Raw genomic sequence first — 72,089 nt, 5'->3', positions numbered from 1 at the left:
AAAATGCCAACCTTTTTACCCTTTTGTCTACACACTTTTACCCCAAAATCATCATCACTCCTATAATTTACCCCTATTTACCATATTATTATTATTTTAATCAATTTACTTAATTTAAATTGATTATTTTAATAATGTCATTTTGGCTATAAATAAGGGTTTTGAAGACCATTTTTTGGTGCTTAATTTTTTGTTACCATCTTTTTTCTCCCATTTTCTCTCTACCATTCTCTCTTCCATTTGGGTTTTTCAAGAGCATTTTGCAAGTATGTATGTCATTTATTTTGTAATTTCTATTCTAGTTATGTGCTTCTAATCTTTTTCATAAGATTATTAAGATAATGATGAAGCAACTTGTAACTAGGTGATATTTATGTTGTATGTTGATTTCCCTTGTAATACAACAAAGTTTATGGATTTTTCTTCTACATATATTTCTTTCATCTTAAATATCTTGTATTTTAGATTGTCAGAACATATTTACACTTTGTTCTTCATTAGTGCATAAACATAATATTCTTTGTGTAAGATGTGTCATTAAATTGTACACATCCATGCTTAGAAAAAAAATATTATGTTTTGCCTTATAAATAATGTTCATTGATTTATTTGTTATTTCATTAGATTGATTTACACTAAATGCTTTGAAATTATAATTTTGAAAAGTGAAGAAAAATCATATCTTTTTATAAGAAATTTGTGCTTAAAATTATAAATCTTTTTAGAAAATGATAGTTTAAATTATTTTAACTATCACTAAAACTTGGGAATCAATATACTAATAAATATTATTAAACTTATATTTTGTGGATTCTAGTGTCTTAATAATCTTTTCTTTTAACACTTATTTTCAACTCATTATTGCTTTATTTTTATTCTCTTAAATAGCTTTATTTTTCAATCTTTTATTTTATGTTCATAATATTAAAACTCATCAATCTTTGGAGCTAGGTTAGAATTTATTATTTTTTATTTAAAATAGTTTCATTTTCGATTATAGACAACTCCTTTGGGTTCGACATCCTTGCTTACACGATCACTATTCTATATGGACGATTCGTGCGCTTGCGATATATAAATTTTTAAACATACCCGTTTTGGGTCAATCAGATTGCATGCAATATTAAAAACTATGGTAAATGTGAAACATGTGTTAAGGCAAAAATGATTAAGAAACTATTTCCTAGTGTAGAAAGATCATCTAATTTACTAGATTTAATACATTGTGATCTTTGTGAATTAAATGATGTTTTAACTAGAGGTGGTAAAAGGTATTTTCTTACTTTTATAGATGATTTTAGTAGATATACTTATGTGTTTCTTTTAAAGCATAAAGATGAAACTTTTGATGCTTTTAAATTATATAAATTAGAAGTTGAAAATCAACTAAATAAAAATATTAAGGTGCTAAGAAGTGATAGAGGAGGAGAGTACTTCTCTAATGAATTCAATACATTTTGTGAAGAAAATGGTATAATTTATTAGTGCATTGCACCTTATACACCACAACACAATGGTGTTGCCGAAAGAAAAAATAGGACTTATCTAGAGATGAGAAATTCTATGTTGGTGTTTTCTAAGTTGAACTTCAACTTATGGGGTGAAGCGCTTTTAACTGCTTGTCACATTCTTAATCGAATACTGATGAAGAAAAATGAGATATCTCCATATGAGTTATGGAAAGGAAGAAAACCCAATATAGGGTACTTCAAAGTGTGGGGGTGTCTTGCATATTGCAAGAAAAACGAACCTAATAGAACAAAGTTAGGTTCAAGAGCCATAAAGTGTGTTTTTGTTGGTTATGCCAACAATAGTAAAGCTTATAGGCTATTAGACTTAGAGTCTAATATTGTGATTGAATCTAGAGAAGTTGAATTTTTTGAGAATATGTTATGTGACAACAATTCTCAAGCTTCAACATCTCTAAAGGAGAATTTGTTATAAGAGAAAAATTCTAAAGCTTCTACATCCAAAGTTGATTCTCAAGAGGAGAATTCTCAAAAGGATGTAAAGCAACCCTTTGAACTTAGAAGAAGTCAAAGGTTTAAAAATCATAAAAGTCTAGTAGTGGATGAGATAGATTCTCAACGAATTTCATTCTACAGGGTAGAAGGAAATAAAGAGGAAGTTATTAGGAAAATTCATATTGTACTTCTCGTTGAGGATGATTCTAAGACTTATAGAGAAGTTATGCAATCGAGAGACAGTGCATTTTGGAAAGAAACCATCAATGATGAGATGGATTCCATTCTTTCCAATAACACTTGGGAATTGGTAGACCTCCCACCGGGTCTAAGCCAATTGGGTGTAAGTGGGTATTTAGGAGAAATACCACACTGACGGCACTATCCAAACATTTAAAGCTAGATTAGTAGCTAAAGGGTTTAGGCAAAAAGAGGGTATCGATTATTTCGATACCTATGCGCCTATTGCAAGAACAACTTCTATAAAAAAAATTCTCGCTTTAGCTTCTATTCACAACTTGTATGTTCATCAAATGGATGTTAAAACGGCATTCCTTAAGGATGACCTCAATGAGGAGGTCTATATGGAACAACCCGAAGGGTTTGTCCTACCAAAATATGAACATAAAGTATGTAGACTTGTAAAATCCTTATATGGATTGAAACAAGCTCCTAAGCAATGGCATGAGAAATTTGATCAAGCCATCATGTCTAATGGGTTTAGACATAACAGTGGAGACAAGTGTTTGTATTCCAAAACTTGTAAGGGACATGTGATCATTGTTTGCTTATATGTGGATGACATGCCTATTCTAAGTAATAGCATGAAAGGGGTAGAAGAAACGAAGAGGTTTCTATCATCAACCTTCAAGATGAAAGATCTTGGAGAAGTTGACACCATACTTGGTATCAAAGTAAAGAAACATAGTGGGGGTTTTGCGTTAGGGCAAGCCCACTATGTTGAGAAAGTATTGAACAAATTAACCATCTCAAGGTTAAAGATGCCAATACTCCATTCAATCATAGTGTAAAACTAGAGAAAAATGAAGAAAGAGCGGTGGCTCAATTGGAGTACGCTAGTGCTATAGGGAGTCTGATGTACCCTGCCTAATGTACTAGACCTAATATAGCATTTGCGGTAAGTAAAGTTAGTAGGTTTACAAGTAATCCAAGTGTGGATCACTGGAAGGCAATTGGAAAAGTCCTAGGTTATCTCAAGAAAACCAAAGGATTAAACCTTCACTACTCCAAATTTCCTTCGATTTTAGAAGGATATACAGATGCAAGTTGGATATCCAATCTTGGGGACAACTTGCCCACAACTGGTTGGGTATTTACACTTGGTAGAGGTGCAATTTCTTGGGGTTCCAAGAAACAAACTTGTATATCTCATTCCACTATGGAACTAGAGTTATAGCTCTAGCTACTACCGGCAAAGAGGCCGAATGGTTAAGGGATCTGTTGATAGAGATTCCCCTAATCAAAGAGAATGTGTCTACTATATCGATACATTGTGATAGCCAAGCGACATTGGCTAGAGCATACAGCGGAGTGTATAGTGGGAAGTCTAGACATATTAGTCTAAGACATGGATATGTAAGAGAATTGATTCAAAGAGGAGTCATCTCAATATCCTATGTGAGAACAAGTGAAAATCAGGCGGATCCTTTCACTAAGCCACTAACGAGGGATTTAATGGCTGCATCATCTCGAGGGATGGGACTTAAACTCCCTAAAGAGATTCACGATTGATGGTAACCTATCTTAACCCCAACTAGTGTTAGGTTCAATAGGTAACAACAAGTCAATCAAGTGAATATTAGTTGTACTCAAAACAAGTCCCATCTGAGATATTGAGTACTTGTGTGTTACCAAGTTGAGGGTTAAAACCGAAAGGTTTTTAATAGAATTCAGTCTTGTGAAGACAAGTATTTTTGGTAACAAAATACTGTAAGAATTCTACCTATATGGACCTAGGGGTGGTGCTGCCTCTCATGAGAATTGGGAGTATTCTCAAGAACGTCCATGAATGGAAAGTGCACATGGCCATTAACGGTGCAAAGCGAGACATAGAGGTCTCAAATGAACATCGCAAAGGTGTTTGTGTTATCACCGATTTGTTATCATGAAAAGATGGTTCAATGCCTAGTGCAACCAAATTTTCGACAAATTTTGTGATAATTATACTATAGTAAAGTTCAAGTTGAAAAACACTTTGCTTTATGCACTAATGCAATGACTCCTATAGGAGAGTTCTTATTTAATCAAGTGGGAGATATGTTATATTTTAAAATATAATGATTGATTAAATAAGTATTACAATAAATGACTATTTAATCTAGTGGGGGGATGTTATATTATTTTATAATATAATGTAATATTATATTATATTATAATATAATGTTTTAGATTAAATAAATGTGACAAAGAGTGTCACATATTGTAACATATAATAGAGAGTTACAATATTTAGATATATGAGATATATCCAAATAATGTAACATATTTGGTGTTACAAATTTGTAACTTCCAAATATTACCCTTTATTGTGTAAATTTGGTGTTACACAATATTGAGATGAATTTCATAAAGCCATATGTGAAATGGCTGTTAGAGATATGATTTTAACCCCAATAATGTGTTTTGGGAGTTACAAAATCATTTGAGAGGGTTTGGAACCGTTTGGAAAAACAACACATTTTTAAGTGCTGAAAATGGCGGCCACTGAATGTTGGTGGTCGCGGCCAGTGGGACAGAGAGTAGTGGCCGCGGCCACTAATGTCTCTGGCCAAAACTGACCATTTTTTTTTTCCAGTTTTTTCAATCTTTGTTGAACAGCTCAAAAAACTCAAATAACTCTCAAATCTCATTTTTAATTCCATATTAATCCAATTAAACATTGGTAACAGCCATGGGGGTTGGTGGAATTTGAAATTCAAATGGTGTCTCTAAACTCTGTAAATAGGAGCCTATAGCTCACTTGAAAGACACAACATTTCTATCCATTTGAGCACTTGGCTAGAAACATCTTGAGGCTTGATAATTCCATAAAGCATTTCCAAAATCTGAGAGAGATCCCTTAGTGCTTGAGTTAGGGGTTTCAAATCTTGTTCAAGTTGGTGATCCTCAACACTCTTCACTTTGGTTGTGTGAGTGAGAGTATCTTATTATTTTATTCTTGTTCTTATTTTCTTCTATTGTTTTTCTTCTTATCATTCTTGTTATATTTACTTGTATCTTTGCTTAAGAGTTTTAATCTCATCTATATCCTTCTTTCTACTACCTCAAGATTATTTGTATCTTTTTGTCAAAAGTTGTATTTTCTATTTAAATCCTCTTCTTATTCTTTCTCTATATTTATTTGTATTTTCAGTCATTGAGTTGTAACCTCATTTAATCAATCTATATTTATTTGTAATATATTGCCTAGAGTTGTAATATTCTTACCTATTTCCATTAAGGCAATCTATTTTTTCCTAACACTAAGGACATGTGCTATGTGGTCATGTTTTCTCTTTGCTATATATTGTCCTGTACTGAACCTTTTTTAATTAAGGAATACAACAATCTTTTTATTCCTTCAAGATATTCTTTTATGGTATCACAGCCACTAACAGCTCAATGGCATCTGAAATTAGCTCAACCCAATTTGTCTCCTAAACACCGACCACCCCTGTACCACCAGACCCCACTATCTCCTCCACTCCCATGCCTACCCCATTAAACCCAGTTCACATACTTCCTTCTTCTTCTCCTTTGCCTACCCTTCCATCCATAAATCAACTCATTTCATTAAAGCTTGATGAAGATAACTTTGTGGTTTAGCCAACCCAGATGCTAAATATCATTATTGCTAATGGTTTGGAGGACTTCATCAATGGATTTCGGCCATGTCCGGTCATCAACACCTCAGATCCAGCTGCTCCAACCAACCAGGACTTTCAAGCTTGGCAGAGGTATAACCGTTTAGTTATGAGTTGGATTTATGCCTCCATTAATGAGTCTTTGTTGGGTCAAATCGTGGGGTATACTACTACTTTCGAGATATGGACTGCTTTAGGAGCAGACTACGATGATGCTTCCTTTTCTCGCCTCACGGAGCTTCGCACAACTCTACAAACTTTGAAGAAAGATGGACTCACAGCAATCGCCTATATCCAGAATTTTAAGGGTCTCTGCAACACACTTGCTTCGGCTGGGGACCCTATTTCCTACAATGATCAGATGATTGACTTCTTGAATGGTCTAGGTTGTGACTATAACGCATATGTCACCCATATTCAGGCACGAGCAGATAAACCCACTATGGAGGAAACCTACAGCTTGCTTCTCAACTATGATGCTCGCCAAAACTCAGTTGACACTCTCAGCTCCCTTCAAGCCAATTTTGCCAACCTTACCCATCATAAATCTAAACACAAAAACCCACCATATTTTCCTCCAAACTACAGTTCTCAACCTAAATCTCCCTCTCATCCACCCCGTTCTTCTCACCCTTGCACTTCTTCATCTTCACCTTCAAACACTTCCCGGACTCCCCACCAAACTCGCCCCCGATTCCAGATCTGCTTGAAAGTAGGTCATACGGCCAATATATGATATCATCGTCAGAACCTCCAATATCAGTCCTCCTCATCTCCACCGAAACCATTCAATGCACTCTTTTCTCAGCACACTCCTGGACCATTACCCTCTCCATCTTCTCATGGGGTTGTTTCTTATTCGAATCCATCTTGGTATATGCACTCAGGGGTATCTCATCACTTCACGCCTGACTTGAACTTATTGGAGGGCGCCCAATAGTTCACTGGTACTGATCGCATTGTTGTTGGTACGGGTAAGCATGCTTCGATTTCTCATTTTGGTTCAGCTCATTTGCCAGCATAAAACTCTGTTCTTACTCTGTCTAAAGTATATCATTCTCCTTCCTTATCCAAAAATCTGCTTAGTGTCTCTCAATTGTGTGTGGATAGCAATGCCTTTGTTGAATTTTATCCCACTTGCTTTTATGTCAAACACCAGGTCAGCAAAACAAACACTCCTCACGGGTCTTCTTAATAATGGCATTTACAAAGTCTTGCCTCCATTCTCTTCCACCTCTGTCACTCCATTTCAATTGTTTCATGCTTCCACTTCGGATTCCAATCTGTGGCATTCTCGTTTAGGTCATCCAGCTCACGATATTACTACTCATGTTTTATCTACTTGTAATTTTTCAGTTTCAAAGAACTCTAAGTTCTCTTTTTGTATTGCTTGTCAACAAGCTAAATCACATAGACTTCCTTTTCCAATTTCTGTATCTCGGGCTACCAAGCCTTTTGAATTAATACATAGTGACTTGTAGGGTCCTTCCCCAGTTTCCTCCATTACTGGTGTTCAATATTTCATATTGTTTATTGATGATTTTTTACGTTTCACTTGGTTGTATTTATTGTCTTCAAAAGATGAGGCATTGCAAGCATTTCTTACTTTTAAATCAATGGTTTTCAGTCAATTTAATTCCTCTATCCAGCGTGTTCGCACAGATTGGGGAGGTGAATTTCGTTCCCTTACCTCTATTTTTGCCTCTCATGTTATCCTACACAAATTGTCTTGTCCTTACACTCCTCAACAAAGTGGGAGAGTGGAACGCAAGAATCGACACATTGTCGAAATGGGGCTTGCCTTGCTTGCCTATGCCTCGGTCCCTTTGTCCTACTGGCCATATGCATTCACAGTTGTTGCCTATTTAATTAATAGGCTCCCTACCCGAGTCCTTCATCTAACCAGCCCATACTTTTTTTTGTACCAAAAACAACCTCAATACTCTCATTTCCGTGTGTTTGGTTATGAGTGTTTTCCCTTTCTTCAACCATATAATGCTCATAAACTTGAATTTCGCTCTCAATCTTGTACTTTTCTTGGTTACAGTAGTCACCATAAAGGGTATCTATGTTTAAATCTTGCCACAGGCCGCCTCTATGTAACTCGACATGTTGTGTTCAATGAACACAGCTTTCCCTTCTCCTCTCTCCCTACTTACACTCCATCTCAGTCCTCTCACTCAGTTATTACCTCCCTTTCCTTCATTCCACCACCTCCCCGTCCCACTGCTTCCCCTTCAGGTCCTCCTCTCTTAGTGTCACCTCTTTGTTCCTCTTCTTCCCCATCTTTGCCTACTACACCTTCATCTTTATCTTCTTCATTCTTCCCTTCCCCTGTTTCCCCAAAATCTATTTCCCTTTCTCCTTCTTCTGCTGGCAATGAACTAAATCCATCTGAGCAATCTCGCCTACCATAAAATGCACACCCCATGATCACATGGGCCAAGTCAGGTATATTTAGACCCAAGTTGCTATCAAGTATCCTTGACGGTGTGCCTATTGAACCATCTTGCTTTAATGAGGCAAACAAACACCAAGTCTGGCAAGATGCTATGCAGCAAGAAATCACTGCTTTACACTCACAGGGCACCTGGACTTTAGTTTCCCCACCTCAAGATGCCAAAATCATTGGTTGTAAATGGGTGTACAAAGTTAAATTACATGCTGATGGAACGGTTGAACAGTACAAGGCCCGCTTAGTGGCTAAGGGTTACCATCAAACCCATGGTCTTGACTTTCATGAGACCTTTAGCCCATTCAATAAACCCACAACTATTCGTCTTGTCCTCAGTATTGCAGTATCTCGGCATTGGGTTATTAAACAGTTGGATATTCAGACTGCATTCCTTCACGGCGATCTTGCTGAAACAATTTATATGAGCCAGCCCCAAGGGTTCGTTGATCCTACTTACCCACATCATGTTTGCAAGTTATTAAAGTCCTTGTATGGCCTCCGTCAATTACCTAGAGCATGGTTTATGAAACTAAGTAATGCTCTTCTTACTTGGGGTTTTCAAGCTTCACAGGCTGATACCTCCATGTTTTATTACTTCGCTGGTTCTATTTTTCTGATTATTCTGGTGTATGTTGATGATATCATAGTCACAGATTCATACTCCAACAAAATAGCAGCATTGATGGCCTACCTCCACGTCACTTTTCTGTCAAAGATCTTGGTGATTTGCATTTTTTTCTTAGCTTAGAAGTCCACTATTCCTTAGCTGGATTACACTTAAGTCAAGCTAAATATTTCAGAGATTTACTCACTAAATTTGGTTTATTAGATTCCAAGCCATTGTCCACACCACTTGCTTTAGGATCTCTTTCCTTACATGATGGTACTCCTTTACCATCCTCTACTGAGTACAGGAGTCTTGTTGGTGCGCTTCAATACCGCACTCTTACGACCCGACCTTGCTTTCTCAGTTAACAAACTGTGTCAGTTCATGCACTCTCCTACTGATGTACATATGCAGGCAGTCAAGCGAGTTCTTCGCTATATCAAGGGTACACGTCCTCTTGGTTTGATGCTTCAACCAAATTTAGATCATGTGCTCCATGCTTTCACAGATGCAGATTGGGCATCATGTCCTGACGATTGCCACAGTACTAGTGCTTATTGCATCTTTCTCGGCCAAAATCTCATTCCTTGGTCTTCATCTAATCAAAAAGTCGTCTCCCGCTCGAGTACCGAGTCAGAGTATCGCGCCATGGGCAATGGAGCTGCTGAAGTATCCTGGATTCAATCGCTTCTTTCTGAACTTGGACTGCCTTTGTCTCACCCTCCAATCATTCATTGTGACAACATAAGCACACTACATTTGGCCTCTAATCCCGTCCTTCATGCTCGGACTAAACACGTTGAATTGGACCGTCATTTCATCCGTGAACACGTGCTTCGCAAAGACATCTACCTATCCTACACTCCCTCTGAGGATCAGATCGCTGACTGCCTTACAAAACCGTTGGTTTCTCACTGCTTTTAAGCTCTTCGTACCAAACTCATTGTGCTCCCTCACCCAATGAGCTTGAGGGGGGATGTTAAACCATGTATTTAGAGTATTATTTTCCAGTGGTTTTTGGCATTTGTGTGTATTACCTTTCTCCCTTTTTCTGTACTAAGGACACGTGCTATGTGGTCCTATTTTCTCTTTGCTATATATTGTCCTGTACTGAACCTTTTTTAATTAAGGAATACAACAATCTTTTCATTCCTTCAAGATATTCTTTTATAACCTAATCAGAACCTAACAACCACCACCACCATCATCAATAATATAATGATTCCAAGTCGACCATCTTCAACATCTCTTTCTCATTCTTCTTCTTCTTTATCTATTTCTAGATCTAGGGCGCTAAACCTCCATGGCCAACTTTTTCTTCTTCTTCTTATCTATTTCTAGATCTGGGCTAAACCTCTATGGCCGACCTTGTCTCAGCAAGCAACCAGTGTGCGCAAAGGGTGAAGACAACTTCATGGGTTTTAGGCTTGGTGGAGGAGGTAGTGTGAGCGGGGGAAAGAAATCGACCTCGGTCTTTAGGCCAGCGAAGGAGGTGACGCTCGCAAGCAAAAGATGAACAACATGGAGCCCTAATTTCCTGTTCACCCAAATCTGACTTTGTTATTGTCTAGTTTTGATTAAAACCTATTGAGTATTACGAATCTGATTTTTTTTGTCTAGTTTTCATTGTTGTCTAATATGTGTGGGCGTTGTCTAATAGCAGTATTACGAATTTGGGTTGCTCCCTCAAGCTCTGTCTCATCCGGTGCGTTGGTAGCTCTCCGAGAAGCACAAAAGGTTCGAGTTGTCATTGCTGGAGAACTCCGGGCTTCTTCCACGATCTAGACTTTTTTTTTCTTTTCCTTTTTTCTGGTGAATGCCCATGGAACTCATAGAAATGATAATGACTACATTTGAGTAGTCAAATTGAAAAAGAACCCAATTGCATTTTTGTAAGTTTTGGGTTCTAGGATGAAGATGAATAATAGGGATATGAAGGATGAAAGATGAATATTTCTGGGTTCTATATCATTTTTTATATTTTATATTCATTTTTAATTTAATAACATTTTATTTATATAATTCAATTCATTAATTCAAAAATTTGAGGGAATTTTGGTCATATTGAAAAATTGTTTAACTAAAATCGAGTTCAGGGTATCACTTTGTTCCATTTGTAAAATGCAAGGTCTGTTTTGTCATTTAACAAAATATAGGTGTCGATCGAGTATTCAGACAAAAGACAAAGCCAAATTGGTATTTTCCTTTTTTTATTGGACAATAAATTAAAGTTTATAAGATTTATTTAAAAATGTAAAAAAAATGATAAATGTAAGAATATTTTGATATTCTCATTCTCATCTTAATAATGATCCAAACTAAATAAATGGCCTCAATATATTATTGTTAAAAAAAACTAATTAGTGCAGGAAGTCGTTTCAAAATATTCTTCCATATAGAATAGTTGATTAAGAGAAAAGTTGGCGTTCAAACCTATCCTTAACATATTGTTACTTTTCCAATAAACTTCACAACTTGATAATGTATATGATTAAAGTATCTAATTCTTAAAAGTATTTTAAGATTCAAATGAATTATGCTTAAAAGTAATAAATTTATATTAACGCCATATTAAAATACATTAAAAAAATTTCAAGAAGTGAACATTCATGTAAAATAAATAAATACCACTAGTTTTCTTTTATATATTTTTATATAGTTAACTGATTTAATTTATATTTAATAATCTTAATATTTTTCATTAAAAAAAAGAAACTATGGGAAAACATGAATTCATATAAACTTTAAAAAATTTATACTGATAAACTTGCAATCCTATTCATGCAACATAACAACTCATTTATTCTAATGTCTCAAAAGAACTTCCCGAATTTTGGAGTGATAACTCTAAAATGTGGAGAGGAGGGTGTTCTCCTCTAACCAAGTTGCACATACATTTAGTGAGCAATTAAGATCAATAAAACACATGCTATCACCACTAAAACTCTAATTTAATATGTATGTTATGAATCAAATCTGGTTAATGTTAATATTAACACACAGTGGATTGATTATGAATCAACAACCCACATTCCAAATATCATTCAAGGTTTACAAAACCTAATGAAGTCAGTAAGAAGTGAGCAAAACATCCTATCTGGAAATAAGATGAGCTCACATGTGGAAAGTATAAGAACTTGCACTTTAGTTTTAAGTATTAGTTTTTTTTTTTAAAGTTAGAAAATATCTTTTATGTTCCAAGTTTTTTTAGAAAATTGATTTCAGTTTCAAGACTTGTACCTTTTGGATATTACTTTACATTTTTAGACAAATATTTTAATCTATTATATCAATCTGAATGTGTTGGGAATGGTATATTCTCTGATAGTCTTTACTATATTAATCTACAAAACAATACTACTCATAATGTTATACATATTCAAACTGGTATTAAAAAATGTATTATGAATAAGATTCTTCTACATTGTGGCACTGGAGATTGGGACATATCTCCAATGATAAGATTAAGCTGTTAGTAAGTGATGGGGTACTTAATACCTTAGATTTTACTAACTTTAAAACTTGTATGAACTGTATTAAGGGAATGCATATCAACAAGTCTTAAGAAAAGTGTTGTCTATAGTAATTTCAACTTCCAAAGGAAAGACACCTTGGTAGATCAGATAATCAACTTCCACCGCCCTAGCACAACAAGACCAATCTTGACGATGCTCCAAGTGTGAGAAGCCGATCAGTAGACATTCCCATCAATGGTTATGTATTTAACCAACTAGGCGGATGAGTTCAAGCAAAGGCTGAGCTTGATTTGCCAACTAGTTAAATGCTAGAAGAGACTGTATAATATCTCCTTATTTGTTTTTATTTATTATTTGCTTTATGCTTGTTGCGTAATTAGTTGTTTTATGATTAACATTATATTAAAGTATATTAAAGGAACAAATATAATTTTAATGTGTTAGAATATTTATTTATTTAGTATATAAAATTAATTTGTTACAACTAATTGATTTAATATATTAAAGTCAATATTTAATTTATTGACAAAATATTCTAATTAATGGTCAACATTATTTGTTATTTTATTGTTACCCGAATTTTTATATCCCAACTGATTGAGAAAATATCTTAATCTGTGGCAGAGACTCTGATAGTAGGTCTCACTCTATAAATATAGAGTACCGGTCCCCAAGCTAAAAGAGTTAGTGAGAGCTTGGAAGCCCGTGTACTCGTTCTAACTTTTGTTTCTTTTCTTTTGTAGATCTAAAGCTAGATTGAGGTTATCAATTACAATGACTGGAGGTATACAATATTCGATCATCTCTTCGTATATGTTCAATATATATATATATATCAATTCCGCCTACAAGATTGTTTATATGCCTACATTTATTTTAATCTAACATAATGTTCAGTTGTGTGAGTGGATCGCCTAATTGAGTCTTTAGAAATATAAATAGGTTTGGGAGTAAATAAATTATAGGATTTAAATAATTTATCTAGCCAGAGTCTGAATTTATTTAGAAAATAAATTATTAAGGTAAAGGGATATGATTAGCTTATGGTAACAATAAATTAACAGGGTATAGATAGTTCATTAAATTATTGTGGTAATAATTTAAATATGCCATTATTAATATTTTTAGAGTATTAAAGGAGAATAAAATTAATTCACTAATAAATACTTTACAAAAGCCTGATAAGTGAAGGGTAAGATAGTAAAACCAAAGACTAGGGTTAGGGAATATCATTTAAATAGAAAATAGTGAAAGAAAAAAAAGTCTCACTTTTTCTTTTCACTTAAAAATTTTGATCAAGGGGAAAGACTGAGTGTTGACCAAGAGGAGAAGAAAAAAAGAGAAAGGAAAAAGAAAGTTAGATCAAGGTTAGTCATTTATTTGTTTTTCTTTAATTAAAGGGAAATGAATGAATATAGTTTTGATATATTAATTCCAAAGGCAAATGGTTAAGATCTAGGATTTGGTAGCAGAACTTGGGATTTAGATGATGATCGTTGTGCTTAAGGTATTTTAGGGTTCTACAAGTTATGGGGAGACCATGGCTCAGGTTGGAGGCATGGGGCCGACCGGGATGCCATGCAATCTAGGTCATGTGTGTAGGGACCATCCCCAAACCACTAGAGCCTGACAATGCAAGGAGTGTGCCACTACACCCTCTCAAGTGCACCAGCAACTTGCCTAGCCACGTGCCAAGCGTGGGTCGTGACCCGTTATGCCACTAGAGCCTAGCATGTGGTCGAGAGGCAAATTCATCTTATGAGTGCGACATCATCTCACTTGGCCAAAGACTAGGTGGAAAGGAAGCCAAGTTGCTAGGGCTAGGTGCACGGTGTGCATGCGCATGCAGGGTACATACATTGTAGTAGGGCTGCCTGGGCAGCCATACCATTAGACACTGACTCTCAAGGCCAGAGCCAATTTAAATTTTGTTTTATGAAGGGTGTCTTATTATCATTGTAGGAGTATTTTGGTTATTTTTATAAAGCTAGTCATATGATTTAGCTTAGTTTAGTTTAGTTATTTATTTAAGGTGAGGCTTTTTTTTCAATTCAATTTTTTTCTTTTGTTAATATAAGTTTTTATAGTTTTATTTTTTTGTAATTATTATTATTTTTTGTTTAGTTTATAGTTTAGGTTTAGTTTAAATTCTAATTTTTAAAATATATTAAAAACAATAAGTTGGAGACCAATTTACTAAGTATAGAGACTAAATTGTATTTATTTATTTATTTTTGTAAGTTTTCTTAATGAATTTTTTTAACCGTGCTAGTCCTAGAGACGTATTTGCATCAAAGTAAAAGGTTTGGAGACTCAAATGATGCACTAGGTAAGAAGAAAGTTTTGACGATCATGGTTAGGAATAGCGAGGAAGGTGTTCAATTTATATTTACAAGGGTAACTCAACTCATTGTACCGACGATCTCCTTCAGCAAAATCTAAACATTAGAAAAACTATCGAGTTCTTAAAAAAGATAGATATTAGTGTGACTCAAATAAAGTGATTGGAGGGGAAGAGCTAGTGTTGAAAAATCTAGTAATGATTTTAAGAAGTTTGTCGTAAGTCTAGATTTGTGGGAAATTCAAAAAAATTCTTGTCTTTGCCATTGCAAGGCACATATTGTGGCCTAGCGGGCGCTGAAAATGAATGTCTCCGGTTTTGTTCACGATTCTGAGTTAAGAGTTCATTCTTTTGAACAATCATGTCCAAGTATTAATGTAATGTTGTTTTGTAGATAGTCTTATGTAAGGTTGTTTTTTGTTTTGCAGTATTTCTGTTTGAGTTCTCAGCTATTAGTGCTGATGTCTCTCCATGTCGTTGTAGTGTGTTGGCCGGTTGCTTCTGTAGTTTGGTGCTCTCTGATTTTGAGGCACTTTCCATAAGAAAATAATGGAAGGTCATCTTGCCACCAACTTTTTTTAATCTGATACATAACTATTTAATTGAACCATGAACTTGACATGTAATGGTGTAACGTACCAGGAACCTCCATAGGTTTCTGAAATCAATCCCCAAGAACCCCTATATAATAACACATCCAAAAATAAATGGAATGAAAAATTGTTCCGATTAACTAACCAAACAGGCAGCCTCACCATTAAACTTTACCAACTTGTCATTCTGCAGTGGTGCCAATGGGTAAAAGCAATCTCAAACAAAAAAAAATAATACAATTCTATTAAGTATATAACAATTAAACAAAGCTAAAACCTATCATTTTTCTTTTGTGGGAGAGAACCAACATGCTCATTATGGGTAGCCAGGTGTTGGTTAAACCACTTCCTTTGCGCCATCTTCAGCCAATTCTTTTTGCTTTACTTGTTCCTCTGCAAAACAACACAAATAAACAGCAGGTGAATTGGATGCAAAACACAGGATCTGACTTCTAATATTGTTACAGTACCATCAATGAAGTCACTTTTTACTCGGGTAAGAAATTTGATAGGAATCACCTACACAAATCCCACACAGCACAGTACACTTGTACACAAAAATGGAAGAAGAAACTGTGGAAGTTTGTATTGATGTTTAGGATTTCAAAAAAAATAAAAACTACACTTGTCCTCAAGCTACACCCAATCAATTCCCTCCTCGCCAGTCCTAAAGCCTAACTAATTCCCTCCTAACATGGCATCAGAAGTAGCTGACCTGTCCTTGTTGTTGGGGATGATGAATTAGAACAACAATGGAGGCAATGAAAAGACAATAACAAAAAACACAAAGAAGCTTGAACGAGTTGAGAAACTCTGGCCAAATTCTCTATTTCAACCTACTTAGATGATTACTTTGGGAAATGAGAATGGGGATAAAACAAACTTTTGAATTCTTGAAGCAAGCGATTTCTTGGAGAGAATGGTTGATCTTTGAAAGCTAGAAAGAGAGTTTTTAGGTGTGAACAGTCCATTTTGATTCTCTAAAACCATCTATATGATGTTAGCACTGTTTTAGGAAAGTCTCCAAATTGTTTTAATTCAAAAAACAAAATTGGAGCAAAAAACAAGAATAGGCAACATGTTGCCACCCAGCATACAGCGTCAAGTGACACATAGCCTATTAAGTGGCGACATGTCGCCACATGCCTTCAGCCAATTTGAAGGCTTCAGGGCGATGTATCACCGTGCTCTTGTTTTTGGTGCAATTTTTCATTGCCTAAGTCACTACAAAATTTGTCAAAATGTTTCCAACATGTTTAGATGTGTTTAAATACCTAATTGTATTTATCTAAACTCAATTTATTCATATTTTGATGCCAATCTTAAATTCTAAAAAATTACACCTACTTATCTATAATTTACTCTTTATAATTAATCAATCATAACACTTGTGACCCTCTATATATCTAAGTGCACAAGTGTAGGTGCTGGGGTCTATCATACATTTGTGTTAGAGAAGAAAAAGGTTTCATAAACTTCTTTCAAAGACCCAAATAACACACAGGGTGACAATAAGGACAGGTGAATACAACAAATGATACAAGGCTAGAAACAATAGCATCATAAGAAGGCGGATGGAACAAATGATAGAATATGCCAATATCATGTATCTGGAAAAACAGGAAAAAGGCATACCGACAAATAACATTGAAATGAATAAGTGACATTCATAATTCTTCACAATCAAAGGAAAACAAAAACAGCAAAAATCCTGAAAATTGATTTACAATAGACGCACACAAAGAGCCAGTATTGAAAATCTTAAAAACATCACAAGGAATGAGAAGTACATACCCATTAGAGTATAAATTGCCTTCTGGGTTCGTTTTTCAAGCTTATCGAGCTTTTTCTGCACATCCCTTCGGAGGTCCCAATTTGGTTTCTTAGGAGCTATATTGACAAATGGGTCCTAAAAGATAATTTAAATAATCAATAGTACAATACAAACACATTATCATATGCATTCATGCATGAGTACGAATGAAACTGAGCTGTTATACTAAGAACAATCACATACCTCTTTCTTCTCAGATGGTGGAGGCTCTGCTGCAACAGGGTCTTCAAATTTTGGAAGGACTGGAGGGGCAACCTTGGCCTCTTGGAGCTTCTTATCATGAGGAACATAATTTCGAAATTTCATATTAAGATTCCTGCATTGATTCAACAGAAATAAGCAAAAGTAGCTAATAGTTTAAATAAAATTGGTTGGAACACAAAGGGTAAGAGTTAGAGATAATGAATACTGACGTTTCTTTATTGGTTTCATTGTCATCTTCTGGGGTATTTAGGAGTTCTTGTGCAGCTTTGAGCGCTCTCAGCCTCTCTCGACGGTCTGAGACAGCTTTGTCGATGGAATCATCATTTTCAGTACTCATCGCTGTACTTCCAAGTCCAGAGTCAGTCTAGGGTTTACGAAAGTCTTTATAATAACTTTAATGTATTAAAAGAAGAAGGAGGGAGTTCCAGATCCGAGAGAGGGCTTAGGGTCGGCGGCTAGTCTCCATGAACGGAGCGAAGCTGCAATGCGTGAGCGTGAGCGTGAGAGAGAGAGAAGCCGAGCGTATCTCGGAGGATTCAAGGACCGCCTGTGTTTACAAATGTGACACCTGATTAAAAAAAAATAGAATAAATAATATTTTTGCCCAAACTATAAAACTATGTTAGCGTGCCTTACATTTTATTTTGTTAATTGATGTGGCATTGTCACAGAGAATAATTAGTAATTTTGTTTCTCAAATTTTGTTATGCTATTTTTATTAAAATTAATTAAAAATTTTTTTAAAAATAATAATTATATCCTTAAAATATTTTAAAATATTAAAAAAAAATAAGTAATACTAAAAATTTCAAATTAATTAAATAAATTTTCAAATACTCAAAAATTTAATTAATAATAAATAACTTTTTTTTCTTTTACAATATAAAATAAATATATCTTAAAATAAAAATTAAAAATAAATCATAAAACAAAGTTTGTTTCTGTTGGTCCTTCTCCTTTTAAATTAAATTTTTTTTTATTCAGGTCATTCGTCGTAATCTTCTTTAATTAAATGTTTTCTTTTTGTTTTAGTATTTATTTTAAATTCTCATTATAAAATAGATTTATTTTATATTGTAAAAGAAAAAGAAAAAGTAAAAGTAAAAGTAAAAAATATTTATTTGTTATTAATTAAATTTTTAATTCTTAAAGATTTAATTATTATTTTTAGAAAAAAATTAAATTTTTTAATAAAAAGAAGTATTATTTGGTAGCAGACAAAGTTCGGGGGGCAAAAGTGTTAATTATTCTACACATGAAAGTGTCACATCAACAGACAAAATGTCACATCATTAATCTGTTAGTCATATAGGACAAAATCTAACATAAGTCTCACATTTTCTGTAATGTGCATAGTTCATGGGGATTTTTAATATCATGAATCATTTAGGGGGCACGATCATATAGTAGTTTAGGAGGCAAAAATACTATTTATTCTAAAAAATATATATTCTCACATTTTTCTATTTTTTTTCTTTTTTTCATATTCTAAAAAATATATATAAATAATATATATTTAAATAATAAAATTGAAACAAAAAAATATATAAAAACTTGTTAGTAAGAGTTTTTTTCTAAAAAAAATTATGAAAATAAGATAAAATAAAATTATTGAAATTAACAAATCTAAATATTAAAGAATGTTAAAAAAATATTGAAGAAAGGTATAAATTTTATTTTATTAATGAGGTGCCTATGTATTCTTGGCTAAAAATATAATGCTCCTTATATTTATATCCTAATTATTTATTTAGGTAATCCATTTACTAAAAATAATTAAATTATATTATATTTAATCATTTGTTATATTCTTTACTTTTTAATTTCTTTTTTTATATTAATTTCAATCATTTTATATTACCTTGTTTTCATAATTTTTTAAAAAATAATGTACAATATTTAAAAATATATATATTTTACTTTAACTCATATATTTTTTTGTTTAAATTTTTTATGTCTAAATATTTAAATTATATTTTATTTATATGTATAAGAAGAAGAAGAAAAAAATAAGCATAAGTTATTAAAAAAAAAAAGATATGTTGTCTGTGCTTTTACTAAGGAACATGTGGCAATCTTCGAGAATAGTTAGGTTCTCCAATGAGGTTTAGTGATCTCTAATGACCTCGCTGTCTACTCGGAAGATAGGCTGTCTCCCGTCTTCGGGCAGCTCCTCGGGGGAAAGTTATCTTCCGGCAGGCCACGTCCCAAGAACTTTGGATATGTTAGCTTGAGGTTCCTCCATGTGATTCCTCCAGGTTTGCGAGAAGACCTATCAGAGTCTAGATGGCAGCGCCAGGTGTTGCGCACAGAGACCCTGGCCCACAAGTAATTGTCTGACAAAGTTGTTGTCCTACAGATCGTGGTGTCGAGCTTGTACAGGCGACAAACAGCATGTCCCAATGCGCCGCCTGGCGTGGGAAAACGTGGAGCCACTCATAGTCAGAGGGTGTCTCCCCAGAAGATGGTGGGTTGCAACCTCGTAAATGGGCCCCGTGTGATACGCATGGGCCCACTGTTACCCCTATCACAAAAAGTGTATTAATTAGCTTTTAATCCCAATCATTTGGGGGGATTTTTGTAATAAATTCCCATTAAGGGAATTAATTGCTCTTAGCCCCTATAAATAAGGCTAGGGCATCCATGGTAAGGAGATCCCTAACTTTTGTATTCAGAGCATTGCAAAATTGTTGCCTGAAACTCCATAGAAGCTTGCCCAACCAAGCTTCATCAATCCTAATATAATAGCCCCGTGGACTAGAGTTAATTAATAACTTGAACCATGTAAAATTTCTTGTTTTTTTACTGCATTTCTTTATAATTCTGTTTGATTATATTGATAGTGATAGAGTAGTTTTATAGTATTTTAAAGGGTTATTTTATTTAATATTTGAGTTTATTTAGTTATTTTTGTGCAGTATGACGTTTTGTTGCCTGTGTTTGATGATATTTCAGATTTATGGGAAGTAAGTGATAAATGATTGTGTTTGGCTTCAAAAAGATGGAAATTGTTGAAAAAATACATTTGAGTCGTGGCGCTGCGATTAGACAGAGAGGTCAACCCATCGAGAATTCTAGGGTCATTGCCTTTGAGAGCTGTGGCGCTATTGGCTAGGGATTTTGAGCCGCGACGCTTGGGTAGTCAAAGACGAGGCGCATTCCAAATCTTGGACATGGACCGCAGTGCCTAATTATAGAGTTGCGACACCTGAGTGGTTAATTCGCAGAATAGGGCATTTTACGCAGGGGCAAAAGTGGGATTTCACATCCAAAGCACATATTACTATTTAATCATCATTACGATGATTTCTGAAGAAGAAAAAAACCCTAAGGAGGAGACTCAAAGAGCACACTGAGGAGGCAAAGGCTTGGAGATCAGCTAGTCTATCATTCTATTTCAATATTTACTTTTACTTTCTGGATTAGTGATGTTCATATTTGGTTTTATGGATTTGATTATGTTTAGCATGAACTAATTTCTTATTTACGGTGTTAGTGGATTCTCTTGAAACCTTAGGAATATTTAATGAAGTTTTTATGATTTTCCTATCAATAGTGTGAATTATTTGGCTTGTGATTAATTGGCCACTAATTGCATGATTTATATGATTTTAACCTGAGATCTGAGAAGTGAGGGATAATTAGTCTATAGTCAAATAATTGTAGATTTATATTGAACGAGAGTATCTGTATGATCTATGTAGCTTAGGGATTACGTGCTTAATGCCTGCAATATGTTAGTTTACCATAGAGATGTAGGAGATTGCTTATTGTAGAGAATTATAAGTCCTAGTAATAATATAAAATATAATTGTAATATGCTATCTCACTAGAAATAGGAATTCTTAAATTTGCATTAGAGAAGCATAGGTGGATAGTTGATGAAGTTAATAACCCTAACTTTTAATCCATCAAATTAATATTTAATTTTTAGTTCTCCATTGTTCTATTTTATTGTTTTAGTGTTTTAGTTTTATTAATTCAGAATTTATTAATCTCCAATCAATTAGAATTAAAGATTAAGTTTTGGTAATTAGTAACAGTTCTCCTGGGAACGATACTTTACTTATTGTTTATTACTTGTTACGATTGCGTATATTTGCGTAGTTCAAAAATCTCACAACAAGTTTTTGGCGTCGTTGTCGGGGGCTGTATTATTAATAACAATATAGTTGATTTTTATTCTAAATTGGTTTTTAATTCTAGTACTCATTCAGTTTGTGGATGTATTGTGTTTCAAGAATTATTGGTATATGCGACGAAGTAGGCAAAAGGAACTCATACCGGTCGATCTTGAAATTGAAAAAACATGCAGAAAAAACAGAAAGATAAAGAAAAGGCTAGATTTTTCCATGGTTAAGAATCAAGGAAATTCAGCAATCAATGTTGTTAATGTTAATAATATCCCAAATATTGTAGAGGTCCCAGTGGAACGAGGACCAAGGACGCTTAGAGACTATGTACTTCCTACTGTCACAGGAGTGCATTCATGCATCAGACACCCCACTATTGCTGCAAATAATTTTGAGATCAAGCCAACAATATTACAAATGGTGTAGTCTACCATTTTGGGGGGTTGCCCACGGATGATCCTAATTTGCACATAGCCAATTTCTTGGAGCTATGTGCAACATTTAAGATGAATGGGGTGAGTGACTATGTGATTAGACTTAGATTATTCCCATTTTCTCTACGAGACTAAGCGGAGAGTTGGCTAATTTCACTACAAGCTAATTCTATCACATCATGGGAGGAGTTGGCCCAGATGTTCTTAGCAAAGTTTTTCCCTCCAGCAAGAGCTACAATGTTGAGAGGGGAAATTAATAATTTCTACCAGACAGAAGGGGAATCATTGGATGATGCATGGGAGAGATTTAAAGAGCTGTTAAGGAAGTGCCCACATCATGGTATAGAGAAGTGGATGCTAGTCCATAACTTTTATAATGGGTTGAATGGTACTACTCATACCATAATCGATGTTGCAACAAGAGGTGAGTTCATGAGCAAAAGTGCTAATGCAACGTATGAATTGCTAGAGGAGATGGCAATGAATAAATACCAGTGGCCAACCGAAATGAGACAAATAAAAAAGGTGGCTGGTATGATTGAATTGGATGTTATTTCCATGCTTACAACGCAAGTGGCAGCTTTAACGATACAGTTACAACAGAGCAGCCTATCAACCCAAACCATGCAAGTACAGAGTTTATGTGGGGCATGTGGGAGTGCTCATCCATTAAATAAGTGTCCTGCCATGGATATGAATAATATCCCTATGGAACAAGTCCAAGCTATAGGAAATTTTCAAAGACCAACCAACAACCCATTTTCGATGTCATATAACCAAGGGTGGGGGAATCACCCTAACTTCTCATGGACAAATAATCAAGTTGCACAATAGTCTTTCCCTCAAAGTCAGCAACAATTCCCACCTCCACAACTACAACCACATCAGCCAACACATATGAAACAACCTGAAGCTCACTCCGATGTACTAAACCAGTTCATGACCGAAACCAGGGCATCTATCAGGAGTTTGGAGACTCAAATAGGATATGAGGGGTGGACTTGATCCAAGTTGAAATGTGAAGAGAAAACAAGTGTCCGACTAAATGACGTTAACGACAGCACTATTTGGGAGGCATCCCAAATTCTTTTTAGCATTTTTGTTCTTTTCTTTTAATTGGACAATTATTTTTATGTTTAGTGTTAAATTTTTATGCTGGTTTAGTTTTTTTTTTTTTAGAATTTTGGACTTTTAGACTTACGATTGTAAATATGAACCGTGAAAATCGTGAAAACTTGAAAAACATAAAAAAAATACGCAAGTACCAATTCTGCATCACGACACTTCCCTATTAGAGTCGCGGCCCTTGATAAGTTAGAGGCCCAGGGATTTTCAGAGAGACATAGGCGTCGCGGTGCCATAGTATAAAGCCACGGCGCAATTACCAGAAAGAGAGAAAAAGAAAAAAAAAAAAAAAAAGGAACCATCATACTGATGTGTTGCATGATTTAGTATGTCCTATTTCCTTATTCCTTTTGTAACACATTAGGGGCAATGTGTTATTTAAGTTTGGGGGAGGGATTACTTGGTTTTGTTTTTATTTTATTTTTAGTTGTTTTAATTATGAATCAAGTTGTTTTGAAGTCGATGATACTTATAAACCATGTGATGTGAGTAATTTTTTTTTTTTGGACAAATTATGTGAATCCGTGTGCTTGGTGAAATTAATTTAGTGATTAGTTTTGATTTGAGTTTTTAATTGTCATGAAAGTCTTAATTAATAAATTTCTTACAATCCTTTAATATATGCTTGTTAAGTGGGTTTGTGGATCAAAATTTGAGAATATTCTAAAACTTGCATAGTTTGTTGATTGAGCTGAAATTGGAATGATACATGCTTCGGAAGATGATTTAGGAAATTATTTGGAACGATTGAACATTTCAAGCCAACCTTAATATATTAAATCTCTAGTTACCCAAATTTTGAGCTTAATATAAATCTTTTTGTTGTTTGCCACTTATTTTAAGCCAAATTGAAATGTTGTTATTTACCTTTCATTTTGATGTAAACCATAAGCATATAAAAAGTGATTGAGGAATTGTTTGTAATTGGGTTTGTATTTAGAAATTTGTGTAAATAATAGAAGAAATTTTGAGAGAGAAAGAAAGAAAAAAAATATTGAAAATGAATTACACTAAAATTGAAAATACAAAGAAATAAGTTTGGGGGAGTGTAGTATTATTAGAAAAAAATGAAATGAGAAAAAAAAATTCAGTTTATGAATTTTCTCTCAAAGTAAGAAAATTTGGGAAATTTGGGTTTGTTTTTGGGGTTTGCAACTTGATACAAGAATGGTTTGTTTGATTGTGTGCTTATGGTATACTTTAGCCTAAATGATATTTCCATCTATCTTTACCGTAGCCATAAAATTATATGGAGGTACACTCAAATGTCGATTTTAGATGATTTTTTTTTTAATTTTAGTATTTTTTCGAGATCTACAAGATTAGAATGTTAGAGAGAGTGAGAAAATGAGAGATGTTAGAGAGAGAAATTTTGGATTGAGAGATAAAATGAGTGTTTAAATGTTAGGGGTATTTTTGTCTAAAATTTTGAAATTATCATATATTTGAGATAGTAACTTATGTTTACATATTAAAAAAATTTACTAAGTTATTATGCATATAATATGAAATTTCCCTCAAACAATATATAATTTTTTTTATAAATTAGAACATATATTATATATTAAACTTATAATAAATTATTTTTAGAATAACTTAAAAAGTTTATTTAAGTGGAGTGCTGTGTACAATCCTCATTTACAGCCTCTTACGTCACTTTATTATTTGATATGTGTAAAGTTAAAAGTCAAATAAAAAATAAATTTAACATGATTTATTTACAAAACTGTCATTACTTTTCACTAAAATCGCATATTTTATTACTAAATTATTGTTTTGCCATTATTTTCTTACTTAAACCTAAATATAATTATTTTAGAGATGTTGGCGGCGAAAATGCTCAATTTTTTTCAATTATCACACTTTAATATCAAAATTTTATTTTTTTTGTGGCAATAATAGATTTTGTCCTTAGAATGTTGCAACTATTGGTACCCAATCTAACGTTTGATATTGGTGCATATGTGGCAACATTTAATTGATCTATATTATTTTAATTATTTAAATATTATATATTTTAAAAAAATCATTTGAAAATTAATAAAAATGATTTAAAATTAAAAAATAATTTAAAATTCCATAAATATTTAAAAATAATTAAAATTATTAATTGTTTTGAAAATGAATTAAATTTTACTTTAATTATTTTAAAAATTAATTTAAATTAATTCTAATTCTATAATTATCATAAAACTTAATTGAAAATTATTTAAAATAGTTACTAAATGATTTATAAACTTAAATTTAAATAGAAAAACATAATTATATTATTTTAACTAGTTACAAAATTATTTATAAACTTAAATTTAAAAAGAAAAACATAATTATATTTATCTTTCTAACATATTTTTATCCCATAATAAAAAAAAAAGTTTATACCTTTTTGAACCCTGATTTTTGTCTCATTACCTGTTTGAATTCTGTGTTTTGACAAATTACTTTTTGGACCCTATGTTTTGTAAAATGGTTAAAATAGAACCCTAAACTCAATTTTGATGAAGAAAAAATTGAATATAACAACACAGTTTTTAAGCAGAATGATTTTATTTTTGTTCTGAATTGTTTGTTTGGTAAATTATTTGTGATTTTAGTTGAAAAAACATTGACCAAAATCAGATTTAAGGTTCTATTTTAAGCATTTTACAAAACATATGGTGTAAAAAGTAATTTATCAAAACACAGGGTCCAAACAGGTGATGGGACAAAACATAGGGTCCAAAAAACTATAAACCTTAAAAAAAATTTGATGTAATTTGATATTTTGATTCTGAAATTCTGTTTTTAGTAATTATCAACCAATTTTAGAATTTACAGATTCAAATCAGCATTCATCTATTCTTTTATGTTCTTATTTTAATCAAATCAATATTCATCAATTCATAGACATAAACTAAAAAACTCATAGATTTAAAGTTGTAAGTTTATCATCTTCATCCAACTGAAACAAAACTAAAAAAAATGTGTTCTTGAGTTAAGAACAAAAACCCAAATCGACTTTTGTTATACTAAGATTTCGAGATAAGAAGTTATATGACCCCCGAAATCTGGGCTCGTTAGGTGTGAGCTCGAAACATATGCAGTCATCATATGATCCAACCGTCGGACCTCTTTGAACGACCTCGAGGATGTTTAGTCTCGAATATTCTCTGAGCTCGCAATGGCATGATACAACACTTGAATATATTTTTCATTGATTGCCTTCAAGTGAGATGGTTCGAGCTCGGGAAGTATAAGCTCGAATGTGACAGCATCGTCTACATCTACTTGTTCCGAGCATAAGCGAAGCTGGGCAGCGTCGTGAATGACTCATGGTCTCGACAAACTCAATGCCAAATACTGATCTCGAAGATTTGATGAATCATCTGGGATAATCAGTTACATGTGAACATGTTTATTGTTGTACAATCCCAATATTTAAGGGATATCATTTAATCTGTTATCCGTTCTTGATCTTCGTAGGACGTTTCCGTGTATGTAGGAAATAATGCATTAAATAACATTATTTTAATTGATTTACAGAATATCTTTCTGAAATATGTGGGAATGTATTCTACAACCTTCTCTATAAATAGCGAAGGAAACACCATTTGTATGGGACCGATTTTCTGATTTCTGGGAAAAACTCTGGGAAACTCTTCTCTGAAAAGTTCAAGAGAACTCCCAAGTCCTAATAATATAGACTCGTGGACTAGGCAGAGTTAACTGCTGAACCACGTAAAAATCATCTAGTTTTCCTCTTTATTAATTTGCACCAATATTATATTGTTTAATTGCTCTACTATTTAAGTTGACGAAAAACGACGTCAATAGTTTGGTGCTTTCATTGAGAGCCATTAAACAGTACGTGTGTGAGTCTGTTCAGTCAGAGAGCCTCCCGAATCAACAATGGTAGCAAATGATCCCAATGTTCCTGAGGAGGAAATTTTAGATGAAGCTGAGTACCCCCGACGCCCTGGAAATTAGCCTATGGTGAATTCAGATCCTGATGAGAGGAGTGGTTCATCCGACTCTCGGGGACCACCAGCCCCCAGGGAAGACGAGGACATGTACTACAATCTTGAACGATATGTCTTGATAGTGGAGCTCAAAAATCGTCAACTGCGAAAGCAGTTGGCAGAGGCTAAGAAACGCAACGAAGAGCTAGCCAGACTAACTGTTGAAGCACAGGCAGCTCGGGCTCCACCTCCGCCAGATGCCCAGGCTCCGCCTCCGTGGGACATTCACGTTTCACCACGTAGGCCTCGAGGACGGCCACGCAAAAATGCTGCCAACCGAAGAGCGGAGCAACCTCTGCTACTAGCAGAACAACCTGCTCTGCCGAGAACCCGGAGAAGTAACCCGGCAAAAGGTCCTTCAACCCAACTGCGGAGGCACCAGCCGAAGTAGGGAATAACCGAGCCCCATCGGAGGCTCGGACCTGAAATCCTGATATCGCGCATAACGTGGCAAAACCTAATCGAGCAAACTCAGGGCCTTCTAGGCCCCGTACGGATGGCAGCCACCATCGCCGATAAGGCACCCGCCATCGCCAATAAGGCATCCCTCGCCTATTCGGAGGAATGCACAACCGACCCATGGTGAAAAGGAACGGCGAGCTGGGCAAAGGTGTAACGCCCTACTACCTTAGAGCCGTTACTAAGTGAGTTTAAAATGTGCAATTAATTCGCTAAACGAGGTTTTTGGAATAAAAGTGTGATTAAACAAAAAGTCAAGGCTGTAATCTTTAAAAGTACTCTATTTCGTTGAAAATTCCAAGAGTCTAACATTTGGGATCCCAAAATAAGGTTTATAAACTATTTACAACCCAAAATAGGTTTACAGATGACTAACTATCAAAAACACAATTTATTATAGCCATTCTCTCAAAATGCCCCCAACCAAAGCAGTCGGGCAGGCCAAACATGTACGCGCCGCCCACGCTCTCCGTACTCATGGCTGGTTGACTTTTTCCTTGCCCTTACCTGCAACACAGAGCACCCGTGAGCCGAAGCCCAGCAAAAAAACTCACACAGTACATAACATATGCATATAATACAACCATAAATATCAGATAATCCACAGATAAACAGATAGTCCATTAGACTAAACATATATACGGCCATGCCGTCCCAGAAGCATTACCAAAGCCTGGGATCTCGGTCTGCACCGTAAGGATATCCCATGTATCCATTAGGGTCTCACCCTAGTGATATGCACTCTGCGTGCCAAGTGTTACTCTGGGCCCCACTGCCGTTCCCGGCCTTCGCCGTTCTCGGCCCTTTGCCATTCTCGGCTCCTTGCCGTTCCCTCTACTATAATCACATATAGTATAACTTAAAAAACATTCAAGCATACAATAATTCAATCAAAGCTATACCCTAACATGTAATACAATCTAGGGCTGTGCCCTGCAACAATACTATGGGCCCATGCCCTGCTTTACGGGTACTACAGTTTTCTTACCTGTATCCCGAGCTTCACAATGCACCAAAGTTACGAGCATGGTCCTCTATCCCGAGCCTCTCTGAAAACCTAGTCACAACACATATAAAACACCATTTAATACTAACCAATCCAAAACCACTTCCCGGGACCTATCCCATACTCTCGGGACCTCCAATCTCCCAAAATAATACAACGGAAACATCCCCCGAGCCCCTGGGGAAAATGCCCAAAATTGCAAAATCCCCCTGCCCAGAAATGGCCTAGCGCCGCGGCGCCCACCAATGAGGATCGCGGCGCCCAGAATGATCCGCCCTCTGCTGCAGCCTAGCGTCGCGGCGCACAAGAACAAGGCCGTGGTGCCCCTTCGCGAACCCAAAAATCTAGGTTTTCCCCTGCATTTTCCCCGAGCCAAAACACTCCCAATTCAACCCCAATGCATACCTAAACCTCAAAATCAATCCAAAACCTCAAGTAAACCATCTAACAACCTATAAACACCAACCACAAGCATAAACACATAATCACCCCCATAAATCATACTTTGGTTTCAAATCTCAGAAGTTTAAACAAGTAAACCAGAAACTTAAACCAAAGCTTAAAAAACCTAAACCATGCTTCAAATTCCTTAAACCACAACAGAAATAAACCTCAAAATTGCATAGAATCCTTACCTCAAGTGGAGAATTCAACCTTAAGCTTCCTTGATTCCAGCTTCAAGCTAAGCCCTCTAGTTTCACAAACTGAATTCCCAAACAAACCAACCACAAACCATCTTTCAATTTCCAGCCTAAATTCTATAAGAACTTACAAAAACACAGAAATTTCAGAGATGAAACTTACCTCTGACCAATCTTGACTTCTGTTTGGCTTTAATTGCCTCAAACCACCTTGATTCCTCTCCTAAGTCTCAAAACTCCCAACTCCCTTCCTTTCTCCCTTTTTGCCCTTAATTCTCCTTCACTTTCAGCAAAAACTGAGTTGCCTAAGTGAGAAAAACGTGAATGATCTTTCCCTTAGCTGAAGTTATCTAAATCCCTGCCAAAAGACCATTTTGCCCTTCCATCTAATTCCCCTTCTAACTAAACCTCAAGGACATCCTAGACATTCCACATTCCTTACAAATCTACCATTTCACTCAAGTTACTCAATCACCATTAACCATTAGCTCACAAATTCAAAGTATAAAATCCCCAAAATACCCCTAGGCTCCTCCCGAGCCGGGTATCTAATCCCGTTGTGACTTGTAAACTAATTAGCTCCTTGTTGTATCCAAAAGAGGGTGTTTTAATATTTAAACTCGCAAGTGCACGAATCGTTTCGGAATATAATGTTCATGTAAGTACGAGGTCGAACCCATGGGAGTTGACTAACATAAAAAAAAACTATTTCAAACAAAGTAAGAATATTCTAACCTAGTTCCAAATATTTGATGAGATTTTGTTTTAGAAAAATAAAAGACAAGTAATAAAAAGATTTAAGATTAAATAGAAAAATGGTTTTCAAATGAGATATGTAAAATAAGATTATTAAGATATTAGAATCCACAAAATGCAAATTCAATAGTATTTATAAGTATATTGATTCCCAAGTTTAGATATAGTTGAAATAAATCACACTATACTTTTTTCAAAATACATTTTCTATTCAAGCACAAGTTACTTTAAAAAAAATGTAGGATTTTTCTTCACTTATAAAAGATATAATTTCTAAGCATTAGTTGTGTTACAACCTAATGAAACTACAAAAAATCAAAGAGATTATGTTTAGGCAAAATATGATACTTATGCTCTAAGAATTAGATGTGAACAATTTAATGAAAAACATTTAATCAAAGAATATCATATTTTTGCATAATGAAGAACTAAGTGTAATATGCTTTAACAATCAATAATAGATGAAAAGTGCATATCTTTGATAGAAAAATCCATAAACAATGTTGTACAAATGGGAAATCAACATACAACAAAAAATACTATCTAGTTACATTTTGCTTCATCATCATCTTAATAACCTTTGAAAAAGATTAGAAGCTCATAACTAGATTGACATAAAAATTACAAAATAACATACTTGACATGCTCTTCAAAAGATGAAAATGGTAGAGAGAAAATAGTGAAAAGAAGAGAGAAAAATATGTGTAGAAGATGTTGAAAAGATGAAGAAGAAGAGCTCCTCAAATGGTCTTACAAGGCTCTATTTATAGGCAAAATGTGGAGATTAAATTAATCAAATTAAAATAAATAAATTGATTAATTTAATTGTGTTGGGAAGTGGTAGGATAAATAGAGTAAGTGTAAGAGTATTGGAAAGATGAAATGTTTGGTTGGGTAAAATATTAGTGAAAAGCTAGGGTAAAAAAATGAATTAGGAATGTTTATTTAGGTAAGAAAAATAGGGAAGAGTGAATTGATATTTGAGTGAAAAATATTGGGAATAAAAATGTGGTTTTTTGGCCTTTTGGTGGCTATTGGCAGCTTGGTCAAGGCTGGCATGGGGTGCAAATTGGGCTAGGGAGATTGGGGACTTGCTGGTTGAAGAGGCCCGAGTGGCTGGCGGGAATTGAAGCTGCTGAAGCTTCGGTTCTGGTGAGGCCCAATGGGGCTGCTTTGTGGAGACAAACGGCTGGGTGGTGATGCTATATGCTGAACAGGAGAGCTGGTGATGCTGCCACGTTGGTGCAAGGTTGGAATGTTGGAGGCTGGACAGGTGGCGCTGAAGCTTGGTGTGATGTTGCTGAAGGAAAATTGGTGAGGCACGTGGAGGAAGCTTGGAGATGCGGGCTTGGGCCATGGAGCTTCTTTATTATTTTAATAATACCATTTTGTTCCTTTCTTTCATTTGAAAATGCCACTTTCCTCTTTATTTTTCTTTCTTTTGAAAATCATACATTCCCTACAAAATAAATATAAAATAAATCATAATACAATATTTTCAACTATAAAATAAATCAATTTAATTCTTTGAAAATATTAATTATAACTTAATTTATATTTTACATTTAAGTTCAATAATACAACATTTTTTTACCACTAACTTAATAATATTAATTCAAATAATTAACTACAACATTTTACAACAAAATACTTATATAAACACACAAAATTATATAAAATCATGATAGGACTACTAAATTCAAAATTACTTAAAAACTTAATAAATCAATTAAAAACTCAAGAATTAAGCAACAATTAGCACATAAAAAGTGGTAAAATAACTCTATTTTATAGAGTTATCACTCCCTAGGACCGTCTCGGCACGTGCATCACCACAATATCACCACTCACACGTGGTACAAACCATATAACACAATTATCACATTTATGCCCTCAACGGGCTAAAATTACCATTTTACCCCTAACATACGAACGGGGCCCACATGCATATTTATTCCACCTAAACATGCATTATAATCACATATTCATTTAAATTCATATATTAACATGTTTATTCACTTATTGCCCTCCAGGTGCGCTAATCAAGGTCCTAAACCTCATTAGCAAATTGGGGTGTTACAGAAGGCGTAGAAATGGGGAAACTACTAGGGAGCATAGGGGTCCTCAACCCATGAGAAGCCAAATGTCTCGGTCTTACACTATTGAGACGAGGCAACCAGCAAGAAACCCATCTCGAAACAACCATGCCACGAGCCATATCAGTGAAGGCTCAGGTGACACTAGATCGGTTAGAATATATGACCAGGAACGTAGAAACACTGGAAACTGAGGCAATCACCCAGAATTACGGGAGCATTTGAACCATAATCGAGGGCATGAAAATCCCCCAAATTCGGACCTGATAGACCATCTCAACGGGCGCAAGCACCCCACGCCGAGGCGGGGAACTGGAATTGTAATCAACGATAACCAGTCCCCGCTGATTCAAGTTAGACCCCCCGTAGATCTAGTCCAAGAAAGGATCGAGCAGTTTGAAAAAGCATTTAGGCTCTTACAAAACGAACGAAGTCGGGAAAGGGACGAAGAGCTCGAGCCTTTTGCCCCGCACATCTCTAGCACCCCATTTCCTCAAGGATTCAGAATTCCCCATGTCCCACCATTTGATGGAAATTCGGACCCATACAGTCATCTGAGTACATTCAACACGATTATGCGAGCTAGTAATGTGGGCTACAAGCTTAGGTGCATGCTGTTCTCAGCCTCTCTCATGGGACCAGCGAAGAACTGGTTTGAAAAATATAAGAGACATTCGATCGCTTCTTGGGATCAATTATCAAGAGATTTCAAGAAACAATCAAGACCATGGTCGGTATTAGGCCCGAGGCATGTGCCTTGACCAATGTCCGGCAACAGCCAAACGAAACACTAGAAAGCTATCTCACAAGATTCAATTTGGAAGTCGCTCGAGCTCGTGATGTCGATGACAGCAGCCATTTAATGGCTGTCCGAGCTAGAGTAATGCCTGGAAGTCCTCTCTGGGAGGATATGCAAAGGAAGCTCATAAGGTCTTTAACCGAGTTCAATTGATGAGCTTAGAGGTTTGTTAATGTAGAAGAGGCGAGGTCAGCGTTGAATATGACCTCTCAGCCCATAACTACAACAACAAACACAGACTTTGCCTTGACCTTGGTGGATCCTACGACCTCAAAGCCTTCTGGGGACAACCCTTCTAAAAGAAAGAAAAATGAAGGGAATAATCCCGAGATGGAAGGGGGAAAGAAGAAGAAGAAAGGGGAGAGGTATTTCTCCGTATATAAGGTGTATATCGAGCTCAATGAATCTCGGGAGAATATCTACCTGGCTAATGAAAACCAGGTCCCTTTTAGACGACCTGACCCCATGAGATACCAAAAGGCGAAAAGAGACTTCAACAAGTACTGCAGATTTCATAGAGATATCGAACATACAACCGATGAATGCAGGCAATTAAAAGAAGAGATCGAAGGTTTGATCTCGAGAGGATATTTCAGGCAATATGTGAGAAATCAAAACCCCAATCAGGTTTCCACCAGCCAAAGGGTAGCAGCAGCACCACCTGCCCAGAATAGTAACTCCCGAGCAAGGGAGGAGGAACGAACCCCTCCGATTGATGGAGAAGATGTTATAACCATCTCGGGGGGACCGCATATTGCAAGATTGGGCAGGAATGCCCAGAAAAGATATGTGAATGAGCTGAAAACTGGTGACGGGTCTCCTTACGAACCCGAACCTAGAGCTCCAAAACAACAAAGGGTTGAATCTCAACCCATAACTTTTACTGAAGATGACGCATCCCATGTACAGTTCCCTCATAATGACCCGTTGGTCATAATCCTTCAGCTCGCGAACAAGAGGGTACACCGAGTCCTGGTTGATAACGGGAGCTCAGTAAATATCCTCTACAAGGCCACTTTAGAAAAAATGGGACTCGCGCTTCGCGGCCTAAAGGCCTGTGCAACAACGTTGTATGACTTTTTAGGTGAAGTGATTGCCTGTATGGGATCCATCGAACTCCCCGTAACCTTGGGAGACTTCCCAGTCTCGACAACCAAGATGATGGAATTCGTAGTGGTGGATCTTCCATCGACCTATAACGTGCTGCTCAGGAGACCCGCCCTAGTGGGGCTGGGGGCAGTTTCGTTTATTAGGCACTTGACCATCAAGTTTCCGACTTCTAGTGGCATCGGGACACTGAAGGGAGACCAGCTCACGGGAAGGGAATGCTACAACATTTCCATGAGAGGGAATAAGCAGACAAGAGCACAAACACTTGTAGTAATTCAGGGTAAGGATGGGACAGTCTTCGAGATAAACGAAGAGATCGATCCAAGAATAGAAGAAAGAGCTGACCTCGAGCCTCTAGAAGAGCTCGAAGAGGTTGATCCCTCGAAAACTGTGAAGGTGGGGAAAACCCTTTCAGAAGAAACAAAATAGCAATTAATTGGCTTTTTAAGGAAGAACCAGGATGTTTTGGCATGGTCACATTCGGGCATGGTAGGGATAAGTCCGAATATAATGAGCCATGCACTAAAAATTAACAAGAGCTTCCCCCCAAAGCAGCAAAAATGAAGACTCTTGGACGATGATAGGAAAAAATCCTTGAAGGAAGAAGTTGACAGATTAAAGGCGAACCGATTTATACGAGACGCCTTCTACCCTAATTAGATCGCAAACCCGGTCTTGGTTCTGAAACCTACAGAGCATGGAAAACTTACATCGACTATTCCGATCTCAACAAGGCGTGTCCTAAGGATTGCTTTCCTTTACCTCAGATTGACTAGCTCGTAGATGCCACAGCCGTGCACGGACTTATGTCATTCATGGACGCTTATTCTGGATATAACCATATTTCCATGCATGCTCCAGACCAAGAGCATACGAGTTTTGTGACAGATAAAGGGTTGTACTGTTACAATGTCATGCCTTTCGGGCTCAAGAATGTTGGAGCCACCTACCAAAGGCTCGTAAATATGATGTTTTTTCGAGCAAATAGGTAATAACATGGAAGTGTATGTTGATGATATATTGGTCAAATCTAAACATAACAATAACCATGTGTACGACCTCGAAGAATGCTTCGCCGTGCTACGAAAGTACAACATGAAGCTCAACCCCCATAAATGCTCCTTTGGAGTATCGTCAAGGAAGTTCCTGGGCTTCATTGTGAACGCGCGGGGAATAGAGGTTAATCCTGACAAGATCCAGACATTAATTGACATGCCCTCACCTCGAAAATATAAAGATGTCCAGAGTTTGACTGGATGGATGGCGGCATTGAGTAGGTTTATCTCGAAATCTACAGACCGCTGTCTTCCATTTTTCAACCTTTTGAGAGGGGGAAAAAAATTCGAGTGGACAGAGGAATGCGAGTTAGCATTTCAGGAGCTCAAGAAGCACCTCGTGGAGCCTCCTATCTTGTTGAAACCTATCACAAGAGAAATTTTGTACCTATATCTCGCTACAACCGAGCACTCCATTAGTGTCGTGCTCGTCCGAGAAGAACATAAGGTGCAAAAGCCAGTATACTATGTCAGCAAAAGGTTGCTGGGGGCAGAATCAAGATACCCCTTAATGGAGAAGTTGGCTCTCGGCCTAATTCACTCATCTCGAAAGCTCCAACCTTACTTCCAAGAGCACCCCATCCATGTGCTAACCGACCAACCACTATGACAAGTCTTGTCCAAGCCAGAAGCCTCAGGCCGATTACTAAAATGGGCTGTTGAGCTCAGGCAATTCAAGATCACTTATCATCCAAGGACAACCATAAGAGGACAGGCCTTAGCAGACTTCATAGTGGAATGCACTGGAATGACTGATGACGAAGTTATAACCCCAGCCCGCGAGCTGTGGAAACTTTATGTCGATGGATCTTCCAACGAAAATGGGTCGGGGGCAGGAATCATACTGATCACCCCAACTGGGAGTCGATTTCACTCTGCTTTAAGATTTGACTTCGAAGCATCTAACAACGAGGCTGAATACAAAGCTCTACTGGCAGGACTTCGAATAGCCAAGGAACTTAAGGCTAAGGCGATACATTGCTGCAGTGACTCCCAGTTGGTGGTCAACCAAATTTTAGGGGAATACCAGGCTTGTGTCATGAGCTTATTTTTCACCTCCTTGAGCTTGGCATTCAGTTTTTCAAGCTCTTCAATCCTGGAGCTCATCTCTTTGACCTCGGCCTCCAGTTTTGACTTTGCGGCTTTGTACTCGTCTGTGAGCTTGAGCTGGAGATCCTTCGCCTCCTGTGCATAGGACATGCTCGAGTGGACCTCATTGTTCAGCTTGTAATTTAGCTGAGCAAACGCGGTAAGGGACTAGCACACAAAAAAATTAAGTTAGAACATACTCTAAGAAAAATTCCAGCAAATAATCAAGTAAGAGAGGTTACTGCGGATGCGAGCTCGACACTTTTGTCGTAAAGGACGTTGTAGTCCTGAGCATTGACCAAAAACTGCCACTGTGGAGCCTCAAAATTACTGATGCTTTGGCCTACCCGAGATAGGTCGTCCAAGGCGAGAGTGGCACCGTGAACCCCGGAAGCCTTGTCGATGACATACTCATCAACATGAGTAGAAATCGACAGCAGGCGCTCCTTGGAGGTCGCCGGTTTCTTCGGAGGTTGGTCGAGCGTTGAGAGGATCTTAATGGCAGGAGGCAAAGGAGGAGCACCTGTGGTGGAAGCATCGACCTAGGAAGTAGGATCTGCGGCCGGGCTCGTAACAATGGGAGCTGGGGGAGGAGGAGTCTTCATGGTCCTCTTACGGACCTTAGCAGGCCGATCAGACTTTTGCGAGGCTCTCGAGCGCTTACTCTTCTTGGCCCCCTCACCGCTGGCGAGCATATTCTTGAGGTCGGAGTCCATAGTGCCTACACAATCAAATCACATTAGAAAATAATTTCAAGACGCAAAAAGTTAGCATAAAGCAGACAGTCAAGGAATTAAGGACAAGTGACAAGGAACCTAACTGGAACTCTCCCCCGAGCTCATGCTCGGCGACCACGTAATTCCCCCATCTTTGGAAGAGGCAGGGGGAGTTCCTTCCCTATATATGGAAGTCAACCTCGAAAGGTCCCTATAGTCATTCGTCCCGTATTGGACAGCTATTCCATCCCAAACTTCAACCAGACTATACATGGTGTCATACTTCCTTAGCTAGCTATCGAACCTATGGACCCTATCGTTTACCCAAGACCATACATAAAAATTGTCCCTATCATCTGGGCATAAGATCAGGGTATCGGGTTTATGCTTAAGTAGCGAAGGAGACCATAAAGCCGAGCTAAGGATGATCGTACCTCTTTCACTCGATCTTGAGGCCTCATCATTGGCCTCATTCCCCGAGCACGGACTCCTAGGGCGGTGAGCTGGGGATCGTGCTTTAGAGCTTCGCCTTAGGGGGAGGCTGCCAGTTGGAAGAGGCACAAACTCCCACTTGGTGTACTTCTTGTAGGCCCTGTCGTCTGTGGATTGATCCTTCTCCAAGAGACCACAGGCACGAAGCTTATCTTCATGAAGAAGATAAGATAGAGAGCGTCTACCATAAGGGAGTTGAAGCAATGTTTCCTTGTGCTCCTTCATCTCGTCCGTGGGAGTAGGGTGGTGATAGTTGGCTGAAGAATTGAGTATATTATGATTGGTTTGAGCTTAAATAGAAATCGAGCATGAGGGGAAAAGGATCGTATACTTACGAATTCGTCTGAACGAATAATATCTGGAGGGAGCCAGGCCATCTGTCCAAAAGAACGCTAGCTTGAAGTTGGGAGGATGGTTCGGCAAGTCCTCGAAGATCTTCTTCTCCTTGGGATAGCTCGAGAGGTAGTAGAATCCACCTCCTCCCCGAGCTCGGGAGGGGTTGCTTTTCAAGCAAAAGAGATACGGTGAAGGTCCTTCCCACTTTAGCTCGTGGTAAAGCAACCTCAAGGCTGACAAGACCCGGTATGAGTTGGCCTGGAGTTGAAAGGGCGCGAGCCCAACAAAATCCAGAAAGTCCTTAAAAAAAAGGACTTCAAAGGCAATAAGGCCCCAACCCTCATATGCTCGTGGCTCCAAGCCATGAGCTTTAGCTTATTTTCAGGATTACCTTCTCCCAGGGCACGGCAGCTACGCTCGGTGGAGCTCGGAGCTCGACACCTTAGCGAGCCTGATAATCCTAGGCCATGGCGAACTAGGATGTTTGTTATCTGCCCCAATGAGGAGACCAAGCTCCAATAATGTTCAACCTCAAAAAATTCTCCCCTCGAGGTGGGAATGGCGGTTGGCTGTGAGGTGGAAGGGCGATTTGATGATTCTTGCATCAATGAAAATTTGAGATCGCCCGGTTTGAACGTGACCGTCACCTTAAGAGTAGGGTCGAAAGGGATTGGTCTAGGCTCAGAGTCCGGGTCTGGATAGATCGTGACCCTAAGTTTTTTCCTCCTTTTCTCTTTGACCTCGTCGATCTGGCGTCGAAAATGAGCTCGAGTATCCTCTTGCTCACACTTCAATTCGTGCTCCTGGATCAGGCGTTGGTTCTGAGTAAAGGGTGACTCCGGGCTCGAAGTTTTCAGTGAGTAAGGAATTGCAAGTATTGACCCCCACCGCTTTTCCAAATTCTGGGACATCTAGCAAGAAAGAAAAAGGGTGAAGGCTAGACGAACAAGAGATTAAGAATGAAAATCTAGACGGTCTGGGCTCGAATGCTCGAGACTATGGAACAAGCTCGATCAAACGAACGAGATCAGGCTCGGAGCGTGTATTCCACGAAAAGGGGGAAAAATGGATTTTATTTTTGAGAATCCTGGATTTTTCAGGGAAAAGTTGGCAGTTACTCAAAAAATGATATTTTTGGGAAGCATGCAATTTATAAACCCTAATCCTATACCCCATTTCTTGGTCTACACGATATGACATTCGAAATCAAGATAACCCAATAAAAGCCATATTTGCGTCATTTATGAAAAATCTGGGTTTGGAAATCCATAACATCAGATAAGCCTAAAAACTACACGATATTAACTAAAGCATTCTGGTACTAGAATTGGTGTCCAAAATGCTACTACAACATAAACATGCATGGAAAAACAGAATGTACATGAACATATGAGAACAGGAACAAATACTTACACAATGCAGCTAGTGGGTACAGAGAAATCAATGACCGAAGGAGAGGTTGCAAGGACGATCTCACGGAGTCGAACAAGCCAGCGGTGTTTTGTTTCATCGGCTTGGAGAACATTTAAGAGCCGAACGAGTTTTGGGTTCTGGTTTTTTGTTCTTCTCTTCTCTCTGAAAGATCTGAAGGTGAAAGTAAGGAATGAAGATGGCATAAGCATATTTATAGACCACAAAGGAAGGTCAAACGACGAATTAATCTGGACCGTTCGATGAGTTTGGTATCTAATCGAACAAATGGGTATAGGCGTGGCAACGGCAGATAAAAGGTGGCGGATGAGAAGACGTGGGCATGGTGCAAACATACTCGAGTACCCTGATCATCCAATACTTGCTTGACGCGTGTCCATGTTTGAGTGCAGTTGACGGTACAATTTCCAAGAAGGGCAGTTCAAAAGTCTCCCTCTCATGGGATTCGAACTGATACTTTTGAGGGGGCAAAATGTTACACCCAGATTTCGAGATAAGAAGTTATGACCCCGAAAACTGGGCTCGTCAGGTGTGAGCTCGAAACATATGCGGTCATCATATGATCCAATCGCCGGACCTCTTTGAATGACCTCGAGGATGTGTAGTCTCGAATATTCTCTGAGCTCGCAATGGCATGATACAACACTTGAATATATTTTTCACTGATTGTCTTCAAGCGAGATGGTTCGAGCTCGGGAAGTATAAGCTTGAATGTGACAACATCGTTTACATCTACTTGTTCCAAGCATAAGCGAAACTAGGTGGCGAGCTCGTGAATGACTCATGGTCTCAGAAAAATCAATGCCAAATACTGATCTCAAAGATTTGATGAATCATCTGGGATAATCAGTTACGTGTGAACATGTTTATTGTTGTACAATCCCAATATTTAAAGGATATTATTTAATCTGTTATTCGTTCCCGATCTTCGTGGGATGTTTCCGTGTATGTAGGAAATAATGCATTAAATAGCATTATTTTAATTGATTTACAGAATATCTTCTTGAAATATGTGGGAATGAATTCTACAACCTTCTCTATAAATAGCGATGGAAACATCATTTGTAGGGGACCGATTTTCTGATTTTTGGGAAAAACTCTAGGCAACTATTATCTGAAAAGGTCCAGAGAACTCCCAAGTCTTAATAATATAGACTCGTGGACTAGGCAAAGTTAACTACTGAACCACGTAAAAATCCTCTAGTTTTCCTCTTTATTCATTTGCACCAGTATTCTATTGTTTAATTGCTCTACTATTTAAGTTGACGAAAAACGGCATCAACAACTTTAAAAAACAAAAGATCATATCTGTAGCAAAATTGAACTCATTCAAACTTCCGAATGATTATTCAAAAAAAATATTTAACTGTTGGATCTTATTTATATAAGTCTATATGCATGCTCCATATACATATATATTTAAACACAATATATATAGTAGAAAGTATAAAATTATACGAGCATGTAAATATTACATAATTACGTAAATACAATAACAGAATCATTAGAGTACTTAAGAGATGCGTAGTTGAACAATGACTACAACCTTCAGATTCCCTAGCCTTTTTTCCTTGCTGAATGTTAGGTATTGCAAGGAATCCAAATCACTTTGAAACAAGACCACAGTCTTCTAAGTCTTTCTCTAAAACAACCTAGTGTTTGTGTGGGCAAGTCTTAACACATGAGGAGAGAATTCCTAGAGAGAAAACTAAGAGAATTTGGGCAGCTAGGTATATAATATTAGGAGTGAATTTTTACATTGTCAAATTTATCTGACCTAATGCATTCTATAACACTAGTATATATAGGCAATTAGCTGGGACATAAACTATGCTTTAGTTTCCCATTTTAATTTAATTATTTAATTATTATAATTAATTAAATACTTGTCAAAATTAACCAATTATAATTTTGATATTTACTTAATTCATTTTATTAACATTGATATCAATCTATCAATAATAACAAAATTATCCCAATTGGCTATAATACTATCATTTTGAGACTTTACAATAAAAACCTTAAAGTTTATTTTATTTCTTTTTTCACAAAATATCAATAAATATTTTAACATTATTTATTTTCATTGACCTAGTCAATATGATATTTTTATAATTATTCATTTTGATAAGAGATGACATGGGGACCATGGATCCATGAACTCAAGCTCCAATAAGTTATCGTGAGTTTATTTATAACAAATAATCTTACTACCTTATTAATTTCTTGTGACTCTACTATAGACTTAGAATTGCACTCTTGAATTCATAGAACACTTTACACCAAATATAAATATGTTATCCATTGTGATAACCATAACCATCATTCAATCATCATAGATAGTGAGATGAGTAAAAATTACCATTTTACCCCTCATTGGTATTTTATCTTTAACCCCCACAAAGTTCCTTATAAATGATATTTCCGTAAATTTAATTACAAAAATGAGTACTCGATTATTTAACACTTAAACTAAACTATAAGGAAATCATTGTTTCACTTCTTAAATAGAAGCTGTAGATTTCATATCCATAATTAATACCCTTACTCAATTATATTACAAAATCTCCAATATGTAAGTATGAGCTAGTCCGTAGGGTAAGCTTGTAACAAACATATTAAAAGACTTGAATAATACAATTAGTAGAATATTAATCACTTAGAATTAAAATTGAATTGACATATGATCAATGTTGTGATATGATTAGATTAGATAATAAAGATACTTACTTACTTATCTTGGTCAATGTCCTGGATATGACATCACACCAGATGTGTAAGTAGATCTTATCGTAGATTACTCAATTAGTAAAAATCTAGTGTGCTGATTTAATCTCAGGACAATATGCTTTTGAACATATAATTACAATTATAATCTATTGTGATCAAGTCACTATAATTGTAACTATACACATGTTCAGGATTTTATAAATGTTTGTATTAATAATAATTAATCATGTAATAAAACATGTAAACAACACTGTAATATCCAACATTTTCATTATACATTTTTTTATTATAAATCAGAGTTTTAATACATAAAATGTACAAGTTTACAAATTTAAGAAATAGTAATGGAAAAATAGTGTTTAAAATATCATTTTATGTTTTTAATGAGATTAAAGAGAGAGAAACTTGAGTAGTCAAGTATAGGACCCGAATGTCATATAATTTTAATTGGGGATTTTTATAAAATTAAGAAAGTTTTGCTAAAGGACTTATTTGAAAAGAATTTTAATATTTTGGGTCCAAGTGTAATTTTTAAAAAAATAATAATAAATAAATAAATAAAATAAAATAAAAGGCTTCAGCCTTTCTTTTTACCCGAGCCCCTCTCTCTCTCTCTCCTCAGAAAACCCCTCTCTCCCTCTCTCTCTCTCTCTCTCTCTCTCTCTCTCTCTCTCTCTCCTCTGCGTATTACTGTTGCCGACGACGCAGGAGTACTTTCCGGCCACCATTTTTAGCCACGCGCCGGACCGTTGGATTCAGAGGCCTCCGAACTATCGACCCACGCGGGAATCTAGAGCTCACTCGCCGATTAAACGCCTCAACCACTCGATTTAAGTTCGGCCACCCCGCGACTTCAAAGTTGCGATTCGGCCACCTCGGGCATCCGTTTGCCGATCCGTCACCACCATCGTGTTCCTCGTGTTGTGGGCTTCAAAACCCAATAACTTGTTCCTACATCTACCATAGTTGGGTGGTGGGCCCACCACGAGCCACCGCGATCCACCGTAGACTGACGGTCGAAACTTAGTGTTCGAGGTTCCGAAGTACGTTTTGAGTCTCAGAAAATCATCGTTTGACTTGTTGTGGAACCCGATCATTTTGGTATAATTTCTTTAACCTATATATTGTGATTTAATTGTGATTGATTAGAGTAATTGTTATTATGTGTATTTATAGTATATAATTATATATTATTGATATATGGAATATTTTCTGTAATTTACTGGCTGTCTGGGATTATATATATTTTTTATACAGGTTTTGATTTTGGAATTGTCCACTTTATAGCCGTTGTGCTGTCCAATTTTCTAGAAAATATTAGATATTAAATAAAGTATAAAAATACATATTTAATTGATTTTATATTAATATGGAAATTATTATGATTAAGTAATTTTAATTATTATTGTTATTATTTTGTTAAGTAAATCAAGAATACAGATTCATATATATATATATATATATATATATATATGAAAAGTATGATTTATAGTAAACCTATTATCTAACCATTATTATTGTATATTAATATTTTATTAATATTTGAATATTAAAATAATATCAAATATTAGTTTCTTACAGTTATTGATATTTGTAAGACCAGTGAATTTTGGAGAAAGTATATTTATTATATCACTGGAATTGATATTATGACTAATTAATAATAATATAAATATTTATATTTATATTATTATCATTATATTGATTATTACAACTTTATGTTAAAAATATGATTTCTTTTATAAAATGACTATTTGAATATATACATCCATATACGTATTGCTATTGAAGTATTTTGTTATTAATATCGAAATAAGTTTAATTATAGACGATAATTATTATTTTTGTTGGGATTATTATTATTATTATTATTATTATCATAAGAGTACATTATCTTATGAGCAAGGTTTAAATCATGGTTTTATATGAAGAGTTATTTGCATTACGTTGATAATAATTATTGTTATCATTTATATAGTTTCTGGTATTATTAATATACACTATCAATAGTGTATATTTATGATTTTGATAGAATTTAATAAATGATGTGCCTTGAATAGGATTTGCATGGATTTGATTGATTGACTCTTGGTGAGGAATTTTAAAATAAGCTAAGGACCTAAGGTAAGTAAATCTCACCTTTTGTGCTTAAGTGTAAGATGCATGACTACATTGATTGTGTACATCTGATGAGTTAAGTATGGTATGATGATGATGCATATGATAAGTATGTGAAGAATGGTTATATGAACACCATAAGGGTGTTGTGTGATATGTAATTGATGAATTCTGTGATATGTGAAAGATGTCTTACTTGGTTAAGAATGATATGAATTATGTGCAAGTATGTGTTCTTATGTTGATGGATATGTGGATTACTCTATGTTCATGATTTGTTATATGTTATGATATATGAAGCGTTTAAGTTTTTAGGCTGGAAACCTTAGACCTGAGCCATAGCTCTACGTTAAGGTATAACAACGCCACCAACCCAAAGCTTCATGTATTATGACTAAAGATGTTTTGAGTTATATGAGATGTGATACAATGCCTTGATTGAATACCATCAACATCAGTCATGAACACGAACATTGGCATTTCAGCATCAGCATGTATGCATGGCATGTACAGTTATGTGATACATTATTATGTGATATAAGACCATGCATATGAATATGAGAAAAGTTATGAAATGTCTTGAAAAGTCTTATGTAAAGTTAAACATTTTAATGACACAAGGCTTAAGCAAAGTGATAATAAGATGTTTAAAAAGGGTGCCACTGTTTTGATGAAGCAATCAAGTAAGTTCAGTAAAGAAGACGGAAGTCTATAAGACTTATAGTGGCTGCCCACTAGTGTGGGCTAGGTCAGAGTTGACCATTCAGATATGTTTGCCATGTTTCCGTCTTTCTCCTCCATATGTGTAATAAGTATGGCAGCTATGGCAACGATGAAATGAGTGCTATGATGAGCCTAGCTGAGATGATGGCTAGCCGGAGGAGAACCCATGGGATTCTATATGATATGTGTAACAAGCCCTGCAGGCATTGGCTGAATCAAACAGTGTGCACAAGTGATATTGGGCCCATAAAAATGTGAAACTAAAAGAAAGAGCATAAAAGTAAAGTTTGAAAGTGCATGAGCAATAAATGAAATGCATAAGTATTTAAGTCAGCATATTAGTATATGTGCACTACAAACTCACGACATTCATGTGTATGTGTATGCATGAGATTTGCTTACTGAGCGTTAGCTCATTATGTTATTTTCCAACATTTTTCCAGGTGTGGCTTTAGCTGTTGAGCAACTTGTGGAGCACGGACTCAGTAGCAATGCAATAATGGTTTAGAGTTTTCATATGGCTGCCTTAAATTTAAAGTATTCATACGTGTAATAATTTCTTCTAATAAGTTTATATAAAAGTTTAAATTTTTCTGTATTTCTTCGTATCATTTTATTTAATTCTTTTGGTCAAGTGCCTTACATACTCGTAAACCCTAGAATTACGAGTATGTGGCAGACGTACCCTACCTTAGGGACGTTACAAATGGTATCAGAGCTTTGAGTTTGTAGATGTCGTATACTCGTTATGTTATTAGATTTTGGGATCTGAAATGCTACTGAGTTCCGCCACAAGACAAGCCACACGTTAATGGTTAGTATAATTTATCCATATTTTAGTTAATGTATGTTAATGATGTTGTATAATTGTATTAGAAACTCATTGTGTGTTTGAGTTTCCATGATATAAGTATGAGTTTGGATTAAATGAATATTCTCATGCACGGTAGAGAAATTGAAGTTTGTTATTTATCTGAATGCATGCCTTTATTATTGATGTGATAAATAATTGATGATTTATCGATGTCGATGTTTGGATTGTTAATTGATATTCTCAAGCTTTGAAAGTGATCTATCAGTTCAGTTAGTGTGTTAAGGGTTAATATGTCAGGTTAGTGTTTTGGAGAGCAAAGTTTTAGGTTGTTGCTGAGAGCACACACAATAAGAGACTTTAGTGAAACAGTAGTAATATATAGATAAAAAAAAAAAAAATACATAATCTATTAAGGATTGGGGTTTTGGACACGTTCTACCTCGTCAATCAACTTTTGTCGTTCAACTCTAAGGGTCTCCCCAGTAGTTTGCAGTGTCTGAAATTTTTCCTTCATATCGACTGAGTAGTTAGCAAGAAGTGTAGTTAAAGTCCCATTCTCCTTAACCAACTTCTCCTTCTCTCGAGTCAATGCCTTGTTGGCATTTCTAATCGTTATCATCTCTTGTTTTTGTGTTTCTATATACCTTTTCAAGTGGTCAACCTCTTGTTCTCTTGCAAGAACCCGTTGGCCTAGGTTTGAGACCGATGCTGCCGCCTGAGTGGTAAGAACTAAGGAATCTTTTACAGCTTGTAGGTCTGACCTATGGGATAAAATTATTTGGTCTTTAGGGGTGAGTATGCTTTGACCTATACTAATGGCCACCTTTTTATCGAGCATAGCTGAATCCTCCACCGTGACAAGGCCAGTATCAGAATAAAATTTGGGAAGCCAAACTCTGGGAAATTGAGTATTTCGTTCTGGGATGTGTACCGTAGGATACACCATTAGCTGTGGTAGGGGTGCAGAAATTTGTGGTGAAGATTCGATAGTGGGAAGATTTGGCTCAGGTAAAGCTAAAGTTAGGTCTAAGTTCAGCTGAGATGATGAGGATGCCATGGGTTGCTTAGCTTGAGTAATGGACGGAAGTAATAATGATTTGGTTTTCAAAAGCTTGAGATTGATTGTGTTTTAGTGTGTATGTGATGAATTTTATTTATAGAAAAATGTGTTGAACTGTTGGGTCATTGGATCCTTGAATTTGTTTGTTTTCAAGATAGATATCACAGATTTTTTCTTGTTCAATGTGTTACGCTATCCTCTCTGATGATGAAAGTCAAACTTATTAGATGTTGTCGACATGGAAATCACTTCTATTGATTTTGCGATCCTGATTTGAACATGGAAACAATTTGTAAATTGTTGAATGAATCGAGGTGATAAATGTTATTTACTGAATTACTCTGTAGTGTGAATTACTTTCGGCGATTAAATTATAGTATATTAGCTGTTTTATCCCGAAAGTAAGATAATGTATTACTTGTGTGAAGTGATGACTGAGTATTATTGGTATAGGTGTTGAAATGAGACATGTCTAACTTATTAGACATGTGAGAATTATTCGTTTTCGTAGATGAAGTGGTGGATTGGTCAGTCAAGACTTATCCCATGTTTTATTCAATGAAGGGATACTAAGCTAAGTGTGTGAATTTCCGAGTGGCCACGGTTATTTGCATTCTAGCATAGTATCAATGTGCCCTTTATTATTTTATACATTTGGAAAAAAAAAAAAAAATTGATTTTTAAATGTTTTCTTAGAGAAATAATGAGAGTCAGGCTTTTCTGAAATGGTACCTAATGAATGGCCTATCTCACTATTTCTCATTCAGGGCAAGCGGTCGGTTTTGACAACGAAAGGGTTTCATAAAGACTTGGTTTTAAAGAATAATCTTCATCGGCTATATAATTGTTTTCTAGTTATCTAATTTTATGCCAAAAAAAAAAAAAAAAAAAATTGACTGTAAAAGATGAATATCAAGGATGTTTTCATGATGATGGTCATCTTCTCTTCTTACGTTATGTGGTTTGTGTTCAAAAGTATGGATGAGGAGGATTCGTTTGTATTTTCGTATACATTCATTGTAATTTATACTATTGTTATAGCTTATTTCCTTTCTTTCTATATTGTAGTCCTCATGTGAGGTGTTTACACATCCTCGCCTTTTTATATATGATAAGGATTACAAGTCAGGAATAAGTTTTGTTTTCGGGATGAAAGTAAGTGTTGTGTATGAAATCTTATGCTGTGAAATGTTGTTCTGTTTATTTGTAATGGTAGTTCTTGTCTCCGATTATCAAATTTAGTTTGAAATTTCGAGGACGAAATTATTTTAACGAGGGAAGGATTGTAATATCCAACATTTTCATTATACATTTTTTTATTATAAATCAGAGTTTTAATACATAAAATGTACAAGTTTACAAATTTAAGAAATAGTAATGGAAAAATAGTGTTTAAAATATCATTTTATGTTTTTAATGAGATTAAAGAGAGAGAAACTTGAGTAGTCAAGTATAGGACCCGAATGTCATATAATTTTAATTGGGGATTTTTATAAAATTAAGAAAGTTTTGCTAAAGGACTTATTTGAAAAGAATTTTAATATTTTGGGTCCAAGTGTAATTTTTAAAAAAATAATAATAAATAAATAAATAAAATAAAATAAAAGGCTTCAGCCTTTCTTTTTACCCGAGCCCCTCTCTCTCTCTCTCCTCAGAAAACCCCTCTCTCCCTCTCTCCTCTCTCTCTCTCTCTCTCTCTCTCTCTCTCTCTCTCTCTCTCTCTCTCTCTCTCTCTCTCTCTCTCCTCTGCGTATTACTGTTGCCGACGACGCAGGAGTACTTTCCGGCCACCATTTTTAGCCACGCGCTGGACCGTTGGATTCAGAGGCCTCCGAACTATCGACCCACGCGGGAATCTAGAGCTCACTCGCCGATTAAACGCCTCAACCACTCGATTTAAGTTCGGCCACCCCGCGACTTCAAAGTTGCGATTCGGCCACCTCGGGCATCCGTTTGCCGATCCGTCACCACCATCGTGTTCCTCGTGTTGTGGGCTTCAAAACCCAATAACTTGTTCCTACATCTACCATAGTTGGGTGGTGGGCCCACCACGAGCCACCGCGATCCACCGTAGACTGACGGTCGAAACTTAGTGTTCGAGGTTCCGAAGTACGTTTTGAGTCTCAGAAAATCATCGTTTGACTTGTTGTGGAACCCGATCATTTTGGTATAATTTCTTTAACCTATATATTGTGATTTAATTGTGATTGATTAGAGTAATTGTTATTATGTGTATTTATAGTATATAATTATATATTATTGATATATGGAATATTTTCTGTAATTTACTGGCTGTCTGGGATTATATATATTTTTTATACAGGTTTTGATTTTGGAATTGTCCACTTTATAGCCGTTGTGCTGTCCAATTTTCTAGAAAATATTAGATATTAAATAAAGTATAAAAATACATATTTAATTGATTTTATATTAATATGGAAATTATTATGATTAAGTAATTTTAATTATTATTGTTATTATTTTGTTAAGTAAATCAAGAATACAGATTCATATATATATATATATATATGAAAAGTATGATTTATAGTAAACCTATTATCTAACCATTATTATTGTATATTAATATTTTATTAATATTTGAATATTAAAATAATATCAAATATTAGTTTCTTACAGTTATTGATATTTGTAAGACCAGTGAATTTTGGAGAAAGTATATTTATTATATCACTGGAATTGATATTATGACTAATTAATAATAATATAAATATTTATATTTATATTATTATCATTATATTGATTATTACAACTTTATGTTAAAAATATGATTTCTTTTATAAAATGACTATTTGAATATATACATCCATATACGTATTGCTATTGAAGTATTTTGTTATTAATATCGAAATAAGTTTAATTATAGACGATAATTATTATTTTTGTTGGGATTATTATTATTATTATTATTATTATCATAAGAGTACATTATCTTATGAGCAAGGTTTAAATCATGGTTTTATATGAAGAGTTATTTGCATTACGTTGATAATAATTATTGTTATCATTTATATAGTTTCTGGTATTATTAATATACACTATCAATAGTGTATATTTATGATTTTGATAGAATTTAATAAATGATGTGCCTTGAATAGGATTTGCATGGATTTGATTGATTGACTCTTGGTGAGGAATTTTAAAATAAGCTAAGGACCTAAGGTAAGTAAATCTCACCTTTTGTGCTTAAGTGTAAGATGCATGACTACATTGATTGTGTACATCTGATGAGTTAAGTATGGTATGATGATGATGCATATGATAAGTATGTGAAGAATGGTTATATGAACACCATAAGGGTGTTGTGTGATATGTAATTGATGAATTCTGTGATATGTGAAAGATGTCTTACTTGGTTAAGAATGATATGAATTATGTGCAAGTATGTGTTCTTATGTTGATGGATATGTGGATTACTCTATGTTCATGATTTGTTATATGTTATGATATATGAAGCGTTTAAGTTTTTAGGCTGGAAACCTTAGACCTGAGCCATAGCTCTACGTTAAGGTATAACAACGCCACCAACCCAAAGCTTCATGTATTATGACTAAAGATGTTTTGAGTTATATGAGATGTGATACAATGCCTTGATTGAATACCATCAACATCAGTCATGAACACGAACATTGGCATTTCAGCATCAGCATGTATGCATGGCATGTACAGTTATGTGATACATTATTATGTGATATAAGACCATGCATATGAATATGAGAAAAGTTATGAAATGTCTTGAAAAGTCTTATGTAAAGTTAAACATTTTAATGACACAAGGCTTAAGCAAAGTGATAATAAGATGTTTAAAAAGGGTGCCACTGTTTTGATGAAGCAATCAAGTAAGTTCAGTAAAGAAGACGGAAGTCTATAAGACTTATAGTGGCTGCCCACTAGTGTGGGCTAGGTCAGAGTTGACCATTCAGATATGTTTGCCATGTTTCCGTCTTTCTCCTCCATATGTGTAATAAGTATGGCAGCTATGGCAACGATGAAATGAGTGCTATGATGAGCCTAGCTGAGATGATGGCTAGCCGGAGGAGAACCCATGGGATTCTATATGATATGTGTAACAAGCCCTGCAGGCATTGGCTGAATCAAACAGTGTGCACAAGTGATATTGGGCCCATAAAAATGTGAAACTAAAAGAAAGAGCATAAAAGTAAAGTTTGAAAGTGCATGAGCAATAAATGAAATGCATAAGTATTTAAGTCAGCATATTAGTATATGTGCACTACAAACTCACGACATTCATGTGTATGTGTATGCATGAGATTTGCTTACTGAGCGTTAGCTCATTATGTTATTTTCCAACATTTTTCCAGGTGTGGCTTTAGCTGTTGAGCAACTTGTGGAGCACGGACTCAGTAGCAATGCAATAATGGTTTAGAGTTTTCATATGGCTGCCTTAAATTTAAAGTATTCATACGTGTAATAATTTCTTCTAATAAGTTTATATAAAAGTTTAAATTTTTCTGTATTTCTTCGTATCATTTTATTTAATTCTTTTGGTCAAGTACCTTACATACTCGTAAACCCTAGAATTACGAGTATGTGGCAGACGTACCCTACCTTAGGGACGTTACAAACACAATTTGATTGAACAAAATAATTTCTACTACTTAATTGATAATAAATGAATTACATAAGAAATGTTGTTTTATAAGAGCATAAAACCCAACATCAACATCCAAACTCAGAATTCAAATCAAAACATCAACAAAATCTTAGTTACAATTATGGTAACCACTTATCATCAGAGAGGTAACCTGATGCCTATATTTATGCAAATATAGGTAACTGGTAACCCATATTAACCTGTCACTTTTATTACTGTAAATATGGCTAATCGATTGCCATACATATGAAACTAAAAAAAAATAAAAATAAAAGTATCACTAATGTGGTGGTAACTTGTTACCATTATCAAATAAGTTATTAACACTAAACAAAACAATCAAATTCATTCTTTTATAATAATTAATAATAAAATTTTCTATAAAAACTTTAGAAAAGAATTTGAAACTCCTATCCAATAGAAACAATTAAAAGAAAAATATTATTATTTATTTAATAACATTTTTCTTTTAATTTTAAGTTTTTTAATTATTTTTTTCCTTATATTAAGATTTTAATTTTTGGAAAAATAATAATTAATTTTGATTTTTTTAATATATTAATTATTTTATGTAATTAAAATAAGAATATTTTAGTAATATTGAAAAAGTATTTTTTTTTACTAATTTATCAAATAAAGGTAGTATTTTGTTATTTACTGAATTAGAGGGTGTAAGCTAGTAATGAAAGGAATAAGAGGTTAATAAAATGGTATAATCCAAATATATATATATATTTATTGCGGTTTGGTGACTTGACTGATTTCTATGTTGTGGGCTTTGATATTGATTGGTACCTTTTTTTAGAAGATTTCATACGTTTTCAATTCTTTTTAGTTTTGGGCCTAACCCAACTATATCAAACCAAGCAGGTATAATTTTTAAGCTTTCGAAGACTAGAAACTATATCTACTTTAAACAGAAAGTTAATTTCAAAAATATAGTTTTAAGAAGTAATATTGAGTAGCTTTTGTTGATGCTGTTTTTTGCCAACTTAAATTGTAGAGCAATAAAATAATTAAACAATGAAACAAATGAACAATGAAGAAATACAAGAGGATTTTTACGTGGTTCAGCAGTTAATTCTGCCTAGTCCACGAGTCTATGTTATTAAGACTTGTGAGTTTTCTGGAAATCCTTCAGAGATAGATTGCCCAGAGTTTTCTCTCCAGAAAACCAAAAATCGGTCATTTACAAGTGGTGACTTCTTCTCTATTTATAGAGAAATAGAGAAGGTTGCAGAATTTATTCCCACATATTTCGGGAAGATATTCTGTAAATCTATTGAAATAATGATATTAAATGCATTATCTCCTATATACACGGAAACGTCCCATAAAGATCGGGAACGGATAACAGATTAAATGATATCCCTTAAATATTGAGATTGCACAACAATAAACATGTTCACACGTAATGGGCAATCCTAGGTGATTCATCAGATCTTCGAGATCAACAATTGGCATTGAGTCTGTCAAGACTTATGGGTCAATCATGAGCTTGTCACCCAACTTCACGCTATGCTCGGGATAGGTAGGTACTGACGAGGTTGTCACACCCGAGCTTGCACCCCGAGCTCGAGCTATCCAGTCTGAAGGCAATTGATGAAAAATATATTTAAGCGTCATGCCATTGCTCATCGCGAGCTCAGAGAATATTCGAGGTTACATATCCTCGAGGTTGTTGTTTTACTTCAGAAAGGTTTAACGGTTGGACCATATGATGTCTTCATACATTTCAAGCTCACACCTGACGAGCCCAGTTTTTGAGGTCATAACTTCTTATCTCAAAATCTGGGTGTAACATTTTGCCCCCTCAAAAGTGTCCGTTCGAATCCTATGAGAAGGAAACTTTTGAACTACTGCTCTTGGAAACTGTACCACCAATTGCACTCGAGTGTGGACACGCGTTAGCCAGGTATTGACTAATCAGAGTACTTGAGTGCCTCTTACACCACACGCACGTCCATCCGCCTGCCAACTTTATGGCGCCACTCTCTCATTTGTCCCTGGCCATTTGATCAGATATCAAAATTGGCCAAGGGTCCAGATCGTTTCGTCGTTTTGTATCCTTTGGGGACCTATATATACGCCATCGTCTTCTTCATTTCACTTTTACATTTTCAAGCTTCCAAAGAAAAGAGAAGAACAAAAATCCAGATCTTAAAAACTCGTTATACTATTGTATGTTCTCCAAGCCGAGGAAACAAAGCAGCGTCAGCCTGTTCGACTCCGTGAGATTGTTTTTGCAACCTCTCCTTCGGTCATCCATTTCTCTGTTTCCACCATCTACATTTTGTAAGTGTTTATTCTTGATCCCCATATGTTTGTGTATATACTTTGTTTTTTCCATGCATGTTTATTGTTGTAGTAGCATTTAGGCACATTAACTAGTTTTATACTAGAATGCTTCAATCAATACCATGCAGTTTTTAGGCTCTTCTGTTGTAAAGATTTGTCAAACCCATATTTTTTCATTTTATTGGGTTATCTTGATTTCAACTATCGTATCGTGTAGACCAAGAAACTAGGTATAGGATTAGAGTATTCAAATTTCATGTTTCCCAGAAATTTAACTTTTTGGGCAACCACCAACTTTTTCCCTGAAAATCCGGGATTCTAAAAAATAAATCCAATTTTCCCCTTTATGTGGAATACACGCTCCAATTCTAATCTCGCTCTTTTGACCGAGCTCGTTCCATAGTCTCGTGCATTCGAGCTTAGACTATCTTGATTTTTATTATTAATCTTCTTGTTCGTCTGGCCCTCACCCTTTTTCTTTCTTGCTAAAGTGGGAAGGACCTTCACCAAAGGAGATTTTGTATCTCTTTTCCTTGAAAAGCAATCCCTCCCAAGCTCGGGGAGGAGACGGTTTCTACTATCTCTCGAGCTATCCCAAGGAGAAGAAAATCTTCGAGGATCTACCGAACCATCCCCCCAACTTCAAGCTGGCTTTCTTTGGACAGATGGCCTGACTCCCTCCAGATACTATTCGTTCAGACGAATCCGTAAGTATACGATTTTTTTTTCTTTTTGCTCTCAAATTTTTTTCTTAGGCTCGAATGACTCATAATATGTTCACTTCTTCAGCCAATTATCATCGACCTACCCCCACCGATGAGATGAAGGAGCACAAGGAGACCTTGCTTCAACTCCCTTATGGTAGGCGTTCCCTTTCCTATCTTCTTCATGAAGATAGGCTTCGAGCTTGTGGTCTCCTGGAGAAGGATCAATCCACAAACGACTGGTCCAACAAGAAATACACAAAGTGGGAGTTTGTGCCTCTCCCGACGGCAGCCTTCCTCTGAGGCGAAGCTCTAAGACACGATCCCCAGCTCAACATCACAGGAGTCCGCATTCAGGGAACGAGGCCAATGACAAGGCTTCGTGCTCGAGCGACAGAGGTACGGTCATCCTTAGCTCAGACTTATGGTCTCCTTCGCTACTTAAGCATAAGCCCGAAACTTTAATCTTGTGTGAAGATGATAGGAACCACTTTTATGTATGGTCCTGGGTAGATGAAAGGGTTCATAGGTTTGATAGTTGGCTAGGGAAGTACGATACTATGTATAGTCTGAACGAGGTCTGGGATGGAATAGCTGTCAGATACGGGACAAATGATTATAGGGACCTTTCAAGGTTGACTTCCACATATAGGGAAGGGACTCCCTGTTATATTTCAAAATAATGATTGATTAAATAAATGTTACAATAGATAACTATTTAATCTTGTGGGGGAATGTTATATTATTTTATAATATAATGTAAAATTATATTATATTATAATATAATGTTTTAGATTAAATAAATGTGACAAAGTGTGTCACATATTGTAACATATAATAGAGAGTTACTATATTTAGATATATGAGATATATCCAAATAATGTAACATATTTGGTGTTACAAATTTGTAACCTCAAAATATTACCCTTTATTGTGTAAATTGTTGTTACACAATATTGAGATGAATTTCATAAAATCCATATGTGATATGGCTGTTAGAGATATGATTTTAACCCCAATAATGTGTTTTGGGAGTTACAAAATCATTTGGGAGGGTTTGGAACCGTTTGGAAAAACAACACAATTTTTGTGCTGAATTTGGTCAGTGGCCGCGGCCTGTGGGTCAGAGACCAGTGGTTGCGGCCACTAATGTCTCTGGCCGCGGCTACAGGCCAAAACTGACCAAATTTTCAGTTTTTTCAATCTTTGTTGAACGGCTCAAAAAACCCAAATAACTCCCAAATCTCTTTTTTAATTCCATATTAATCCAATTAAACATTGGTAACAACCATGGGGGTTGGTCGAATTTGAAATTCAAAGGGTGTCTCTAAACTCTATAAATAGGAGCCTATAACTCACTTGTAAGACACAACTTTTCTATCCACTAGAGCACTTGGCTAGAAACACTTTGAGGCTTGATAATTCCAGAAAGCTTTTCCAATATCTGAGAGAGATCCCTTAGTGCTTGAGTTAGGGGGAAATAAGCTTTTGGACAAAGGTTTTATACCTTGTTCAAGTTGGTGATCCCCAATCCTCTTCACTTAGGTTGTGTAAGTGAGAGATTGCTTATGTTTATGTTCTTCTTTCTATTGCATTGTTTTCTACTTATTATCTTGTTCCTATTACTTGTATTTCTTGTTCAAAGGTTGTAATATTCTTTTCTTTATTTCAAAATTTTTAGTTTACTTGTAACATTTTGCTTTGAGTTGTATTTCCACCATTCTCTTCTTCTTCATCATCTTCTTCCTTTCTTTAGTTTATTTGTATTTTCAGTTATAGAGTTGTAACCTCATTTAATCAATCTATATTTACTTGTAATATTATTGCATAGAGTTGTAATATTATAATCATTTCCATTAAGGCAAAACTATATTTTTTCCTAACAATCAAAAGCTTAGCCCTTTTTTGTTTCAATGGAAGGGGAAACAATCAAGATCATGAACCAAGACCTAGTGAGATTTGATAGGTTTGATGGATCCAATTTTACTAGGTGGAAAGACAAGGTGAGGTTTCTTTTAACCACTCTCAAAATAGCCTACATCCTTGAGTCTTCCTTGGCTCCTCTAGCCGAGCCATCCGACAAAGACACTCCCGAGGAGGTGGAGAAGAGAAGGAAAAGGGAGGAGGGCAATCTTCTTTGCAGGGGTCATATCCTCAACGCCTTATCCGATAGGCTCTATGACCTCTATATCGAGACCAAATCGGCCAAGGAGATTTGGGATGCACTTGAGAAAAAGTTCAAGGCGGAAGAGGAAGGTACCAATTTTTTTTTGATATCTCAATACTTTGATTTCAAATTTTTTGGTGATAAACCTATTCTTCTCAAATACATGAATTGCAAATTATTGTTAATAAATTGAAAGTATTAAAGATAGAGCTTTCCGAGGCCTTTCAAGTTGGTGCTATTGTGGCTAAATTACCACCAACTTGGAAGAGCTATAGGAAAAAAATCCTTCATAAAAATGAGAATTATTCTTTGGAGGAAATCCAAAAACATATTCGAATCGAAGAGGAATCGATATGTAGAGATAAACTTGTGGAGGATTCTAATGGAGAGACTTCCAAAGCAAATGCGGTGTCACAACCAAAACATCCCAAAAACAAAGGGAAAAAGGATAATGAGAAACCTTTGGGTCCAAAAACCAACCCAAATAAGTTTAAGGGCAAGAAAGGTCCTTGCTTTGTGTGTGGGAAAAAGGGTCACTATGCTAGAGAGTGTAGACATAGAAAATACCAACAAGGACCTAAGGTGAACGAAACTCAAGAGGAAAACATAGTTGCTACCCTTAGTGAGGTGAATGCGGTCCAAGGAAAGGTGAAAGGGTGGTGGTATGATACTTGTGCCACCGTCTATGTCACCTATGACAAATCATTGTTCAAGACCTTTGAAGAGTCAAAGGGCAACCATGAGAAACAAATGGGCAATGAGGGCAAATCCAAGGTACTTGGTAAAGGTACTATTGATGTCTACTTCACCTCCAGCAAGAAAGTTACATTAGTGAATGTACTTTATGTTCCCGAAATGAGTAGAAACTTGGTAAGTGGTGATTTGCTTGGCAAGCCCAACATTAAAGCCGTTTTTGAGTCCAGTAAACTTATACTTACCAAATCAAATGTATTTTTGGGAAAGGGGTACTCTTGTGAGGGTATGGTTAAGTTGTGCACCAATGATGTAACTTTCAATGTTATCAATAAAAATGCTAATTCCGCCTATATTGTTGAGTATGATTCATTATTTTTGTGGCATCTTAGACTATTGCATATAGGTTTTTCTACCATGAAAAGAGTAGTAAAATGTGGTATGATTGCATGCAATATTAAAAACTATGGTAAATGTGAAACATGTGTTAAGGCGAAAATGATTAAGAAACCATTTCCTAGTGTAGAAAGATAATCTAATTTACTAGATTTAATCCATAGTGATCTTTGTGAATTAAATGGTGTTTTAACTAGAGGTGGTAAAATGCATTTTCTTACTTTTATAGATGATTTTAGTAGATATACCTATGTGTTTCTTTTAAAGCATAAAGATGAGACTTTTGATGCTTTTAAATTGTATAAATTAGAAGTTGAAAATCAACTAAATAAAAAGATTAAGGTGCTAAGAAGTGATAGAGGATGAGAGTAATTCTCTAATGAATTCAATACATTTTGTGAAGAAAATGGTATAATTCATGAGTGCATTACACCTTATACACCACAACACAATGGTATTGCCGAAAGGAAAAATAGGACTTATCTAGAGATGATAAATTCTATGTTGGTGTTTTCTAAGTTGAACTTCAACTTATGGGGTGAAGCGCTTTTAACCGCTTGTCACATTCTTAATTGAATACCGATGAAGAAAAATGAGATATCTCCACATGAGTTATGGAAAGGAAGAAAACCCAACATAGGGTACTTCAAAGTGTGAGGGTGTCTTGCATATTGCAAGAAAACCGAACCTAATAGAACAAAGTTAGGTTCAAGAGCCATAAAGTGTGCTTTTGTTGGTTATGCCAACAATAGTAAAGCTTATAGGCTATTAGACTTAGAGTCTAATATTGTGATTGAATCTAGAGAAGTTGAATTCTTTGAGAACATGTTATGTGACAACAATTCTCAAGCTTCAACATCTCAAAAGGAGAATATGTTATATGAGAACAATTCTCAAGCTTCTACATCCAAAGTTGATTCTCAAGAGGAGAATTCTCATAAGGATGTAAAGCAACCCTTTGAACCTAGAAGAAGTCAAAGGCTTAAAAGTCTAGTAGTGGATGAGATAGATCCTCAACGAATTTCGTTCTACATGGTAGAAGGAAATAAAGAGGAAGTCATTAGGAAAATTCCTATTGTACTTCTCGTTGAGGATGATCCTAAGACTTATAGAGAAGCTATGCAATCGAGAGATAGTGCATTTTGGAAAGAAGCCATCAATGATGAGATGGATTCCATTCTTTCCAATAACACTTGGGAATTGGTAGACTTCCCACCGGGGTCTAAGCCAATTGGGTGTAAGTGGGTATTTAGGAGAAAATACCACACTGACGGCACTATCCAAACCTTTAAAGCTAGATTAATAGCTAAAGGGTTTAGGCAAAAAGAGGGTATCGATTATTTCGATACCTATGCGCCTGTTGCAAGAACAACTTCTATAAGAATTTTGTTCGCTCTAGCTTCTATACACAACTTGTATGTTCATCAAATGGATGTCAAAACAACATTCCTTAATGGTGACCTCAATGAGGAGGTCTATATGGAACAACCCGAAGGGTTTGTCCTCCCAAAATATGAACATAAAGTGTGTAGACTTGTAAAATCCTTATATGGATTGAAACAAGCTCCTAAGCAATGGCATGAGAAATTTGATCAAGCCATCATGTCTAATGGGTTTAGACATAACAATGGAGACAAGTGTTTGTATTCCAAAACTTGTAAGGGATATGTGATCATTGTTTGCTTATATGTGGAAGACATGCTTATTCTAAGTAATAACATGAAAGGGATAGAAGAAACGAAGAGGTTTCTATCATCAACCTTCATGATGAAGGATCTTGGAGAAGTTGATACCATAATCGATATCAAAGTAAAGAAACATAGTGGGGGTTTTGCGTTAGGGCAAGCCCACTATGTTGAGAAAGTATTGACCAAATTTAACCATCTCAAGGTTAAAGATGCCAATACTCCATTCGATCATAGTGTAAAACAAGAGAAGAATGAAGGAAGAGCGGTGGCTCAATTGAAGTACACCAGTGCTATAGGGAGTCTAATGTACGCTGCCCAGTGTACTAGACCTGATATAGCATTTGCGGTAAGTAAACTTAGTAGGTTTACAAGTAATCCAAGTGTGGATCACTGGAAGGAAATTGGAAGAGTCCTAGGTTATCTTAAGAAAACCAAAGGACTAAGCCTTTACTACTCCAAATTTCCTTCGATTTTAGAAGGATATACAGATGCAAGTTGGATATCCAATCTTGGGGACAACTTGTCCACAACCGGTTGGGTATTTACACTTGGTGGAGGTGCAATTTCTTGGGGTTCCAAGAAACAAACCTGTATATCTCATTCCACTATGGAAGAGAGTTCATAGCTCTAGCTGCTACCGGCAAAGAGGCCAATTGGTTAAGGGATCTGTTGATAGAGATTCCCCTAATCAAAGATAATGTATCTACTATATCGATACATTGTGATAGCCAAGCGACATTGGCTAGAGCATACAACGGAGTGTATAATGGGAAGTCTAGACACATTAGTCTAAGACATGGATATGTAAGAGAATTGATTCAAAGAGGAGTCATCCCAATATCCTATGTGAGAACAAGTGAAAATCTAGCGGATCCTTTCACTAAGCCACTAACGAGGGATTTAGTGGCTGCATCATCTCGAGGGATGGGACTTAAACTCCAGAAAGAGATTCACGATTGATGGTAACCTATCTTAACACTAGTTATTCAACTAGTGTTAGGTTCAATAGGTAATAACAAGTCAATCAAGTGATTATTAGTTGTACTCAAAACAAGTCCCATCTGAGATATTGAGTACTTGTGTGTTACCAAGTGGAGGGTTAAAACCGAAAGGTTTTTTAATAGAATTCAGTCTTGTAAAGACAAGTATTTTTGGTAACAAAATACTGTAAGAATTCTACCTATATGGACCTAGGGGTGGTGCCACCTCTCATGAGAATTGAGAGTATTCTCAAGAACGTCCATGAATGGAAAGTGCACATGGCCATTAACGGTGCAAAGCGAGACATAGAGGTCTCAAGTGAACATCACAAAGGTGTGTGTGTTATCACCGATTTGTCATCATGAAAAGATGGTTCAATGCCTAGTGCAACCTAATTTTCGACAAATTTTGTGATAATTACACTATAGTAAAGTTCAAGTTGAAAAACACTTTACTTTATGCACTAATGCAATGACTCCTATAAGAGAGAATTCTTATTTAATCAAGTGGGGGATATATTATATTTCAAAATATAATGATTGATTAAATAAGTATTACAATAGATAACTATTTAATCTTGTGGGGGAATGTTATATTATTTTATAATATAATGTAAAATTATATTATATTATAATATAATGTTTTAGATTAAATAAATGTGACAAAGTGTGTCACATATTGTAACATATAATAGAGAGTTACAATATTTAGATATATGATATATATCCAAATAATGTAACATATTTGGTGTTACAAATTTGTAACCTCCAAATATTACCCTTTATTGTGTAAATTGTTGTTACACAATATTGAGATGAATTTCATAAAAGCCATATGTGATATGGCTGTGAGAGATATGATTTTAACCCCAATAATGTGTTTTGGGAGTTACAAAATCATTTGGGAGGGTTTGGAACTGTTTGGAAAAACAGCACAATTTTTGTGCTGAATTTGGTCAGTGGCCGCGGCCACTAATGTCTCTAGCCGTGGCCACAGGCCAAAACTAACCAAATTTTCAGTTTTTTCAATCTTTGTTGAACGACTCAAAAAACCCAAATAACTCCCAAATCTCCTTTTTAATTCCATATTAATCCAATTAAACATTGGTAGCAGCCACGGGGGTTGGTCGAATTTGAAATTCAAAGGGTGTCTCTAAACTCTATAAATAGGAGCCTATAGCTCACTTGTAAGACACAACTTTTCTATCCACTAGAGCACTTGGCTAGAAACACCTTGAGGCTTGATAATTCCAGAAAGCTTTTCCAATATCTGAGAGAGATCCCTTAGTGCTTGAGTTAGGGGGAAATAAGCTTTTGGACAAAGGTTTTATACCTTGTTCAAGTTGGTGATCCCCAATCCTCTTCACTTAGGTTGTGTAAGTGAGAGATTGCTTATGTTTATGTTCTTCTTTCTATTGCATTGTTTTCTACTTATTATCTTGTTCCTATTACTTGTATTTCTTGTTCAAAGGTTGTAATCTTCTTTTCTTTATTTCAAAATTTTTAGTTTACTTGTAACATTTTGCTTTGAGTTGTATTTCCACCATTCTCTTCTTCTTCATCATCTTCTTCCTTTCTATAGTTCATTTGTATTTTCAGTTATAGAGTTGTAACCTCATTTAATCAATCTATATTTACTTGTAATATTATTGCATAGAGTTGTAATATTATAATCATTTCCATTGAGGCAAAACTATATTTTTTCCTAACACTCCCCCTGCCTCTTCCAAAGATAGGGGCATTACGTGGTCGCCGAGCACAAGCTCGGGGGAGAGTTCCAGTTAGGTTCCTCATTACTTGTCCTTTTATTCCTTGAATGTCTGCGTTATGCTAACTTTTTGTGTCTTGGAATTTCTTATAATGTGGTGTGATTGTGCAGGTACTATGGACTCCGATCTCGACATCGTGCTCGCTAGTGGCGAGGGGGATAAGAGGAGTAAGCGTCCAAGAGCCTCGCAGAAGTCTGATCGGCCTGCCAAGGTCTCTAAGAGGACTGAGAAGACCCCTCCTCCCCTAGCTCCCATTGCTATGAGCCCGGCCGTGGATCCTGCCTCCTAGGTTGAAGCTTCCACCATAGGTGTCCCCCCTGTGCCTCCTGCCATCATGGTTCGGTCAACGCTCGACGCACTTACGAAGAAGCCCACGGCCTCCAAAACACGTGTGTTGTCGATTTCTACTCATGTTGATGAGTATGTAGTCGTCAATGCTGCTGGGACCCATGGGGCTACACTTGGCTCGGACGTTCTATCTCGGGTAGGCCAGAGCATTAGCGACTTTGAGGCTCCCCAGTGGTAGTGTTTGAATAATGCTCGGGAATGCAACACTCTTTACGACAAGAGTGTCGAGCTCTCTACTGCGGTAACCTCTCTCACCTTATTATTTGTTGTAATTGTGCTTAGTGTATGTTCTAACTTAATTTGTTTGTGTGTCAATCTCTTACTGCCTTTGCTCAGCTTAATTACAAGTTGAACAACAGGGTCCATTCGAGCATGTCCTATGCCCAAGAGTCGAAGGATCTTCAAATCAAGCTTGCTGACGAGTTCAAGGGCCGCAAAAGCAGAGATGGAGGTTGAAGTCGAGCAGATGAAGGCCAGGATAGCCGAGCTCGAGAAGTTGATTGCCAGGCTCGAGGAGCTTGAGAAGATCAATGCCAAGCTTGAGGAGGAGAAAAAGGCCACCTTCGAGATAATGGGGGGCGAAAAGGCTCGTCTCCTCGAAGAGTTCAAGAAGAAGAAGGATTGCGCGGTTGACCTGGCCTTGTACAGGATCTGGGCTAGTAACGATGATCTCGATACCAACTTCCTAGGCTCTTTTGAGGAAGAGCTCGTGGCCAAATGGCTAGCTCGGCTTGATGCAGAGGAGGCTGCTTGGGAGGAGGCAGAGAAGGCTAAGGAGGATGCTGAGAAGGCTAAGGAGGGCACTCCTTCCTCCTAAATCTTGATCTAGGGCTGTGTCCCTTTGATACCTTTGTAATAGTTTTTATCTTTTATTTTCTATGCCCTTAGGGCTAAGACAATTTATAGCTCGTAAAAGAGCTATTTTCTTATGATATTTATAATATCGTATTTGACTTTACTTTAATATTTTTGCTTTACATTTCTCAAGTCGAAATATTTCAAGCAATTTATATTAAAAGTGTCCTTATGTCTGTTTATTCATACAAACACGTGGTGGATTTAAGCTCGAGCTTCAATGCATTCATGCACAGTTTACTCGATGTATCCGTGTCCGATCTCGTTACTTGTCAAGGTCGAAACTTACTTTTACCATGCACTCGAAAGTACTTATATGGCGTGTAATGTAGGTAGTTTAGTTATATCCTGCTTTTCTAGTTACGTTTCCCCTTCCTTGAGTAGCTTCCCAAAGTTATGAGGTCAAAACTATCTTTTTGCAAGATATTCCAGCCTCGATCTCGACTTAGCTTGAAGTAGGTTTATTTATATTCCAACTTTCTGTCGATTAGTTTTAGCTAGTTTGTTCCAAACCTATTTAGGTCGTGTTTTTGGTTCGTAATCCATACACAAATATTTTTGATCTAGTTATGTCTAGATCGCGCGCTTGGTTTTATCCAAATTACCTTGCCTCGCGCATTTGGTTATATCCAAACACTTATATTTTTTAATAATTTGGTCCTGTCCAAATTATGTCCAAACTATCTTAGCTTGTGTATTTGGTTATGTCCAAACACTTTTATTCTTTAATAATTTGGTTATGTCCAAACTATCTTAGCTCATGTATTTGGTTATGTCCAAACACTTTTATTCTTTTCGTGTATGCTATTTTTTATTTTTTCAAGCTTACGGTATATATACCACTAATGCCCCCTTAATATCCTATGAGTGTGACCATAGGTTATTAAATTAAGAGAGTTTGCAAAAAATACAGCATAGTGAAATGAAAATGAACTTTATTCGGAATTGAACAATTTATTAACAGAAGCATAGTAAAAGAAAAACAAGCACGGTTACAGGTGACATCATTCCTACACTATTGATAGTAAGGTCGTAGATGTTCGCCATTCCATGCTCGTGGTACCAAATCCCTGTTCAATCTTGCCAATTTGTAGACACCAGGTTGGATAACCGATTCGATCTGATAAGGTCCTTCCCAACTAGGCCTGAGCACGCCAGCAGCCGGGTCCCGCGTAGCTAAGAACACACGCCTTAGCACCAAGTCTCCCAAACCGAACTTTTTGTCTCAAACCTTTTTATTGAAATACCGAGTAGTTCGTTGCTGATATGCTGCATTTTTTAGTTGAGCCTCATCCCGTCTTTCTTCAATCAGGTATAGACTTACTTCGAGTTAGGATTGGTTCGAGGCTTGATCATAAGCGTGGCTACGAATGGTGGGTATTTTGACCTCGATTAGTAGCATAGCCTCGCATCCATATGCCAGAGAAAAAGGGGTATGTCCTATTGATGTACGAGCTGTGGTTTGATTTGCCCACAAGACTTGAGGCAATTCTTCAGGCCATTTTCCCTTAGCTTCTTCCAATTTCTTCTTCATAGAACTCTTCAGGGTTTTATTCACAGCCTTGACTTGGCCATTCGCTTGGGGATGGGCCACAGAGGAGAAGCTATTTATTATCCCATTTTTCTTACAAAAGTTGGTAAACAGTTCACTATCGAACTGAGCACCATTATCTGATACTATCTTCCTTTGCATTCCATATCGGCAGATTATATTTTTACCACAAAGTCCAAGACTTTCTTTGAGGTAATTGTTGCCAGAGGTTCGGCCTCGGTCCACTTCGTAAAGTAATCTACCGCGACTACTGCATACTTATCTCTGCCTTTGCCAGTTGGCAACGAGCCTATGATGTCAATTCCCCAGACTGCAAATGGCCATGGGGAGGTCATCATAGTTAGCTCGGAAGGTGGAGCTTGTGGGATTGTGGCAAACCGTTGACACTTATTGCATCTCTTGACGTAATCAAATGAGTCTGCTTTGATAGTGGGCCAGAAGTATCCTTGGCGTATAGTTTTCTTAGATAGGCTATGCCCCCCAGTGTGGTCCCCATAGAATCCTTCATGTATCTCTTCTAGGATCTTCTTAGCCTCGGGTGGAGTCACACATCGGAGTAGTGGCATAGAGTATCCTATTCGATATAGCTTTCCTTCCACAATAGTGTATTTGGGAATCTGATACATCAGTTTTCGAGCCTTGTTCCGTTCTGCTGGGAGAATGCCGGTTTCAAGGTACTCAACTATTGGGGTCATCTAGGTTGTCTCAGAGTTAATCATGTAGACATATTTCTATTCAGGCTCGGTTATACTAGGCGTCGATATTTGCTCGATTGGTACAACGTTCAGTTCGTCGACCTCAGTGGATGTGGCGAGCCTGGCTAGGGTGTCTGCATTCGAATTTTGTTCTCAAGGAACCTGCTCTGCTGTGTAAAACTCGAAATATTTGAGAGCTGCTTTTGCCTTTTCTAATTATGCAGCCATTCTTGTCCCACGAGCCTGGTATCCCCTAAAATTTGGTTGACCACTAACTGGGAGTCACTGTAGCAATGTATCTCCTTAACCTTAAGTTCCTTGGCTATTCGAAGTCCTACTAGTAGATCTTTGTATTCAGGCTCGTTGTTAGACGCTTCGAAGTCAAATCTCAAAGCGGAGTGAAATCGACTCCCAGTTGGGGTGATCAGTATGATTCCTGCCCCGACCCATTTTTCGTTGGAAGACCCATCGACATAAAGTTTCCACAGCTCGCGGGCTGGGGTTATAACTTCGTCATCAGTCATTCTAGTGCATTCCACTATGAAGTCTGCCAAGGCCTGTCCTCTTATGGTTGTCCTCGGATGATAAGTGATCTCGAATTTCCTGAGCTCAACAAACCATTTTAGTAATCGGCCTAAGGCTTCTGGCTTGGACAAGACTTGTCATAGTGGTTGGTCGGTCAGCACATGGATGGGGTGCGCTTGGAAGTAAGGTTGGAGCTTTCGAGATGAGTGAATTAGGCTGAGAGCTAACTTCTCCATTAAGGGGTATCTTGATTCTTCCCCCAGTAACCTTTTGCTGACATAGTATACTGGCTTTTGTACCTTATGTTCTTCTCAAACGAGCACGTCACTAATGGCGTGCTCGGTTATAGCGAGATATAGGTACAAAATTTCTCCTGTGATAGGTTTCAACAAGAAAGGAGACTCCACGAGGTGCTTCTTGAGCTCCTGAAATGCTAACTCGCATTCCTCTGTCCATTCGAATTTTTTTCCCCTTCTCAAAATGTTGAAAAATGGAAGACAACGGTCTGTATATTTCGAGATAAACCTACTTAATGCCGCCATCCGTCCAGTCAAACTCTGGACATCCTTATGCTTTCGAGGTGAGGGCATGTCAATTAACGCTTGGATCTTATCAGGATTAGCCTTTATTCCCTGAGCATTCACAATGAAACCTAGGAGCTTCCCCGAAGATACTCCAAAAGAGCATTTCTGGGGGTTGAGCTTCATGTTGTACTTCTGTAGCATGGCAAAGCATTCTTCAAGGTCATCCATATAGTTATTGTTATGTTTAGATTTAACTAACATATCATCAACATAAACTTCCATGTTATTACCTATCTGTTTGGAGAACATCATGTTTACGAGTCGTTGGTATGTGGCTCCAGCATTCTTGAGCCTGAACGGCATGACATTGTAGCAGTACAGTCCTTTATCTGTCACAAAACTTGTATGCTCTTGGTCTGGGGCATGCATGGAAATCTGGTTATATCCAGAATAAGCGTCCATGAACGACATAAGTCCATGCCCAGCTGTGGCATCTATGAGCTGGTCAATCTGAGGTAGGGGAAAGCAGTCCTTAGGACATGCTTTATTAAGGTATGAGTAATCAATACAGGTTCGCCATGTTCCGTTAAGTTTTGAAACTAGTACCAGGTTAGCGACCCAATCCGGGTAGATGGCATCTCGTATGAATCGATTTGCCTTCAACCTATCGACCTCTTCCTTCAGGGCCTTCTTCCTGTCGTCGTCCAGGAGTCTTCGTTTTTGTTGCTTCGGGGGGAAGCTCTTGTCAATATTAAGAGCGTGGCTCACCACATTCAGAATTATCCTTACCATGTCCGAATGTGACCACGCGAAAACATCCTGGTTCTTTTTCAAAAAGCAAATTAATTGCTATTTCGTTTCTTTCGGAAGGTTTTTCCCCACCTTCACAGTTTTTGGAGGGTCAACCTCTTCGAGCTTGACCTATTCGAGCTCCTCTAACGGCTCGAGATCAACCCTTTCTTCTATTCTCGGATCAATTTCTTCGTCTTTCTCGAAGACTGTCCCATCCTTATTCTGAATTACGACAAGTGTTTGTGCACTTGTCTGTTTCTTTCCTCTAACAGAAATGCTATAGCATTCCCTCCCTGCGAGCTAGTCCCCTTTCAAAGTCCCGATGCCTCTAGAAGTTGGGAACTTGATGGCCAGATGCCTTTCAGACGAAACTTCCCCCAGCCCTACTAGGGCGGGTCTCCTGAGCAGTACGTTGTAGGCTGATGGAAGATCCACTACTACGAATTCCATCGTCTTGGTTGTAGAGACCGGGAAGTCTCCCAAGGTTACGGGGAGTTCGATGGATCCCATACAGGAAATCCCTTCTCTTGAAAATCCATACAACGTCGTTGCACAGGCTTGTAGGTCGCAAAGCGCGAGTCCCATCTTTTCTAAGGTAGCCTTGTAGAGGATATTTACTGAGCTCCTGTTATCAACCAGGACTTGGTGTACCTTCTTGTTCGCGAGCTGAAGGGTGATGACTAGCGGGTTATTGTGAGGAAACTGTAAATGAGACGCATTGTCCTTAGTAAAAGTTATGGGTTGAGATTCAACCCTTTGCTGTTTTGGAGCTATGGGTTCGGGTTCGTAGCGAGACCCGTCACCAGTTTTCAGTTCATTCACATACTGTTTCTGGGCGTTCCTGCCCGATCTTGCAATATGTGGTCCCCCCGAAATGGTTATGACATCTTCTCCTTCAATCGGAGGGGGTCGTTCGTCCGCCCTTGCTCGGGAGTTGTTATTCTGGGCAGGTGGAGTTGCTACTGCCCTCTGGCTGGTGGAAGCCTGATTAGGGTTTTGATTCCTAACATATTGCGTGAAATATCCTCTCGAGATCAGGCCTTCAATCTCATCTTTTAATTGCTGGCACTCATCAGTTGTATGTCCGATATCTCTTTGGAATCTGCAGTACTTGCTGGAGTCTCTTTTCGCTTTTTGGTTCTTCATGGGGTCCGACCGTCTGAAAGGGACCTGGTTTTCATTAGCCAGGTAGATATTCTCCCGAGACTCATTGAGCTTGGTATACACTTTATATACGGAGAAATATCTTTCCCCTTTCTTCTTCTTTCCCCCTCCCGCCTCGGGGTTATTCCCTTCGTTCTTCTTCCTTTTAGAAGGGTTGTCCCCAGGGGGTTTTGAGGTCATAGGATCCGCTGAGGTCGAGGCAGAGTTTGTGTGTTGTTGTAGTTATGGGCTGAGAGGTCATATTTAATGCTGACCTCACCTCTTCCACATTAATAAACCTCTGAGCTCATCGATTGAACTTGGTTAAGGACCTTACGGGCTTCCTCATATCCTCCCAGAGAGGACTTCCAGGCATTACTCCGACTCGGACAGCCATTAAATGGCCACTGTTGTCGACGTCGCGAGCTCGGGCGACTTCCAAATTAAACCTTGTGAGGTAACTTTTCAATGTTTCATTCGGTTGTTGTTGGACATTGGTCAAGGCAGACGCCTCGGGCCTAATTTCGACCATGGATTTGAATTACTTCTTGAAATCTCTAGATAATTGATCCTAAGAAGCAATTAAATGTCTTTTATACTTCTTAAACCAGTTCTTCACTGGTCCCGTGAGTGAGGTTGGGAATAGCATGCATCTGAGCTTGTAGCCCACATTATTGGCTCGCATGATTGTGTTGAACGTACTAAAATGACAGTACGGATCCGAATTCCTATCAAACGGTGGGACATGAGGAATTCAGAATCCCTGAGGAAACGGGGTGCTGGAAATATGGGGGGCAAAGGGTTCGAGTTCTTCGTCAAACTCTTCGTCCTGTTCCTGACTTCGTTCATTTTGTAAGAGCCTGAATGCTCTTTCCAATTGTTCAATCCTTTCTTGAACTGGATCCACAGGGGGTCTGACTTGAAGCAGTGGGAACTGGTTATCGTTGATTACAACCCCAGTTTCGCGCCTTGGTACGCAGTTCTTGCGCCCATTGAGATGATCCCTCATATCTGGGTTCGATGGATTATCATTCCCCCGGTTATGGTTCAGGTGTTCTCGTAAATCTGGGTGATCCCTTCGATTCCCAATATTTCTACGTCCCTGGTCATACATACTGACCGATCTAGTGTCTCCCGAGCCTTCACTGTCATGGCTCGTTGCGCTGTTGTTTCGAGATGGGTTCCATGCTCGTTGCCTCATCTCAATAGTGTGAGACCGAGACATTTGGCTTCTCGTGGGTTGGGTATCTCTATGCTCCCTAGCAGTCTCCCCATTTCCATGCCTTTGCCCAGCTCGCCTTTCCCTATCACCCTGGGTTGGTTGTGTGTTTCTCCGAGTTGGTGAGGGATACCTTATTGGCGATGGTGGGTGCCTTATGGGTGATGGTGGCTGCCATCCATTACGGGGCCTAGAAGGTCCTGAGTTTGCTCGATCTGGTTCAGGAATGTTCTGCGCGTTACCAGGATTTTGGGTTCGAGCTTCCATGGGGGCTCGGTTATTCCCTACTCCGGCTGGTACCTCTGCAGTTGGGTTGGCAGGAGCTCCAGCCCGATTACTTCTCTGGGGCCTTGACAGAGCAGGCTGTTCTGCTGACGGCGGAGGTTGCTCCGTTCTTCGGGTGGCAGCGTTTTTGCGCGGTCGCCCTTAAGGCCTATGTGGTGGAACATGAACGTCCCGCGGAGGCGGAGCCTGGGCCTCTAGTGGAGGTGGGGCATGAGCTGCCTGTGCCTCAGCAGCTAATCTGGCTAGCTCCTCGTTACGTTTCTTGGCTTCTGCCATCTGCTTATGCAGTTGACGATTTTCGAGCTCCACTATCGGGACATATCATTCAGGATTGTACTACATGTCCTCGTCATCCCTGGGGGCTAGTGGTCCCCGAGATTCGGATGATCCACTCCTCTCATCAGGGTCTGAATTCACCATAGGCTGCTTTCCAGGGCGTCGGGGGTAGTCAGCTTCTTCTAAAATTTCCTCCTCAGGAACATTGGGATCATTCCCTGCCATTGTTGATCCAGGGAGGCCTTTTTGACTGAACAGACTCACGCACATACTGGTTAATGCTCTCAATGAAAGCACCAAACTGTTGACGCCGTTTTTCGTCAACTTAAATTGTAGAGCAATAAAACAATGAAGCAAATGAATAATGAAGAAAAACAAGAGGATTTTTACGTGGTTCAACAGTTAATTCTGCCTAGTCCACGAGTCTATGTTATTAAGACTTGAGAGTTTTCTGGAAATCCTTCAGAGATGGATTGCCCAGAGTTTTCTCTCCAGAAAACCAAAAATCGGTCATTTACAAGTGGTGACTCCTTCTCTATTTATAGAGAAATAGAGAAGGTTGCAGAATTCATTCCCACATATTTCGGGAAGATATTTTGTAAATCTATTGAAATATTGATATTAAATGCATTATCTCCTATATACACGGAAACATCCCATAAAGATCAGGAACGGATAACAGATTAAATGATATCCCTTAAATATTGAGATTGCACAACAATAAACGTGTTCACACGTAATGGGCAATCCTAGGTGATTCATCAGATCTTCAAGATCAACAATTGGCATTGAGTCTGTCAAGACTTATGGGTCAATCACGAGCTTGTCACCCAACTTCACGCTATGCTCGGGATAGGTAGGTGCTGACGAGGCTGTCACACCCGAGGTTGCACCTCGAGCTCGAGCTATCCAGTCTGAAGGCAATTGATGAAAAATATATTTAAGCGTCATGCCATTGCCCATTGCGAGCTTAGAGAATATTCGAGGTTACACATCCTCGAGGTCGTTGTTTTACTTCAGAAAGGTTTAACGGTTGGACCATATGATGTCTTCATACATTTCGAGCTCACACCTGACGAGCCCAGTTTTCGGGGTCATAACTTCTTATCTCGAAATCTGGATGTAACAGCTTTGAAAGATTTCAATTTTTATGATTGACATATTAATAAGTAGAAATTACATTTTATATGAGTTTTTTTAATAAAGTTTGCAAAGATATGGCTTTTTTTTCAAAAAAAAGTTATTCTTTTTCTAAAATTTTTCACTTTTATGGGTTTAGTTTCCCATAATTTTGTATAAAAGTTAGTTTATGCCATAGTTTTACTCTTAATCAAGTTTCTAATATTTAGTTAGTTAGCAATTGTGTTTTCCATACTTTGTTTTCTCTTTAATAAATTTTTCTATACAAATTAGAAAAAATATAATTCTCATATTTTTGCACAATAATGACATAAAAGCCATATTTATGAAAAAAAATCCCCTATTAATAAAAAGGCTTTCTAGGCCATTATAATAACATATATAATATTGAGAATTTTTACAGAAAATACTTAATTTTACTAAAAAAATTATATTTTTATGTTCAAATATTTTTTTCTTCAATTTTACAATTCGAAGAAATTTTCATAGTTTTGTCTTTTTTTCTTTTTTTGTGTTATTTTTATATTTGTTTTTGTTGATATTTAGTTGTTCTGATATATATTGTTGTTTTAAGTTTATTTTTTGTTAATGCAGTGAGTTATTCACAAGTTGCTTTGAAGTTGTTTTTAATTATTTTTTTAAGACCGTATTTTTGTAATTATGAAATTTAAAAAAATTATATTTAAAAAAAAAAATTAACAACGGTAAAATAGTAAAAAAAATAAGTATTTAAGAAAAAATCCCTATAATATAAAATTGAATATTTTTATAAATAAAGTGGGACATAAAAACACCAGCATACTCTAATTTTTTTATGTGGATAATGGGAAAATTACACTCCATATAAAATTATCGTAAAATGCCTCTTTCAACAATTTTTTTTTCTTTTAAAAATCTTACCAAAAACCAATTTAGAAAAGTCCACATTTAAAAAGAAAAAAAACCAACCTTA

General features: G+C 36.7%; 1 protein-coding gene, 2 long non-coding RNA genes and 1 other non-coding gene across 4 annotated transcripts; 2 read left to right on the top strand and 2 right to left on the bottom strand.

The window, feature by feature from the left end:
- Positions 1–15,410: 15,410 nt before the first annotated feature.
- Positions 15,411–17,909, bottom strand: LOC133801160 (uncharacterized). Its single transcript, XM_062239316.1, has 4 exons — positions 17,547–17,909; positions 17,317–17,449; positions 17,094–17,208; positions 15,411–15,692 (listed from the first exon to the last, which is right to left on the bottom strand). The coding sequence occupies exons 1-4, from the start codon at positions 17,672–17,674 to the stop codon at positions 15,637–15,639; spliced, it is 432 nt and encodes a 143-aa protein (XP_062095300.1). The 5' UTR covers positions 17,675–17,909; the 3' UTR covers positions 15,411–15,636.
- Positions 17,910–22,141: 4,232 nt separating this feature from the next.
- Positions 22,142–22,248, bottom strand: LOC133802953 (small nucleolar RNA R71). The gene has a single exon (XR_009877695.1). It is a non-coding gene; the product is annotated as a small nucleolar RNA R71 (small nucleolar RNA).
- Positions 22,249–42,364: 20,116 nt separating this feature from the next.
- LOC133802489 (uncharacterized) lies at positions 42,365–45,841 on the top strand. Its single transcript, XR_009877359.1, has 3 exons — positions 42,365–42,841; positions 43,801–43,864; positions 45,025–45,841. It is a non-coding gene; the product is annotated as an uncharacterized LOC133802489 (long non-coding RNA).
- Positions 45,842–48,129: 2,288 nt separating this feature from the next.
- LOC133802488 (uncharacterized) lies at positions 48,130–50,952 on the top strand. The gene is made up of 3 exons (XR_009877358.1): positions 48,130–48,622; positions 49,572–49,635; positions 50,796–50,952. It is a non-coding gene; the product is annotated as an uncharacterized LOC133802488 (long non-coding RNA).
- Positions 50,953–72,089: the final 21,137 nt, after the last annotated feature.

Source organism: Humulus lupulus, chromosome 9 (genome assembly GCF_963169125.1).
Source record: "Humulus lupulus chromosome 9, drHumLupu1.1, whole genome shotgun sequence".
Lineage (NCBI taxonomy): Eukaryota > Viridiplantae > Streptophyta > Magnoliopsida > Rosales > Cannabaceae > Humulus > Humulus lupulus.
Note: the sequence above shows the minus strand (reverse complement) of the source record. Positions and strands in the feature narration are given on the sequence as shown.

What these genes read in the sequence shown, in the direction of transcription:
- LOC133801160 (XM_062239316.1), bottom strand. Translation starts at nt 17,674, where the DNA reads ATGAGTACTGAAAATGATGATTCCATCGACAAAGCTGTCTCAGACCGT. An exon ending in CACCATCTGAGAAGAAAGAG is followed by an intron (nt 17,209 to 17,316) that starts GTATGTGATTGT and finishes ATTATCTTTTAG; the next exon opens with GACCCATTTGTCAATATAGC. An exon ending in GGCAATTTATACTCTAATGG is followed by an intron (nt 15,693 to 17,093) that starts GTATGTACTTCT and finishes GTTGTTTTGCAG; the next exon opens with AGGAACAAGTAAAGCAAAAA.